This window comes from Malania oleifera, chromosome 6 (genome assembly GCF_029873635.1).
Source record: "Malania oleifera isolate guangnan ecotype guangnan chromosome 6, ASM2987363v1, whole genome shotgun sequence".
Taxonomy (NCBI): domain Eukaryota; kingdom Viridiplantae; phylum Streptophyta; class Magnoliopsida; order Santalales; family Ximeniaceae; genus Malania; species Malania oleifera.
Window position 1 is genome coordinate 45,661,386 of NC_080422.1, and position 72,089 is coordinate 45,733,474.

General features: G+C 36.5%; 1 protein-coding gene across 4 annotated transcripts; it reads left to right on the plus strand.

Annotated features, from left to right (window-relative positions):
- Nucleotides 1-7,140: 7,140 nt before the first annotated feature.
- On the plus strand, nt 7,141-34,316 carry LOC131157512 (uncharacterized). 4 transcript variants are annotated; one of them, XM_058111729.1, is made up of 4 exons: nt 7,141-9,716; nt 16,991-17,158; nt 17,565-17,730; nt 33,452-34,316. In XM_058111729.1, exon 1 carries the CDS (start codon nt 7,634-7,636, stop codon nt 9,533-9,535), a length of 1,902 nt encoding a protein of 633 aa, XP_057967712.1. In that variant the 5' UTR covers nt 7,141-7,633; the 3' UTR covers nt 9,536-9,716; nt 16,991-17,158; nt 17,565-17,730; nt 33,452-34,316. The 4 variants fall into 4 exon arrangements, with proteins under 4 accessions (XP_057967712.1, XP_057967711.1, XP_057967709.1 ...); XM_058111728.1 differs by lacking the exon at nt 17,565-17,730; XM_058111726.1 differs by lacking the exons at nt 16,991-17,158; nt 17,565-17,730.
- The last annotated feature ends 37,773 nt before the right edge of the window (nt 34,317-72,089 follow it).

Here is a 72,089-nt window from a genome sequence, read left to right on the forward strand (position 1 = left end):
TAAAATGTCGATTTGGGGTAATTGATATATGAACATATGAATATCTAGTAATATTAGAATTTAAAATGCCAAAAAATTCAATTACAAAATTGAAAATTTAGCCCAAAAGCATCAACAATTCAACATAGTTCATCATCAAAAGAAAAGAGTACAAATCAAAAAATAGTAGCTAAATTTCAATAAAAAATAGAAATATTATGTATTAATTATAATTTATAAACTCACATTAATTAAACTAAATATTACAAATTAAAAAATAGTAGCTAAATTTCAGTAAAAAGAATAAATATTATGTATTAGTTATAATTTATAAACTTGCATTAATTAAACTAAATATTTAATTAGTAATTACATATAAAGAAGAAGAGGAAAAAAAGTAGCCAAATTTCAATAAAAAGAATAAATATTATGTATTAGTTGTAATTTATAAACTTTCATTAATTAAACTAAATATTACAAATTTAAAAACAGTAGATAAATTTCAGTAAATAAAATAAATATTATGTATTAGTTATAATTTATAAGCTTAGATTAATTAAAGAAAATATTTAATTTATAAGCTTACATATAAAGAAGAAGAAAAAGAGAAGCAGCAGGTAGCACGCAATAGTTAGCAGCACGCAGCAAGCAGGCAGTAGGAAGAAGAAGAAGAAGAAGAAGAAGAAGAAGAAGAAGAACTCGCGAGGGCTCCTGCTAGATGGAAACGAAGTCGCGAAGGGTCGTGCTTCTTCAAATGTCAAAGACGAACTCACGATCCTGGTTCGAAGCTCGAAGACGAAGTAGCGAAGGCTTCCAGTTGGTTCGAAGGCTCACAGACGAGCTCACGTTGTTGGTTCAAAGGGTCGCGAAGGCTCCTGCTGGTTCGAATCTGCAATACGAACTCACGAAGCTCTTCGAAGAGTCGAGAGGGGCTAGGGGATATGTTTGTTCGAGTCGAATGAGGGCTACGGGGTCTGGCTGTGGCTATTTCTCTACTTTAAATGACTAAAAATTCACAAGGCGCAACTCACTGCGCTTGTCGCCCTAGTGTACCTCGTCTCGCCTAGCGTTGCCTCTTGCAGGTCGCCTCACCTCATCTGGTTTGAGGCGCAAGCCTCTTCACTTCACTACGCCTTGCGCCTAGGAGGCGCGCTTTTAACTACTATGCTACTATGTAATAAGTTATCTGGCTTGGGAAAACATATTTTGTTGACAAAATAATATTAAGTCTATTTTCAAAGTTTTCTCAGTTCAACATTAGTATTCCCAAAAATTATACTAAATCATATATATAAATTTCTGAATCAAATACTGTATATTCAATAATTAATTTCCTAAAATACCTGACTTAATCTATCCCCTTACCTGTTTCCTGAGAAGCCTGCTAAACTCTAAACCACATCCGCGGCATTCAAAACTTCAAATCCTGAAATTGCATCAACCTCAGTTTAATCAACTCAACCCCTAGTATATTTATCATCTAATACATTTCCTAAGTTCACATATTCCAACTAATCATTTAAACCCTAAAATAGCTTACTTACCTTGATTTTGGTATGGTGGTGCCTAAGGACCCCAAATCAACAATCTACTTTGGTTATCTTGCAGAGAACCATCCTTAGATTATCGTGGTAACTTCTGATTGTCGATTCGAGTGAAAATCGGATTGGAATTGAAGAGAAAAGGGAGAGGAAACCAAAAGTTATAGAGAAAGAGTGAAGAGAAACAAAACCCTCGCTGAAAATCTGATTTGAACCTTTATATCGACGGCTGTCCACGTGGCCTCGTCGATGAGACACGTGTACTCGTCGTTGAGCCAAAGAAAGGCATTCGTCGACAAAGAATGAGTTCGTAGATGAGTCACAGAAGGCCGCTTGTCGACGAAGATAATGGGTTCGTCGACAAACCCTTAATGATATGAAATTCTCTACTCTCGGTATCTTCTCATCGACGAGACATGTGTACTCATCGACGAAACCAAGAAGGACGTTCGTCGACGAAGATAATGGGTTCGTCAACGAGTCCTTGCTCATGCCCCTTTTAAATTTCTTTCTCTTCCTTTCCTTTTTCCTTTTTCCTTTATCATTTTCATTTATTATATTTTCGGGTCTCTACAGTCTAACTATTATTATTTATTGTTACTATTTATTATAGTATATTATTATTACTATTTTACCCTCACCGTTATTATCTTTTACTAATATATTATAGTATAGTATTATTGTCATCATTACTATGTTATGGTTATTATCTACTACTACTACTAGTATTATTAATCTCTTTTTACAAGGAATAGCCAGAAAATCCAAAAAAGAAAAAAAATGTAAACAAACATCCTTTGAAAAAATCTATAAAAAAATAATAATAAGAAAGAAAAATTTAGAAGATTCGATAGGCAATAAAAAAGAAGTGAACAAACAAAGGAAGATCTCGCTAGATTGTGTGTTTCACCCTAAATGTAAATTATGTCTTTATCTCAGTATATATTTCCTTTTCTTTCTTTGATTTTTTTATTAACCTTCGATGCCTAAATAGAGTTATTTGATTGTCAAAATCTTAGTTTCCCCTCCATATTTCAAAATATGATTCCAATTCTACAAATCTTATCTTAAAGATCTCTTCTGAAATTTAATTCAAATCTCATTTTGTTTCAATCACATAGCTTTTTATTCGAAACTCCATTTTCAAAATTTTCAAAATCAGTATTTGTCTTATCTTGTAGGGATTCAGAGGCCACATTATATTTTTTCAAATCATTTTCTTTAAAAGAACAAGGTTTTTATGAAGATATGAGTTGATCCTTCTATCTCGAATCATATTATTTATTAATGTCGATTTAGATGATCAAGGAAACACACTAGTTCAATTTTAAATAATTTCCATTTTTAAGTCTTCAAACTAAGAAGGAAAGTCTTTAGACCACCCTTTTTAGTCTTGAAACCACATCACCCATGATGTAAGGTTTGGGCACAAAAAAGGGATATTCCATCCACTCATTCTATCCCCCCTACCCTTTTTTTTTTGGAAAGAGCTGGTAGCCACCCACATAACGGTCTCATCCCAAATTTATTAATAAATCCTCACTTGTGGTGGAGGAAAATCGTGGTTATAAGCAAAGCCTCTGGGAGAATGAAAAAAAAAAAAAAAAAAAAAACCCTCCCAAATACAAACCACAAGCAAAAACCAAAAAGAGAAAAAAAAAAAAAAACCAAAACTAACCAAGCCTAACCAAACGGCCCAAACTAAACAAGCCTAAAACAAACATCCAATCAAACTACACAAGCCTAACCAAAAGAAATGATGAAAGACGGAACATTAACATCTAATGCTAGGGAAGCCGAGACTATCAAGTCTCAATATTCCTCTAAGCTTCCTCGGAAGCTCATCCCCCTCCTCAAATTGATATATCATACCTTCTTCACCTTGACAAGTAAGGTAATCTGCCGCTTGATTAGCTTCTTTATAAATGTGTTGAATAGAGAACTGAAGACCTTGAAACTCTGAAACAATCTCCTCCCAAAAATCCCATAAATACCACATTGTGTATTTATCATCATTTATCCAATTAACAATCAATTTAGAGTCACATTCTATAATAATATTATAAAAACCAAGATCCATACACAATAACACCCCTATGTGTAAAGCACGAAACTCAGCTTCATTATTCGTAATTTGGCCAAAACAAGAAGAAAAGACACCTTTGAGTTTGCTAGAGGAATCTCGAATAGTACCTCCACCCCCACACGAACCTGAATTGCCTCTACAACTTCCATCAACATTCAACTTCACAAAACCCATTGAAGGTTTCTCCCAAACAACCGTACACCGTCTTCTAAGATTATGAAGCACTATTCGAGGTATATCAAATAAATCAGACCCCTCGGACTAGGGTTGTAGAACAGAGTGCTCTATCAAAATACACATAATCCAAAAATAGATGGATCTCCAGACCACCTCCTTAGACTCCACCATATCTTCCATCCTAACTTTGCATCGAAATTTCCAAAGACGCCAAGTGATGATAGAGGGAATTAACCCAATAAAAATTCCACGTTGAGAAGATTTTTTTGCTAACGAAAACCAATGAAAGACATGCCCCCACCAAGTTCCTGCACTGAAGGTCGATAAACTCGAAAAACAAGTAGCTCTATCCCAAACAAACGAAGCCACCTCCCCTGAACTCAACACATGGTCAATTGTTTCAATCTTTCTCTTAAGACAATAATCACATCTTGAGGAAAGATAAATACCACAACGCTGAACGCACATATCCACCGACATACAATTGAACCGTGCCTTTCACATGCACACTAAGATTTTTTTTGAGAGAAAATTATACCATATCCACTCCATATACGGGTATTTGTCTTGCTTTAATCTGATAATTTCCCGAGCACTCGATGATGAAAAACTTCCATCCAAAGTCGGCTTCCAAATTAGAACATCTAGACCCTATTTCTTAATAGGCAACGAGAGCAAAATGTCGCGCAATAGATTAGGACCAATAAGATCTTGCATTTGCTCAAAATTGCACCCATTATATAAGACAAACATATAATCATTAACGGAAACCATATCTCAAATGAATGTTGTAGGGTGCCTAAGACCTTCCTTATGCATAACTAGACTCTCGAACTTATCTCTCTATATGTAAATCATATGAGTCTTACTCATAGAATACTAGGTTTTCCTTGTCTTATCTCTTCCTCAAAAGATGAGGCGGCAACTCTGTTTTATCCCTCTATCCTTGCCACACGCATCGGATGAAATTCGGTGACGGCAACATAGATGTGTATGTGTGTATTTATATGAGTTTTCATGCATGTGTATGTTTACATACATGAGGGGGTTAATATCCATGTTAGTATTGTGGTTATTATCATTATTTTGCTTGTTGCATGACTTTTTTTGTTGTTGATGTTGTTAATAGGAAAACTACAAAAAATGTTTCCTTCTTCCTTTAGGGTCCATTTAGATCAAGAATTTTACTTAGGAAAGAAAAAAAAAAAAAAAAATGAGGAGAAAACTTATTTTTCCATTGTATTTTCCTTTTATATTAAATTTTTATTAAAAATGAAAGTTTGTTTTAATATGATTAAAAATTAAGAAAATTCAAATATTAATGATGTATAAAATCAGAATTTTGTTTATGGATTTGACATGTATTTTTATTTTCTTTCTTATTTTCCTTGATAATCAAATATAAAAATGTGGATTCTTTGATATTTTTCTTTGCCTTCAATACTTTTTTAGTTCCAAATGAGACCTTTGTGTTTGTTATTTTTGTTTTACTATCATTATTATGATTTTTCTAGAAACCCCACAAAAAATTTTCAAAAGTTGTAGAAAACCTCAAAAAATGATATGTCAATTGTGTTTAAAAACAAATTGGGGGGGGGGGGGGAGAGAGAGAGAGAGAGAGAGAGAGAGAGAGATGAAAATGAAAAAGAGTGTGAGATGATTCACAAGAGAGAATGTGTCCAAAGTCTAACCTTTTCCCACTATGTGTCCATTCCCCCCAAACATGTATATTTGTAAACATAAGAAAGAGAGAAGAGTAAATGAAAATAAAAGTAAATTATTTTGAATTTTTTCAAAAGGAGACATTTGGCATGCTCATGGAATCAATAAATGCATGTAAAACATGTGTCTTTTGACTGCTGCTGCAATTCAACCAAAGACTCTCGATGGACCAATTGACCACTTTGAAGGTTGAAGATAACTATTTGCATGTGTTGTCATGATCATATGTGTGAAGGGGACAAGTTAACCGCACATTTGTGGGCAATCGACCTAGTACAAAATTTTTATTTTTCATTTTTTATCAATGAAAAGAATAAAAGAGTTTGAAACACAAAAATACAAAACTTCAACTGCTCTAATAAAATTTGTTAAATTTTGGTTGTTTGTTCAAAAATGATTATTGAGAAAACCTAATTGACCAAACTTTTCATATACGATCTATTTAATTTTTTCATTTATATTGTTATGATTTTTAAATCTCCTTTTCTGATTTGAAAAGGGTTATTTCGATATTTTCCTTGCTTGCGTCATATTTTTTCGTGGTGATGGATTGAAGTAGCTCGCATCTCCCACAACGAGCTTCTTTTTTATATTTTAAGTTGTTTAAAAATAGAGTAGTAGTGGTAGACTTCATGGTTAGAAGTGGTTATGGAGGTTGGATGCAAACTTCCGATGAGCTAATAAACTAATTTGAAGAAGGAAATTGAGAGTTTGAGAGTAGTAAATTTTGGCTTCTTGGGTTGAGTCGATTAAGAATTAATAAAGTTAAAATCGATTATTTATATAGTCATAATTTTGACAGTGAGAAAAATTTACAAGTAGGGGTGTATAAAAATTACCGAAAAATCGAAAACCAAACCAAAACCATAAACGGTTCGATTTTTTGGTTTTCGGTTTCAGTTGCGGTTTTCAAAAATAAAAATGTTCTGTTTCGATTTCAGTTTTATGTTGCATCCGAACCGAAAAAAACCAAAAAACCGATTTATATAAGAGATATATATATATATATATAAATATAATATGACTAGTAAAAATATAACATGCAATATAGCCATATAGCAGAAAAAAAATTCTCAATAAAATTTTAAGAACTTTATGAAAAATAAAGGTTATTTTTGTTAAAAGTGTCCAACATATTTTATTCTGTTAAAATTATGAGTCCCTATAAAAAATTAAAATGCTCAATAAATTTTCAACAATTTTATGAAAAATAAAGATTTTTTTTATTATAAAAAAAATCGGTTTAAAACCAAAAAACTGCAACCGAACCGCCAAATTTTCGGTTTTCAATTAAAGCATAATTTCGGTTCGGTTTCAGTTTCAGTTTGAAAATCCCAAAACCGAAAATTTTGGTTCGGTTTTTGGTTCTGGCCAAAACCGAACCAAACCGAACCGTGTACACCCCTACTTTTAACTAATTCAATAAGTTTAGTTATAATAATTTTTAAATTTATTAAAGTTATGTGACATCCATATAATTAAAATTCACACTAAATTATACTTTTTATCAATATGGATGTGAGTGGTAAGTGTTAATATGTTATGTTGCAACTCAATGATTATAAATCTTACATTAAAAAATAGACCTTGCAAAACTTTCTTAAATGATTTTTTATATTTTGTTTACACGCCCTTATGCTACTCATGGAGAAACAATTACAAGAGACCAAAATCAGTTGGACGTAGCCGCTGGGGAAGGTTTGCCGGGGCTTGAATGCAGGGCCCAAGCCCCATCTGGCCAGTCGGCCCGTCCAGAAAATTGCCCCCACCCGCGACTGACCATGCCCACTGCTCTCCTCTCTCTCTCTCCCCTCGCTGCAACAAGAATCGCTGCAACAAGAAGATTGCCGCAGCTTATCTCCTCTTTTTCTCTCTCCCCGATCACACGTGTTTTGGAAGTACGTTCTCTCAATTCGTCTTGTCGAATTTTCTCACCTCTTCTCAGTTTTTCTTCTCCAGATCCAAATTCCTCTTTTCTGCATACCAGCGTACCGCATCTCAAACCCTAGGCTCATAAGAACTAGGCTTCGAAATTCAAAGAAATCCCAAAGCAAAAACTTCCCCAGTCTCATAGATCACCTTCAAAAAATCCGCAGAAAAAAAAGGGAAAGAACACATTAGATGATCCATGTCTTGCTTAGCTCTTTCTCTGCAACCCGCCAATGGCGCTGACATTTTGCTCCAAACCAGGGAATGGTTCCCCCCGGCGAGAGCCCTCGTGGCTCTCTCCGCCTTCCGCCAAACCCGCCTTGCATTCGCCAGCGGCAAGCACCAATCTGCCGAGGATGGCGATTCGTCGCTTGGCGATGACCCCCTGGCTGCTTCGAGCGGCCAACTCATTGTGGGTGTTGAGAGCCGCTACCGGGTTGTGTACCGATTGGTTAATGGGATCTATGTATTGGGAATCACCACCGTGGATCAGGATGACACCGTGAACAATGTGTTTGAGTGTATTGGGATTGTTAATCAGGCTGTGAGTGTTGTTGTGGCTGCCTGCCGCGGGGTTGATGTCACCCCTGAGAAGTTGAGTAAGAAGTATGCGGAGATATACATGGCATTAGATATAGTCTTGAGGGGTGTGAGTAGTATTAGGCTTGCAGCCATGCTTGCCTCAATGCACGGGGATGGTATTGCAAAGATGATGCATTCAGCAATTGACACGGAGAATAAGATTAGGGGGGCAAACAGTTGGAGTAATGTGGAAATACATTCGATTGAGCATCAAGCGGGTGTGGAATCATTTTCAAATGCATTGTTTGAGCTGCCTCCTGAGACACTAGCAGCTGGTGATGAGGTTGTTTCGACTATAGTTCCAGCAGTTCAAAGCTCAGCAAATGAGCAAGATCAGCAGGAGAAGATGGTGGAGGAGTCTTCAGCTGAAAAGGATCCATTTGCAGCAAGTGATACAATCAATAAGCCTGAGGAGCTAGTGGCTGGGTTTAAGAAAAATAGAGATCCATCTGCCACGGATTTGTCAACAGCATTGGCAGGCCTTGAAGTTACAACTCTGCCACCTGCTGAGGCAACACAATCAACATTTATTGGTGTTGAGGGGTTTGAAGGAGATTATGGTGGTATAGAGTTCAATAATGAGGAGGCATCACTCACAGAAACTTTTGAAGGGTTTCACGAAGCTTTTGGTGGGGGTTTGGATGCATCAGAGTTCGTGGGGACAAAGAAAATTGCAAAGTCACAGGGACTTGGTGGCCTTGAATTTTTACAAACTGGGCAGGGTGATGTGCCAAAAGCTGCTGCAGATGGATCGGGTGCTCCTCTTGAGAACTTGTTGGTGAAAAAAACTGAAATGAAGGGGCCTGAGATGTATATCTCTGAAACAATCAGTGTGGAGTTTAGGGAATCATTGCTTGTTAGGGTTGGATTAATGGGCGTGCTCTATTTAAAAACTTTGCCCCCAAAAACTTCAGGTGATATAGATACTGAGTTCTCTTTCAAAATTGATGGTACAAGTGGGGTTAAGAGATTTGTTATGCAAAGCTCCCGTGTTAGCAGCCTAGGGAATGGGATGTTTCATCTGAGGACTGCACCCTCGGATGAGCCTATACCAATCTTGAAGTATAGTTTGCTACCGCGTTTGACTCCAATACCTCTGAGGGTTCGGCTCATCAAACGCCATAGTGGGACTTTACTTTCTGTGATGATACAATATGTTTCAAATCCAGATTTGCTTGTACCTTTGAATGGTGTGACATTTATTCTGAAGCTACCAGTTGATCCAAGATTGTTGAAGGTATCGCCAAAAGCTGTCTTGAACAGGTCCATGAGAGAATTGAGATGGCACATCCCAGAGATTCCTCTAAAAGGTTCTCCTGGTCGGCTGAGGGCGCGTATGCCTGTGGATTCAATTGAAGAAGATAATGGAGAAGAAATTGAAGTTGTTGGTCATGTGGAATTTTCTGTACAAGGAACTAGAACATTATCTGGGATTTCTCTAAAGCCTTCGTCCGAGGGCAAGACAGACTTTTATGAGGTTAATCACAGGTATGAGAGTGGGTTTTATTTGTGCAATTGAGCAATGATGAAATGGTCATCTGAGGGCATGGATGGATGTGGATTTGATTGAAGAAGATAGTGGAGAAGAAAGTAAAGTTGTTGGTCACATGGGATTTTCTGTACAAGGAACTAGAGCATTATCTGGGATTTATCTAAAGCCTTCTTTAGAGGGCAAGAGATACTTGCAAGGTTAATCACAGGTATGAGAGTGGCTTTATTGTGCAATTGACCAATGATGAAGTGGTTGTTCGGTTAAATCTTGTTTTCTGTTTCTTTACACCTTATATTTGTCTAATGGGTTTTATGGCTTGGAAGTGTTTGGAGCATATTTTGGAATTGAACTTGTAACCTAGATACGGTGTTCTTGTATGAAAGCTTTGTGTTTCTATATGATTAGACATCGGTTTTTTAACATGGTAAATTTTTTCTCTGTATCTTTCTTTCTTTGTTTTGTGAGTTACAATTTTAGTTTTATTTGGTACTCTGGATCTTGAGATATGCATAGATACATATATACATGCATATACATGCACACACACATGCTCCTGGGAAATTGACGACCTGAATAATTTGTCTGATCTGGAAAGAATAATTGCTTTAGATTATTGATTGTGATGGTGAAACATTGTGTTTAACTCATGGGAATTTTTTCTTCCATTTTAGTTTAATGTTTTGGCTTCTTAGATGAGTCATTGATTATCATAATGATGTGGAGGACTGTATATGATTTGAGACTTATTTTTATTCAATTATTAATTTTATTTATTTGGAAATTTCAAGGCTTTTGTAATTTTATTTAATTAGCGGTTTGGTGTCATTTTCCATAATTTACTTTTTTATTTCGATTTAGGCAAAAAAATCCTATATAAATGCTTCGTTGTGTATGTTTGAAACAGCTTACATTATTGAGGATAGTGAACCCTAATTGAGATTTTGTTTTCAGTCAATTCTTCCTTTTTCTTTTTCCTTTTTAGTTTCTTTATTTTTCTGCTTGCCAATCAGTTTTCTATCAATTGGTATTTAGCAGTTCGCTTTAATCTGCCATTTCTTATCACTGTCATCATATTGCCATTATTGTTTCACACTTTGACCCTTGCCTTCGCCATCCACCCATTCTTCTTCAGCCACCTGTAACCCATCATCCTCAATCTCCAAATGCACATAACTGCAACCCTATTATTTACCATCTGAACCCTAATTGTGCAATCTGCCAATTCTCACCAACAAGCCTTAATCCCCAACTCATTATTGTTCACAACCAGTAAGCTGCCCTTTGATCCAAAAAGTGCTGCAGTTGACATACTAAGAAGGGGAACCAGGCAAAAGAGAAAAAAGAAGAAGAAGAGATACAGAGAGAAGAACAAGGAGGCAGCCAGAAAAGAGAGAGGGATCTTTATGCACAAGGTAATTTGCAGAAATTTGGAATCTAGCAGTATTAGTGGGGTGCCAAATGCCGTATTAATGCTTACTAATGGGAGCCCCTTGAATTTCATTTTTCAGATTTCAAAATTCTTCTTTCCTTGGTGACTCGTTCTGAGTTATGCTTCTAAGTGCAGAAGTGTCAAGTTGCATCAAGGATGAGTCTAGGATCGTATTCCACAGGGACCACTGAGTATCAAAGTATTTGTGAAAGTTTAGTGAAATCCTGTTGCTGTAAAATGTAGGTTGAAAATATTTTTGGTCTTTTATGATTTTGAAAACAGTAAACAAAGAGGAAGATGCTTGAGTAAACTATCAAAATGAGACTGAAATTTTATCAATTTTCCAAAAATGTAAACCTACTAACGCAACCAAAACTAAACAGATTAACTGAAACAATTTTACCAAACACTCGGGTTATGGGTTCAACGTCTGTTTGCTTCCACCGTTTACTAATTTCCTAGGCCTTACTTCTCTTCTTGTTAATCCAATCAAGGTATTAATAAGATGAAATTTTATAACTAAAGATCGAGTAAATTTGGCCACATCCAAACGGAAGAAAATAAAAACTCTCATTAAGCATCAACCGAATTTTATGTAAAGTAGTTGATGAAAATCCTAGATTAAATCAAGGTTTTGATGTGCCTAACGTTAACAACAAAACAAGAAATAAGAGTTAGTGATTTATCAACTATGCCTTCAATTTTCGGTTTCAACCAAATAAAAGTTTATCAATAATATCTTAGCAGAACTAATAAACCATGGAAAACAAATGACATTGACCCACAACCCGAGTTACCGAACTTAGCCACTCATGCTTGCAATCCACAATTTTCGGGTCAAATGAATTCCACGGTGGCTCATTGCATCAATAAAATGAAAGACAACAAATTAAAACAACTAATTATTTCAATCTTGAAACATTTAAGATAACAAACTAAAAGATAAAAAATTAAATTAACCTAATAAATCACTGAAATAACAACGTAAAAATTAATACTTAAACTCAACATTAACAACTCAAACAAAATCTTTAGACAAACATCAAAGTAAAGAGACAAGTTGAAAGAAAAATTAATAAACTCAACAATACTCTAAATATAAATACTCAATGTCATAATCACTTCAAACTCAACATCAAAACATCTATTCAGTTAATAATAAAGTAAAAAATAAGCAACTAAACTATTTATTTAAAGAGAAAGAAAGCCATAGGTGTGCTCTCACACACAGCAGCAGTAGCTTCTGTCTTCTGCTCTTTGCAGCAGCACGCAAACCCAAAAAACAGCCCCCAGCTGCTCTCGCACTCAGCAACAATAGCTGCTGTCTTCTGCTCCTTGCAGCAGCGCGCAAACCCAAAAAAACAGCCCCCAGCTGCTCTCCCACGGCTCCCCCTTGAAGACCTCCTAAAAAACCCTTCTTTTGCTCCCCTCCCTATTTCCTTTCTTGCCCTCCAAAACAATACATGCTCGGCTGCCCTTGTGCGCCCAGCAGTAGCCACGGGTTCCCAGCGCCTCTTTCTTCTTGCGCGCACACATGGCTTCACCCCTTTTTTTATGTGCATGGCCGGGTCAATTCAAGGACCCGGCCCACCCCTTTTTGTTTTTTTGTTTTCTTTCAGCTGCCAGCCCACCTTGTATTTTGATTCAAGCCCAACACGGCCCTCTTGCACAACACACACACACACACACACACACATATATATATGTTCACATGTACATTTTTTTCTTCTTGGTTTTTTTTCCGTTAAATGTCCAAGGGGACCTTCGGCGTGTAGATTCTCAATCGATGTGCACGGATTGCATGACTTCTTCATTTAATTCTCACGGATCTTTACTTGATTCTTGGCTCACGTACGCGGCTCTTTCCGAACACAACAACGTACAAGTACATGCTTGGCTTCTTGTACATTTTAAATTTCAATCTTGATCTCCAAAAATTGTCCTGTAATATTAAAACACGTATGACCGTAAATTTCCTTGACAAAATAGGATAATTATCGAATGAACTCATTGATTAAAAAGATGGACATACTCGAGCATTTAATTAAAATTATGACCTTTAATGCATGAATTTAAATGTCGAATTACCCTATTTTTGACGCGTAATCACTTGGGTTATATTCTGTGTGGGCAATAGGCAGAGTTTCATTTTTTTATTTTTATTTTTGGTAAAGATTTATGGATTCAGACAGCAACTTTTTGTAGTGTGTTTCCTTGCTTTTATGGTCCCTTGAATCCTCATAATGCTCATATTTCTAACTTTTGGTTCTTTAGTAGGCTATTATCTCTTGGTATTTTTGTTTCAGTGGGAATTTTAGTGAGAGGGAAGCTGGGGAACTGACCCGACTCTTGGGGGTGTTGGATTTTTCATTCCATTTTGTTGTATTGGGTGTTGGGTAGGTTGGGAGAATTTTCTTGCAAATCTCTTTTCATCAGCTCACATTAGTTAATAGTTCTGAATTTTCTTTATACTCCTTGATTTGGAATGCCAAACTTCCATCTAAAACTAGGGCTTTTATTTGGTCTACCAATCTTGACGGGATTAATACTAATGATCAGCCCCAGGTTAGAAGACCTTTGACAGCTTTGTGTGTAGTGTCTGCTTTCTTTGTTCCCGAAGTAGTGAAATGAATGCTCATTTATTTTTACTTTGTCCTTTTTCTTGCACATTTGGTGCATGCTTTTTGGTGTGTTTTGGGAATTTTGGGTGTGTCTTGCGCTTTTGAATGTTTTTTTCTTTAAAATTTTTTAAGGTTTCTGGTTCTCGTAAGGAAGCCAAATTAGTTTGGAAATGTGCCAGTTTTGCTATTGTGTGGGGTATTTGGTTGGACTGTAATTTCAAGAATTTTTAAGGGGAAGTTGATGGATCCAGAGAATGAGGACTGTGGATTAGGTTTTTTTTTTTTGGCTTCTTTAAGGTGTTTAGATTTTGATTTTTTCTGTGGGTATGGTTTATTGACGTACAATGGAGAGCCTTGTTTTGTTTCATTTTATTTTTTGTTTGAGGACTTGTCCTTTGATTTATTCTAATCTCCCTTTTTTCTAAAATAATTTCCTCCTGTTTTAATTTTTTTCTTAAATAATTTATTTTTTGTTTTAAAGAGGAGAAAGAGAAAAATGGTTTCTGTGACTACATTGGCATCATAGTCTGTATCTGTCCTTTGTGCTTTAAATGTGAAAAAAAAAAAAGAATCAGTTTTGATATCTTCATCAAGGAAAGAAAATTCCACATAGGTTGTGGAAATTTAGGTTACTCTAGAGGCTATGGCATATACCTTAGCATTGACAAAGGCCAAGCTGTGGTGACTGAGGTCATGGTCGTGGTGGTTGAGCTGGCCATGCTTGTGGTGGTAGTAGTGAGACTTGGCTTCTGTACATATTATAATTGTGAAATTTTTACAGAATAATATATAATTGTAAAATTTGTACAAAAGACTAACTTGGGCAAATCGTGCCATGTATACTTTGTAGGACTCTTAGCCTTTGCTAGGGATCCTCAGCCTCTTGTTTATGTTTCATACACCTCTACTTGTGATGTGATTGATTACTCTTTCATGAGAGGAACTTAACGCCTTAGTTCAGAAGGGCCCAATCGAAGTTGATCAATGATGTTGTGACCTTTGCACATCTAGGTGAGGCTATATTTATTTATTTATGTATGTATGTATGTATGTGTATCTATGTGTGTATATATATATATATATATATATATATATATATATATATATATATATTGAATAAGAGAAAATTGTATTAAGAACAAAATAATGTACTATGGAAGAGGGCAAGATGTCCTCAAGATACAAATACAACTAGAATAATTACAAGAGAACTGCCCTCAAGTTCCTTTAAAGATTGGACAGTGATAAACTCCACAAGACCCTGAAAGAGTGGGCCCATAATGAAGCCCAAACCACCATTTTCTCCCACAATAATTTAGGGCAAGATGTGCAGTCCCTTAAAGATTCTTGTGTTCCTCTCGATGCAAAGGTTCCATAAAGTAGCAAAGACTACTATCCATAAAACACCACCGTTTCTACCAGAGCCAAAGCCCCCCTTTCTCTATGCTTCACTAGCAAGAAGTATCCTACATTCCGAGGTGTCACCCAAGCTTCACCAGTTTCCATAAGTGTGATGCCACATTACAGTGCATAAAGAGGTAAGCATTCATTTCATTGGTTTCTTGGCACATTAAGCACATGTGAGGGCTGAGAGACATATATGGCTTTCTAATATGAAGCATATCATGTGTATTGATCCTATTCTGTAACGCAGTCTCGATGAAGGTTTGGGTTTTCCAAAGTTTGCCTTCCTAAATGATGTGGCTCCTAGTAAAATGGAAGAATATGCCTTAAAAGGTTTGAGAAGAAATATTTAGAAGAGAACAGCCGAAGAGTCATCCCCACACACTCTCTCATCCTCTTGGCAAGGGCAAAACGTTTCAACTCAGAAAGCAAGGTGATTTCGACCTCTCCTTCGTTGAGATCCATAAAAAAAATGGAAATCCCATGAAAGAGGGCCTCCCTTATGAGAGAGAAAAGAACTGATTGGTGCATTATGGAGGGAAGAAATCTTAAACAAATGAGGCACCTTCACCTCCAAAGGTACCTTACCCCACCCACACATCCTCCTTGAAATGCACCCTATTACCATCACCAAGTTTGAAACAGATATGAGGGAAGAACTTACTTGCCACCTGGGACACAAACTTCCACGGGCAAGCATGAAAATAATGCTGCTTCTTCTTGTCTCCCTCCCATTTCGGTTGAGCCCATATTTACTTTTGATCACCTTGTTCCAGAGGGAGTCTACCCCTACTGGAAACTTCCACAGCCATTTACCGATTAGGGAGATGTTTTTGGCTATCACATTGCCAAGCCCCAGTTCTCCTTTAGAGCATTCGTTCCTTGGGTCATCGACTCTGGATCATTTGTTGTTATGGCCGGTAAAGATTCTTTGTACTCTCTAAGTTCCCATGCACTTAATCTGCTATTCTTTCCAGTGGGAGCCCTCGTACAATGGCTGATAATGGCATTGTTAGTCCTACATCTTCTTTATTGTTGTATTTTATTCACTTCTTTCCTTCATTTTCGTTCATGTTGTCATCAACCTGAGGAAGATGGTTGATGGTGGTCATGAATGTGATGGTCCTTGCTGCCGGCACAGTTGTTCTTCTATGTCTTCTGTTCAAAGGTAACAACTTACCAGTGATACTTTGCCTTTGCTATTCATTTTTGAAGCGTTATAAATTGCTTATTCCATATTTAGAGTTCAAGGCTAGTTTAGAACGTGAACCTGTGGGTAAACATTGAATTGTGTGCCTTTTTGAGGAATAAATAATTATAGTGTTTTTTTTGGTTAATTCAGACCAATGTTTGGGTCCTACAGTCCTATGGAGTACTGGATATAAGTGCTTTAGTTTTTCTTATTTTGTTACTCTTGTGGATGATTGTTCAAGAATGGCTTGGTTATTTTTTACAAAAGATCATATCAATTTTTCTCTATTTTTCAAGTTGTCTTCAAAGTAATTCAAACACAGTTTGGTGGCTCGATTCCCATATTATTGAACTAATAATGCAACAGATTGTAGCAAGGTGGTGTTCCCTATTTTTGGTCATCCAGCATCATTTGCTTATACCCCTCAATGAAAGGGGTTTGTTGGTTGGAAGTTAAGTTGTTGAACCTTATCTTTGAAGAGATATTTAGTTTGAATAATTCATTTGCATCTTTCAAGAGATAGTTTGAGTGACATGCCAACTGCTTGATATCTTATAATCAGGTGCAATTTTAAGTTCTAAGTGCCATTTTAAGTTCTCAGTGTCAATGGTCGAATACCATCTTTATCTTTTATATCAATATAGGCCTTTACTTGACTTACCTCCTCCTGTCTTTTTAATGTTTGTTTTGCTCACGCCTTAACTCAAGGAAATGATGGTTGTCAAGTGTGTGTTTGTTGGTTATTCTTGCATGAAGAAAGGTTATAAATGTTGGAAGCCTCAACTCATTTGATGTTCTATGTAATTAGAATTGCTACTGTTGTGATGTCCCAACAGCTACCTGCAAAACACGTAAAGTATATAACCAGAGATGTTGACCAGAACAGTTTACTAACCAGAGATGTTGACCAGAACAGGCTGTTCCGTAGTCTTCCATTTTGCACAAATCTTCATCCTGTGCTTAACATCCTTCTGATGATGAGTTACCCATTGCCTTGTGGGAAGGTACTCATTCATCTATTTGCTAATGCCATTTATTATTATTATTTTTTTCTTCATTTATCTTCATTTTGATTGCTCTCCTCTGTCTTGTATCTATTCCTAAATCACATGTTTAGGTTTTATCTTCCTTTCGATTATTATCATTTTTTTTTCCATTTATCTTCCTTTTGATTGGTCTCCTCTGTCTTGTATCTATTCCTAAATCAATGGTTGAATACTATCTTCTCTTTTGTATCAATATAGGCCTTTACTTGACTTACCTCCTCGTGTCCTTTTAATGTTTGTTTTGTTCACACCTTGACTTAAGAAATTGATGGTTGTCAAGTGTGTGTTTGTTAGTTATTCTTGCATGCAGAAAGGTTATAAATGTTGGAAGCCTCAACTCATTATTGTTGCTCTATGCAATTAGCATTGCTACTGTTGTGATGTCCTAACAGCGACCTGCAAAACACGTAAAATATATCACCAGAGATGTCGACCAGAACAGGCTGTTCCGTAGTCTTCCGTTTTGCACGAATCTTCAACCTGTGTTTAAGATCCTTCTGATGATGAGTTACCCATTGCCTTGTGGAAAGGTACTCATTCATCTATTTGCTAATGCCATTTATTATTATCATTTTTTTTTCTTTTATTTTCCTTTCGATTGTTCTCCTCTGTCTTGTATCTATTCCTAAATCATATGTTTAGGTTTTATCTTCTCCTGGATGGAATGCTGTACTAGACAAAGAGAAGGTAGCATTGTACAATAATGATACAGGGGAACTGATCTCCTTTTCCTTTGGGGTGGAAGTAAGTTGGTATGTGTTATGGGGTTTATGCTATTAAGTATTTTGCTGATGGTTTTATTGAATGATTGAAAACTTGTTTGGTTGCTAAAGGCTAAACTCAACCTTTTGGGGGGGGATTACTTACAGACCTTCCCACCTGTAGCTTGCATTAGTTCTGTGTGGATTCTCTTATTTGTTGATGCACTCAAGTATTGGGCCTTTTCATTAGCATGATGTTAAGAATGTTAAGCTTAACATAGTGATCTTCTCAAAGAAGTCTATATGAATCAACCTCCTGGCATGTTGCTTAAGGCGGGTCTTGAAAGGTTTGCAAGCTAAAGAAAGCGCTTCATGGGTCGAAACAATCCTTAAGGAAATGATTTGACAAATTAAGAACTATTGTGGCCAATGATGGAATGAAGTAAACAGTCATATTCAGTGTCTGTCACATGGAGACAGAGTGGAGATATTTTTTTGGCAGTATTTATGATGACGACCACATGTGGTGATAGAAAAGGTTTATGTGATCTTAAAGTATATATGGGCAGCCACTTTCACATCAAAGACTTGGGTCATATGAGATTTATCTTGAGAATAGGAGTTGCAAGATCAAGATAACAAGAATTTTTGTTTCACAGAAAAAAATATTTAGTGTATTTGTTGAAAGAAATGGGAATAATGGGAGCAAAACCAGTTGAAACACCGGATCCAAACCTAAGATGGACACAGAAGCTGGTGATCGTCTTGATGATTGAAGATGATATAGAAGATTGGTTTGAAAGTTGATGTTCCTGTCACATGACTAGACATTTGGAATAGGGAGTCAGTTTGTGCAGCAGCCTAGATAGCTATTATATTAGGAGGCAGTATGTTGTACCTTGAGATATTTGAAAGGAGCCCAGGCAAAGGATTTGTTTTTAAGGGATCTAGAGGTTTATATATTGAGGTCAATGTAGATTTGGTTACTGTACCTTTGCTGGAGGCAATTCTGGTAATGTGGAAAAGTAAGATGTAGGGAAGCTCCCCTTCCCCTTCGCAACGCCATCTTTGAAGGTGTGCAGGCTCTCTCCCATGCGAAGCAACACATGAAGATTGGTGGTCGTGCAAAAAAAAAAATCACTTGACTTGGCTCTTGATGAAGAACAAGTCTATTTGCTCAGGATAACTAAATATTGCAAGGCCAAAAGGGTTTCCATCTTCCTTGAAGTTGGAGAGGTGGAATGTTTTGTCACTCTTTGGACCGACTTCTGGGCCATCAACAAACCCTTACCTTGGCTTCAAAGGTAGAGGAATGGGGAGAAAACCCTAATGCTTCAACTTAAAGAGAAAGACTTTGGTAGGTTCATTGCTTTGTTAGAAATCAATGGAGGGAGGCACATCGCTTTCCTAAAGGATTCAACTCTAAAGGGGGGCATAGGATCTCAACAGCTTCTGAGGATCTGGGTAAACAGATCCTTCCTAAGGCACTTTTGAAGAGCCATCTAGCTTGTTTTTCAGCATAAACCTCTATTAACTCAGCCCTTTGTCATGATGAAGAAGGTTTCACCCTCTTCAAGCAGATAGAAACCCTAGTCCCTTGGAGTCAGTGTGCTTCTGCCCTCATTGTGGCCGCTGCATCAACATCTACCTCAGGGAAAGCGAAGCACAACTGACGAACGTGGAAATGATGAGTGATCCTACTTGCTCATTTGCTCGAGTGGTTGTGGGAGACTTGGAAGGATGGCAGGCAGCTGGATCCCCCTTGGTGTATTTTTTCTAAAATGGTGGGCCATCCCCCCCCCAAGCCCAATGTATTCTATTGTTTTAAAGACTTTGGCGAAAGTCTCTCTTAAGGTCCAATAGCTTCCGCTTCCCCTTCCCCTTCCCCTTCCAGCCCAAATCCTAGGCCTTCTGCTTTGTTCTTTAAGAATAAAGGCTCAGGAATTCCTTCCTTTCCCTCTCTTAACCGAGGGCCAATCTTAGCTGCTGCCCCTCTAAAGGAGTTTGAACTGTCTTCCTTAACAACCCCCCTCCATAGCCCAATAGCAGCAGCACATTCAGAGAAGGAAGGGACCAACTCAGACGTTGGAGTCTGGAACCTCTGGCTGACATCCAGGAGGTTCAGGACTGCTTTGTGAAACCCCCACTCACAGGAATCCAATCCAAACCTAGCCTTGAACCCAGTGGCTGATAGAGCACTATTGGACTTCAATTCAGTGGACTTGGCAACACCAAATTTTGAGGGTTTCAGACGCACAGACAGTGACAGCGATTAGTTCAGGGACCACGTGTCTAAATGGGTTCTGGAAGGTTAAGATGGTGAGCAAAGTCATTGTAGTCTCTTTTGATGGTTTTGAGGACCAAGCTGTGAGCTTATTTGAGGAGATTGAGGAAACAAGGAGAAAGGAAAACAAGAAAAACCTTAATGCTTGTAGCAGTAAAAAGAAAGGCAAGAGTAGGGAACTGAAACAACAGAAGTTTTCTGTTAACTATGATAGAAAGGGGAGTTTTTCAGATCCTGAGGCGGCTGGCTGCAGCAGGGCTTGGGGGGCATATTTGTTGGACTTATGACTTCAAAACTCATCGTTTGGAATGTCAGGTGCCTCAATTATAAAGCCAAAAGGTCTATGTGAAGAGTGTTTATATAAGACTGGAAAGGGGATGTCCTATGTCTGCAGGAAACTAAGTCAGAAACTATTAGAAATCTCATTACAAATCTAGGGACAAAACCGCGACAACTGAGTTCGCCTAAGGGCTCATAGCAGTGCTTGGGGTGGGGGGGGGGGGGGGGGCCATGTCATGTAGAAGGAAGACATTGTTGAACTGTTTGAGCACACAACCGGAGTCTTCATGGTGTTGTGTCTCTTCACAAAGCTGGATGACAATTTTTATTGGCTCTTTATGGGTGTGTATGGACCTGGTGAAGGTTCACCAGACATTTATTGTGGAATGAGCTCTATGAAGCTAGAACAAAATGGGATGCTCCGTGGGTTATCAGAGGGGATCTTAACTTGGTGTTCTTCCTGTATGAAAGGTTCAGGGGAACTTTGGGGAATGCAAGTATGAAATAATTTAGAGAGTTTCTTCATGCGAGTGCTCTTATTGATCTTCTTCTTTTTGGGGGCGATTTACTTGGTCCAATTCAAGAGAGACCTCCTCCTCCTTGAGAATTGACAGGTTTTTAACCTCGATGGACTGGGAGGAGTATTTTCACAATGCTGCTCAAAAGCTCCTCCCTGAGCCTACCTCAGTTCACTTTCCCCTCTTGTTACTTGTTAGACACTGGCGGAATTAAGTTGGGACCAACTCCCTTTTGCTTCGAAAACATGTGGCTTAAGCAAGAAGGTTTCATGAAGCTCATCATGGAGTGGCGGTCTACTTTCTATTTTTAAGGCTTTGCAAGTTTCCTTCTTATGTCCAAGCTGAAAGAGATGAAAGGAAAACTCAAATGGTGGAGTAAAAGCACTTCTAGTGATATCCATGCGGTGAAAGATACCATCTTGAGAAGAATACATGGTCTTGATGCTGTTGAACTTTCTCAATGCCTTAACGAGGAAGGAAAAAAGAGGACCCTCTCGAGAAAAGGATTATCTGAGATTATAAATATGGAAGAAGTTGCTTGGAAACAAAATTATAGAGCCTTATGGTTTATGGAAGGGGATGATAACACCTCACACATCCAATGCCATAGGAAATACAACATCTGCACAATGTCATCATCAATGGTAAAACTTTTGATGGAGGGAAAAACAAAGTAGGCGTTTTCAATTTCTATGAAACCCTTTACTCCAAGCCTTCTACATGGAGACCTCAGGTTAAGGGGTTAAGCTTCAACGGAATTTGCAACTCTACTGCTAGGTGGCTGGAACACCCTTTTAGCAAGGAAGAAATTCTATGGTGATAAATCTCCAGGTCTTGATGGCTTTTCATTAGGGATTCACTTTTATTTTTTATTTTTTTAATGTTGTAGCTAGGTTTTTATATTTTAGTTGGGAAGACTCTGTTTATAATCTCAGAGAATGGTGTTTTGGGGGTTCTGTCTTTGATGGTGGAGGTGGTGTTGCAAAATTCTTGTAGGAGATTTTTGTTCAAATAATGGTGTTTTGGGGGTTCTGTCTTTGATGGTGGAGGTGGTGTTGCAAAATTCTTGTAGGAGATTTTTGTTCAAATTTCAGGGGCATGACTGTAATTTCTGGAGAGGCTCCATGTGCTGGCCAAAACTTTCCCGGCCTATCCTTTTCAAATTCCCAAACTTTCTGTAGTTTTCTTGCGGCCCCCAGTGGAACACCCCCCCCCCCCCCCAAACTTTGATATACCACCAGCGGGAGGACCATCACTGGAGACACCTTGTTTGTGGCGCATGTGCGGCATGAGCCTGCAACCTGTGAGTGAGAAACTTCCAGAGTCTTCTCATGGATCCATAGCTGCAAGAAATTGACTCCACCCATGATATTTTGGATTTCTCCCTGAAATTTTGAAGCCATTTATTTGAAAATTGATTGATCTAGTTTGGTTCACATTCTAAGTATAAAAAATTCAGCCTGATCTTGGACTCCCTTACTGTGACAAATTATTTTTCCTTCACGAGATTTTGATGTTGGTTTAAAGAAATCTGACTATGATTGTTTGGTACAAATTGTTGGAATGGTAAATTTAGTGTGCCCGCACCATTCTTCAAGTTTATTGGAAGGGCATCTAAGGACTTTTGGTATTGTTGTATGAACTTACACTCATTGGACTCGGCAGAAATTGATTCAATGTTGCTTGTTTATTTGGTACTTGTTTGCATTTGCGTTGGTCCATATTTGCTCTCTAGTTGGAAAAAAAAAAGAGTCAGTTCCACATATTTAGTTCCCACCTAGTTGACGATTCTTAACTATTGATAAAACCTAGGTGTCTTGATTTTAATGGCTGTTCAGGTCCTAAGTTTTTCTTAGATTTGTTGGAGGACATGAGAATTATTTTAGTCAGTATGGACAGTTTGACCAAGAGAGTATCTGCTTAGCTGAATCAAAATTTCTTGGTTTAACAAAGCAATATTGGCAAAAAGTTGAAAGGGTCAAAAACTGTTGTGGAGAACCTCTAATTTTTTTTTCCCCTTTTTTTATGATAGTGAAGGAAATTCTTAGATAGAGTAAGAACGTACAATTAGGAGAAGAGACATCTCCTTAACAAACTCTGGGAAACCCCAGAGAAATCAAAAGAGGAAAACCAAAAAGTGTAAAATAACACCCAAGGAAATCAGTGCAGCCTAAGAAGTCAACAGAGAATGTCAATCCCGCTGAATATTTGCAAAGCATATCCCCTTAAATTACCATTACCGTTGCACCAAAGAGAAGCCAGAAAATGAATCTTTTCCCACACCAACAAAAATGTTAATTTCTTTCCTGAAAATATATGAGTTTCATTCCTTCCACTAACCCCAAAATACAATAAATATAGCACTAATCTGTGGTGCTTTTTTTTCTTCCTACCAAAAATTTCTCCATTGCCCCTAGATAAACCCAACTTTCTCCAGAATAACTTAATAACTTGTTCCAAACCTCTCATGCAAAATTACAATGCAAGAAAAGATGCAAAGCATATTCTGAGCAATTAAAACAAAGCTCGCATATATCTGGATAGAAAGCCTTTATAGGACTCTAATTTGCAGCAAGTTAGTAGTTATCTATCATATTAAGTACAACCAACTAAGTAAAAGATTTGATTTAGGGGGTGATTTTGGCTGTCCAAATAGTTTTGTAGACCGGAAAGTTAAAGTCAGAGCTAGCCAAAAATTCACAAAAAGATTTGCAAGAATATACCCCTTGGACCCAACAGCCAAGATTGACTGTCAACTTCCAAAGATACTCGAAAATTATTCAACAGTACCAATAATGAAGATAACTCATTTCCCTATCATTCAAGGGTCTCCTAAAATGAAAATTCCATGAAGGTAAAGGACCATTCAGATCAACAAGGAAAGAGAAGTGATCTAAATGATATATATTTTAAGAGAGAAGTATGCCCCACATTGTTACAGAGAGCAAATAGTAGACCAATTGTGTAGTCTTGGGAACTTTCTTCTAGTGTCATTGATTACCACCTTAAATTTAGAGACCTCGTTTATCGGTGTGCTCTTAGTAAGGAACCTAGCATGGTAATTATGTTCAAGAAAGTGTAAGGGATGAAATCAGAAGGCATATGAATGTGCAAATTTGAAATCATTCCACTACTCTATATGAGGCTTACCACACAGCTTTGGAAGCTAAGAGATTTCTCTAGCTACCAATTCTTAACACCACTTCCTATCTTAAAGAATTTTACAAGTCTAGATCAATTTCTTCGTGGTCACGAGATATTCCTAGATCCTCTCAAGATGTTCAAAAAAACTCCAACTGTTGAGGATAAACAATAAAATATTAGACGTGCCCACGCAAATTGTTGCATACGTAACATGACTACATAACTGATTTGCATATTACTAGTGCACAATTTTTTGATTCTTCTATGGACACGAGTCATGAATCTTCTCAAAATATGGCCGTATTGGAGCCTCTGGGCGAGAGATGGACCTTTACTTGTCACCAAACTTGATTGTTGAGACTTGCAATTATCATTAAGATGAGTTGCCAACTACTAGGAAAAATATGTTTGTCAATGACCTCGCTCTAAAACCTCAATTTTCCATTTCTAACTGAAGAGTGAGGAACAATTGGTTGCTCCTAAGTTTGTTGAAAATTCTTTAACCATGGAACCTACTATTGAAAATCCCCTTGAGATTATTTCTTCTCAATCTTGTAAACTTGTGCCTTCATCCTTCGCATCTTCTCCCTTAACATTTTCTGGTGAAACATTGTCCATCATCCTAGAATATGGATTGAGGGCATATTTGCTTGAGCTGTCAATAGATTTGGATACTAGATTGATTTCTTGTTTGGAGGACTTGTTATTTTATTAGAGGACATTGCAGCCTTCTATGCTACTTGCATTTGGAGGGTTTTCTAGATATTCTCCAATGATGATTGCCGATGCAATGCAGATCATGCCTTCTCTTGAGTTGGAGGATCTTTTATATATTCGTCAATGGTGATTGACGATGCATTGCAAGTTGTGCCTCCTCTTGATATTTGCCTTCTTGTTCGGCTTTGTTCCCACTCATGGAGTTAATGCCACTATGCCACTTCAAAACTTGAGGTCTGTAACAAGGGGAGTTTGATGGAGGACCACCAATGGAGCACTTTAGATGTTTATATTGTAGCTAGGTTTTTATATTTTAGTTTGAGTAAGCTTAAGTTATTTTAGGAGTTTAGTTAATTTAGGTTTATTTTTGTGTATTTAAGTACTTCGAGTTTATTTTTTAATTCTTTGTTTATTGGGGTTTTTATGTAAATATATGTCAGTAGTAATGGGTATAAATTCTGGAAATGCAAGTTATTGTGACAGTTATTGTGGGATGGTTCTTCTTCTTGGCTAGTAGTGACAATTATAACCTACCCACTAACCCACCCATATCCACCATTTAATAAATGGGTTAGGGATCACTCATGTGATTATATGGGTCTTAAATGGGACACATTTAGACCCAAAAATTAAATGGGTAAAATTTGTGTACCTGCTTAACCCATCAACCTATTTAAATTTCCATCTTAGTTAATTGTAATAGTAATCTGTTTGTGCACCACATTTAAACCTATACTACGATTAAGTAATTACTTTTATGTTTTGAATATCTATATATGCAACATAATTATGGAAAGTTTGGTTCAAATATTTATGTAACTACGTAGTTATTTGCATACATAATTAGTTTGGTTTGGTTATTTAAATCAGTTAATATGCATGCGTATATGTAATGACATAATTGGCTTAGTTTAGATGTGTCTCGCCCATAATTATGTAGGTTTGTAATTATAGTGTTGGCCATAGTTTGTAAAATCAAATTGAATCAGCTTGTTGGACCGAGTTCAACGGAACTGGTGGCTTGGTGATCCGCATATAGATGCAAAATCAGATTTGAGTTGAACTGGGACCAACTTGGTCAACTCAGTTAGATTCGGTCGAAACTGGCCGAACCTAGTGGGTTAGGCGAGTTGACCTAGTTGGGAAATTGTGAATAAATCTTGTAATGTTTAAAAATTTTGCAAGGGTGGGGATTGACCTTTGGTCTTGTAGATAGAAGCGGATGTAACAAGGGGGCCAATCTTCATCTTGTGTCTAAAATTTTAAGTATATAATATTTAAATGCTTCTTTATATTATACACGTGTTAACTTTTTTTAACAAAGACGAGAAACTATTAAATTCATTTAAAAATTTTTTTTTTACACAAAACATATATATACAATGTAAAATTTTAAAATGATGTTATTGGTTTGATAACCAGGTTAACCCATTGGTTCGATTGATCCGACTAACCTAAGTTTACATACTTGATTTAGTTTAGATATGTCTGTAATTATGTAGGCATGAAATTATAATATTGGTTCCACCTATTATTTGGAATTAAACTACATAATTATATAAATCCTATTATTTAGAAATCTATGTGCATAATTTTTTTATTATAGACAACTTAGTTCAAATATATACATAATTACACAATTCTAAATGTACTTAATTGGGTTGCTTCATATGCATGCATGTGCGTAATTACATAAGTGGTTTGGTGTAGATATGTCTGTAATTATATAGGTATACAATTATAGTGTTGGGTACACCTATCATTTGAAATTAAACCACATAATTACTATAATTAAAAAATCTATGCCCATAATTTTGTAAGTATGGACAATTCAGTTTGTGCATAATTGGTTTGGTTAGGTTATCCAAAAAGTCAATTAATATGCATGCATGTACGTAATTATACAATTAGTTTGATTTATATGTCTGTAATTATGTAGGTATGTAATTATAGTATTGGTTATATCTATCATTTGAAATTAAACTATGTATATAATATGTAATTTATACTTTTATTTGAAAATCTATTTACATAATTTTGAAATTATGGACAATTTGGTTAGAATATTTACTTAATTACACAATTATATATGTATGTAAATGGTTTGGTTTAGTTTCCCAAACCAATTAATATGCTTGCATGTAAGTAATTACTTAAGTGGTTCGATTTAGATATGTCTGTAATTATGTAGATATGTAATTTTTCTACACCTATCATTTGGAATTAAACTATATAATTATCTAACTAATAATATGATTCATAAATCTACGTACATAATTTTTTATTATGGACAAAGCGGTTACAATATGTGCATAATTACACAATTATGCATGTTTGTAGTTGCGTTGGTTTGATTATCCAAATCAATTAATACGCAAATGCATTATTACGTCATTGGTTCGGTTTAGATGTGTATGTTTTTGTGTATTTAAGTAATTATAGTATTGAATACACCTATTATTTGAAGTTAAACTACATAATTACATAAGTAATACTATAATCAGAAATTAATGTACATAATTTTGTAATTATGGGCAGTTTGGTGTTTGTATGTACGCAATTATGTAATTATGTAATTACATGTCCATAAATGATTTGGTTTAGTTATCTACACCAATTAACATGTAAGTATATAATTACATAATTGGTTCGGTTCAGATATGTATGTAATTATATGAATATGTGGTGTCTACACCTATAATTACATAATTATGTAATTACTAATATAGTAAAGGTATTTTTCAATTGAGCAACATATTGAATATCTTTGAAAAAGGATGGCAGGAAGATGTGCCATTGGTAATGTTTGAAGCTATAAGTTTCATCTAGTATCCAACTATTGGTTTCTCATTCTTTGAAGTTAATGGGTAAGTGGGTTGACCCATGTGTAATTGGGATGGGTCATAATTGGGTCAAATTATTTCATATAAATGGGTAAAAGGGCCACTAGCGAGCTGACATACCTTGACCGATACCCGCCCATTTAACATGTCTAGTTTTTGCAAATAGATTTAAAAAAGCAATCCCTAGAGTCACATGGCAGCACTAAAACGCCTGAAATCAGGAATAGCTTCCCAAGAAAAAGGGGGGGGGGGGGTGAATTGACTTTTAAAACTTTTGTTTTAGTTCTTTTTAAAGTCCTTAACTTCTTTTAATATTTAACCAATTCTTTAACTTGTTTATCTATTTTGTCAATCAAACAAGAACTTGGTTTCTTTTAAACAATCAACATGACAACTAATAAAACATTCAATCTTCAACCACACAAATAATTAAACCAGTCAAGCCAATCAACCATGATGCTCAAACCAACAACCAATTTGTTTGCCAAATATAAATTCACTACAACACTATTAGATTTATGAAATCAATCAAGATTTAGCACTTTCTGAAATATAAACACAGTTCACTCAATCTCAAGCTTTATACCATTCAATCACAATATATTAATGGTATATGTAACTTTCAGCTTTTGTATTGTGTTCAACCCTGTAGTAAATGTGAGTTTGAACAAAGCCCTGTATATATGAAATTGCTTCTTCAATGTGATGTTCAATATAAGATCCAATTGCTCTTTCCAAACTTTAGAATTCAAATAAACTCTTAAGTTAATTTATCTTTGGGATGTTTAACCAAGTAACGTACTCCTGTATGGTTTCTGCAAAGTATGGTTTAAACAACGTACTCCCTTTCGGTTTCCGCAACCCCAAATTAAAATTAAACCTTAAGTTTGTTTGATTTCCAAATATACGTAGTTTATATGATTTCAAATTTAAACCATCCTCGCAATTGAAATATGTATTAAAAATAAAGAATATGGAAAGAGAGAGTGACGGAGATTTTTACAAGGTTCAGCTTATACCTAGCCTACGTCATCGCCTTTGGCAAACCACGAAAGGATTCACTAAACATGTTTTGTTGATGGGTGGAACGAAACCTTTACAAGCGATACCCCACGCTCAAACACTCCTTCACTAGGCTAGAGTTCGCCTCTCCAAACGATATCCCTTCGTTCGGTCACTCCTTAATTAGGTTAGAGCCTGCCTCTCTAAGCAATGTCCCCTTACTTTGCCAACGATCTAAACAATCCTTGGAACGTCAAAGAACTACAAGAAACACAAGATAAGATCTGTGTACAAGTATACTCTCTCAAAGAGTAAGTTAGTACAATTTCAGCACTATATACTTCAATGTAAAATATCAATATGAAATACAATGAAGCTTAAGTGTAGAATTCACCAATATCCTTCTTAGAAGAGGATTAGAAGTAGGAATTCAGAGAAGGAAGAATTAGTACTTTAGAATATCTCAGCAAAGAGTTTTGCAATGAGTGAGAAAGAGAACTTTGGAAGAACAAGAATGCTTTCAGCTTCTCAAAATAGATTTTTCAATTCTTGGTGTCTTTTTGATTTGCAAAATCATGTATTTATAAGCTTTCAAAAGTATTTTCTTGTTGCCCAAGTTTACTTGGACTATTTCCCAAGTTTTTAGAAAGTTTGGAGCCCAAGCAACAATTTTTTAAAAAATAAAATTTTTGAAATTTCTGCACATTAATAGTGTTCGGATGACTGAAGTCTTGGATTCAATCATCTGATTTGGTTCTGCCTCTTTAAAAAATTCAGCAAAAAATCTTCAGATGACTGAACTTAATCTTTAGTCGTCTGAAGTTATACTTCGGTTGTCTGAAGTTATTCTTCAGACGTCTGAAGTTATACTTCAGTCGTCTGAAGTGGCTCTATCTGCTGTTCATTTAGCTGAAGTTCCTCCTGTGAACAGTGTTCAGTTGGCTGACAACTGTGACCCTGCTTCAGTATTTTGCTCATAACTTTTTCTATATAACTCCAAATCAGGTGTTCTTGGTGTCAAAAGAAAGCTAAGAGAAAATCCTATAACTTTCATGTTGAACACTTTTTAAAATAAGGAGTTTTTGGTAGAGAAAAATGCACCTCAATGCGGATGTATAAAAAATGATAGCATTTGAAAATCCTCTTTTTGGTGCTTTTGATTCCAAAAATGATTCTAACCTTTTTAGAATAATTTTTGACCTTATAAAAATATTTTCCAAGTATTTTAAAAGGTATCTAGGTTCAAGAAGTTAACTTAAGAGTTTCAAAATATTTCAAACGATATTTAAACATTAAAGTACTTACATAAAGACTTCTAAGACTTTTTACATTCTAGGATCTTGAGTCTTCATGCTTTGTCCTTGGACTCTTTCTTGGTCTTTGAACTTTCTCACTTTGCTTTTCTTTGGCTCTTTTGACTTTAACATTCCTTGGCTTTCAACAAATCATTCATGTCCTCATATTCTTTAGGTTTTAATATATTATCTTTAAATCCATGCTTTGACTCTTTTAAGCTTCATTTGATCATTGTGAGCACTTTGACCTTGCTTTCTCATATATGAGCCTTGAAATAACATTACTCACACAAATACGTTAAATTCCATTTGTTTGTTAGCATCAAAACAAGCCAACAACGCCTTTGGGAGGCAAATCATGGATGCTGCCCTCCTTGCCTGCGGAAAGTGTGGATAGTCATTCTAGAGCTGGAAAGGGTGGAATTGCCTGCAAACTTGATGGAGATAGCTTTTGACCATGTTTGCTGGGATTTTCTTCTTTACATCCTCGAGAAATTGGGTTTTGGGAGCTTATGGTGCAAGTAGATTGGGCAGTGCATATCATTCTGTCCTTCTCAATTCTTGTCAATGGTTACCCTTCAGGATTTTTTCACTTCTCCAGAGGATTATGACAAAGAGATCCCTTTCTCCCTTGCTATTGATCGTTGTTATGGACTTTCTCATCCTCTTGTTGCAAAATGCATTGAGATCAACACTTCTAAAAGGGCTGACTGTGGATGGAAATGGAGGAAGCTACAAGCTTCTCACCTTTTCTTTGCGGATGATACCATGATCTTCTGCGATGCAGTTGCTCATCAAATTCCTAATCTTAGATGCTTCCTTCTTTGCTTCAAAGCAGGTTTGAAAGTCAATTTGGGTCAGAGTGAGATCATTCCTATTGTAAATGTAAATGATGACAGCCCCTTCACTGGTATCATGGGTTGTAAGCTGGGGAGATTTCCTTTGAACTACCTTAATGTCCCTTTTGGTGCAGAGTTAAAGGAAAGAAGAATTTGGGATCCTATCGTTTAAAGATGTGAAAAAAAAAAGGCTGGTTGGAAGCATAACTACCTCACCAAAGGTGGTAAACTCACTCTGATCAAATGCACCCTCTCCAATGTCCAAACTTCTAGTGCTTCATGTCCCTCTTCCTCATTCCTTGTTGTCACCAAAAATGCTGGAAGACTTTAACAATGACTTCTTTGGGGAAGTACATGGGAGAAGTTTTTAAGTCCAGTTTGTCAGATGGGATGATGTTTGGCGTTCAATCCCAAGAGGCAGTCTAGGTCTCAAATCTCTCTCTCTCTCTCTCCAACAAGGCCCTCTTGGGAAAGTGGATGTGGAGATCCGTGATCAAGGAGTACTTTGGAGAAAGATCATTGCTTTAACATACAGCCTCACTCACAATGGGTGGATTTCCAATGAGCCCAGGCAGTCCTCTGGGTTCATTGTTTGGAAATCAGTTAGAAAATGGTGGAAGGATTTCTTCACACACACTTCCATGTTGGAAATGGGAAAAACACCTTCTTTTGGCATGACAGTTGGTGCTCATGTCCTTGGGGCTCTCAATTTCCAGCAACTTTAACCTTGCCTGTGACAAAGATGGTTTGATGAGCACATGTGGACCATTCCATCAATGGGGCAGCCTGGAACACTCCTTTTGTTCGAGATTCTCCTGATTGGGAGCTTGATTATTTTGCTCATCTTTATGGCTGCCTTATAGAAATGGTCACCAATAGGATAATATTCCAGATGTGCCTTTTTATGGAAGCTCAATAAAAATGGCACTACGCAGTCAGCCCCTTCTACAAGCAGCTGGACAGGTGCTCTGTAGCCAGACCTGATTTCCCTTGGAAAGCTGTTTGGAAAACTCCTGCAGCATCTATAGTTGTTTATTTTTTTTGCTTGGGAGGCAATTTTGTGGAATCTGGCCACTGTTATTTTGGTACAGCATTGGACTCTGCTCAATCTGTAGGAAAGGAAATCTGGGAAGGGTATTTCTGTGTATTAAAAAAGGGAAAAAGCTTTGTCCTTGATCCTTCCCACCATTTTTTGGATTGTGTGGAGAGAGAAAAAAAATGCTAGAGCTCATAAAGGAACTTTTACTTCTCCCACAACCTTCAAGTAAAGGTTAGATGGGTGTCTATGATTTGTTTCCTGGTTTAATGGGCAATACAAACTGGACACTCATTCAATTTTGATCTCTTGTATATACTGTCCCACTGTTGATTTATTTTATTTTTTCCCACCTCTCTCACCCCCTTTGTCCCCTTTTAATGAATTCTCGTTTGCCGATAAAAAAAAAGATGAGAAAGTAATATGTAGGATGCAGTATCCAGATCTAGTGTAGAAGCGGAGATTGGGTTAACCGTTAATGGCGCGTATAGTGTGCAAAATGATGTGTGCAAAGTCGCTTTTACAGGAAATGAGTTTCAATGGCACTATACTTAAGTTTTGTGGTAATCAAGTTGCCAAATATATTACCAATAACCCAGTCTTTTATAAGAGGCCTAAATACGTTGAGTTGATTGTCATTTTTTTAAGTGAATAATTGATGATTAATTAGAGATTTAACTTTAATGCATAGTTGTTATAATCTTATGATTTGGAATCCAGTTCATATGATCGTATCAGTTCCACAGAAAATCGACTTGAATCATACTAGAGAAATTAAAAACAGCCAAATTGTTTTGCCAAATCTATCAATTCACCCCCTGAATGTAATAATTGATCTGGATCCAATTCACAGAATTATGGTCCTATCATATGCTGTCAGACCCAAAACCCCAAAACAGCTTCTTTCTATTGCTTATTTTTTTACACATTGCCTTCCATTCTTTGTCTAAGTCAGCTCTGTGCTGAAGGAGAGAAAATAGAAATTCAGGTCTTATTTATTTATTAATTTTTGGATAGCAAACTTCAGGTCTTGTGTTGGCTTCACAAAACTAATCTTCACTCTTGGAGTAGTGTTTGGCCATTGAGAAAATGGGGCAGAACACCCATTGTTTAAGTGGGCACTCACGGTTCGTTGTGTTAAGTTTTGAGGGTTGATTTTTTTTAGTAGTTTGTTAAATTATTTATCAGTTTTTTTTTTGTTTTTTGTTTTTAATTAGAGAAAACATATGCATGAGATACAACTTTTTAATTCCTGATAAACACCACAAATTCAGTATTTTATTATTTTTTCTTGATTTCTTCTCTGGAACAACATCAAGTTCATTTTTTATTTTTTTTATAATTCTTCTCAACTCCTTTTCTTTTTATTGTTTATGAAAGGCATAGATTAATATGATTTTTTACTGTTAAGATTTAAATGCGTTTTACCATTTTGTTTGTTTTTCATACATCAATATACACGTCATTTTTGAAATCAATTTTGGAAATTTGTATCGAATCTTGTGATTCTTTGATTCTTGATTCCTGAAATTGGGATTTTGGTTATAGATTTGGATCTCAATTTGACAACTATGATCTTATTTTATCTCTCAGAGAAGATCAATTAGGAGATATGTTTCCCGAGGCCTTGGCTGAGGATCAGTTTTTTCATTTATGTAACTTGGCCATGATTGATATCTATGCCCCAACCTGAGGGAGAATCTGAAGGATGAAGGGCTTATATGCTTATGTATGGGCCTTTGGAACTGTACCATTGTATATTCTTCTTTGCTCTATTCTTCCAAGATCTGAATAGAAACTTCTGTAGGTTCCTTCATAAAGGTTTTTGTGGGGTTTGGATGTTTTGGACTTTGTGGTTCGGATCAAAGTTTCAAAGCCAGGCATTGAATTTTTGCAAATCAGATAAACTAATGCACTCGCCACTGCTGTGAATGGAACCAGAGTTTTTCTTGAGATCCTCTTTTAAAAAATATAAGTGGAAGGTTCTTAAATGTACTGTTCAAATGGGTCAGTCTGGTTTCCTTGTGGTTGGAGGGGGAAGGGGGTTCTATTTAAATGGTGCATCCAAATCTTATTGTGGTAGAGAAAGGGTTTTTACTTCACATTGATGGTAAAGATGGATTAAGATGGGGTTATGAGACTTGTTATGAAATGCTCTCCAATTACAGCCACATCATATGTTCTATGCAAGGATGGGACTGTCATAGGATGGCAGCATCTTTTATGATTTTCTGAAACTACTGGATAGGCCAACACTTTTGAAGCTTTTACTAGAAACCAGCAGGTGAGAGAACTAAGGTGGAAAAATTTTTTTTAGAGGGTTGTTTGGTCAACTAAGTGTCCTGATGCTTATGGCTTCTAGTGAGGACAGCAGAGAGGAACTGAGGTGGTTGATTGTGTGACATATTTGTAGAACCTAGATTATTCTATGAAGAAATATCACCTAAATTTTCGATCACCTAAGTATGCAGAATGGAAATTGAATACATGACATACTGTAAATGCTGCCTGATTGGGCTGTGCTTGTGTGAAATCTGTTGGAAAATTCTGAATTTAAGTATGATTTTCTTTGTCAGTTGTAGATAATTATTTGTTGCTGGTTTGTCATCTTTAAAATGCTACTTTTATTTTACTTTCACAAACCCAGTACATTGACTGTCATGTAAACAGCTTGGCATTAAGTGTTTCTAGTCAACACTGATCTGTTAATGCTTCGGTCCTTGTTTTCACCTCTTCACTCGACTCATTATTCTTTTGGGGCCCTTTGTTTTTGCATTATTCTTGGTCCTTTTCCCTGCAGAAAAAGGTGTGAGCATAACAAAATATTTATTATTCTCGATTTCTAAATTTGTTGCTTTAGAACAGTTGTCAACCATTTTCTAGAAATTGAGTACTGAACTGCAGATTGCTAGATTGTTGACAAAGGAATTGATTTATCCAAAGATGGCTTCAAAGGTTACATCTTTGTATTAGGTTAAAGAAATACAGTGTTTTGAGAATTATGTAATATTTATATGTTTTAGCCAATATGTTTTTCCTTTAAAAGTTAGCATATTTTGTTTTCTATGCATTTTTTTCCTCTTAATTTCATTTGGCTCTGCTGATCTTCCCAGTCAACGAAAAGGAAGGTAAATTTTCATAGAATAATTTTTGTTGTGATTTGGAAATTTGGTCTGTGATTTGTGAGGTTGTGAATCTGCAGTGGAGCCTGCAATAGAAGGCTTCTTCAGGTTAGTGTGTGATAGCATAAAATCTAGGGGGTGTCGTGTGAGGTAGTAATGGAAGTCAGACTATTCTCTTCCTGATGGCTCAAGTTTACAACTTTGCAGCCTACCAGCTACACTTTTGAAAACATGAATTTCAGGATTTAGATTTGAATTCATGTGAATTTGGATGAAATTTATACTATTTTGCATTGCATTTTATTTACATTCACACAAATTCAAATCTAAATCCGGAAATTCAAACTTTCAAATGCAGGACAAGGTCAGTGTATTTGCATGTTTAGGGGGCATTGGTTTGCTAAGGTTCCCCCATATGAAGGGCGCAGGGAGGTGAATTGGTCAACCATTTGTGTGGCTATGTTCATTGTGCACGTCTTTTGTTGTTTTTGAAAAAGGGAAAGAATGGCCATGATTTCGATTAGAACCTTGCATGAATTTGCCAACTTTCAAATTGAATGCATCATTGATCACCATAGCAGTGTTTTGGGGCAAGGCCAATTGCAGTTTATCTGTCCATTGCATGCAAACCTCATAATGAAGCATGTCTTGAATTTTGGGTCGATCACTTCGTGGATGAATTTTGGCAAATCTTGCAACATGAACTTGTTATCTCCTAGACTAATGCTTAACAATTAACATCATGAGTGGTTTTAAGATGACAGAAGAGAGGATGGGAGAAATCAAGAATAGAGATCAACGTAAATCCGCCATTAGAGTGGGGATTCTTCATTGGAACATAGACTAGAATAGGTTTCCTAGGGGAGGCTATAGCATCATTGTAGATAGTTCCCTCCCCATTCATCTTCATCCTAGCAACCTCGAATGCACCTGCGCCTAGTAGATCCCACTTAGTGTAGGGACGAGACTTGCGATGGGCTGTTTAGGCGCCTATGGCTCAAGTCCTCCATGTGGTTGCACACATCGCATAGCGCTAACTACGACTAGAGGCATGAGAAACATGACGCGATGCATACTTTTAGGTCTATAATTGTGTTTGAGTGTGCGGGCAAGGGCAAGGTGCAATGAGAATGTGACAAAAATGAGAGGCGTGTGTGAAGGGCATCCTCTCTCTCTCAAATTAGAAATTATGTACAAGCATATAACCTTAATTTGAATACATTTTGACATAAGTATTTACAAGGAAAGAAGGAAGAGATTTTTTGGGCATATTTAGGTGAAAAAAATGCATGTTGAAATCTACAATGGGTCCTTTTAACCAATAATGTGTATGTATGTGTGTGTATATATATATATGTCACTACAATACAAAATGATAAAATTATAAAAAGTTGATTGAGTTTGATTAAGGGTGGAAAGACAGGTGAACATGTTGGGTTTGGGATTGGATTAACATGTATATAGGTGGATTCATGTTAATAAGTTATAATAAATTTGTTTTGCATATTTTTTTTTTTCAAATATTTCAATATATTCTAATAGAACTTTGGAAAAAAAATATTATGCACAATCTTATTTCATTAATTTTCTCTCAAAACACTTCCAAATCTATCTATTTAAAAAAAATTTACGAAAAAATTTCTTCTTCCTTCTCTTAATTTTTTAAAAACAAATAACTTGGTTTGAACTATATTATGCATTACCTTATCAGGTTAGTCTTGATTTGATTAAGTTTTAGATAGGTCATCCCTACTTGAACTCATATATGATTTACATATATAGGTTATGGGTCATTCATTGTGTGTTGTCTCATTGTGCCATCATTGAGTTCGATTATGATTGCAATTTTGCTAGAAAACTCGAACATGACTAGTCAAATTATTTAGGTAGCCTTGAGCTCAATTTAGGTTTAAATAGAATCAAATTGAATCAAGTTATTTTGTCACGGGCTTGGAAATTTTTACCAATTCCTATGCGGCACTTGGGCTTTCTTGGAAGACTTAAGAGTGCTAAGTTAGTCGTAACCCACTTAAATAAAGCTGACAAAGTAATGAGTGAAAGAAAGATCGGAAAAGAGTGTGAGTAACAAGGATATATAACTCACTTTGTTTTGATGATTAAAAATGATATTTCTATCCCTATGTGTACGACTACACCTCCCTAACCAGTGGTGGAAAACAATTTGATCTTGCAGGGAGAATCTAGAATGCTCTATGAAAATATTTAATATCATCTTACTTTATCATAATTACACATTGTAGATGTTTGTCTAAGTTGACTATAAAGACTATAGTAATTACACGTATTAAATGCACATTCTAGATCTTTCTCCAAGAAGACTCTAGAGACAGATCCACTTTATGTCCACATAATCATTCATGTCGCACCACAATACCCATGAGTTGGGGAATGTGATATTCTTCCCCATTTATTCTGTCAACACCCTTGTCATAGCCTTTTCTTGGAAGTTGGCTATTTCGTTCTTGAAATGCCAACATGAGTCTTCATGTTTCGAACTAGCTTCTCTATAGGGTTGTTCTTTCCACTCACCTAGCTCCACACAACTTCATATGATCCTCCATTTTGGAATGACTGGATAAGCAAGGATACAATCCACCTTCTTGTCATAAGAAGTAGTTATTTATGTAGGAGCCCTTTTGAGCACCCTCGACTTGGATCTCTTGCATCAACATGATATGATTTGAGTATACTTTCATGGAAAACAAAGATGGATCCTTTGCTTCGAAGGTAGTTTCACATGGTAGGCCATGTTGCCAACTAGTTGAATGATTGGGAAAGGTCCTTCATACCTCCTCACCAATCCCTTATGTAACTTATTGAATGCTCTATCGTGGTAGGGAAGGAATTTCACTCAGAGAAGGTCTCCTTCTTCATATTCCATGTTTTGTCATTTCTTATCTGCCCATTTCTTCATTTTTTAGCTGCCTTTACAAAAAAAAATTTGGCCTTGTCAGTTTGTTCATGGCACACTTTGGAAAATTTGTAAGCTACTGGATTGTTGCCCGTATACCTTATAACAATGGTATTGGGTGTCAACGATTGTTATCTTGTGGCTAGTGAGCTTTGATGTGTAGATTCACTTCTTCATTAGTTGTAGAAAAATTGAGCTATGTAAAGCAACTTTGTCCGATATTTTTGGTTAACCCGTACATAATGCCTTAACATAACTCCAATATGTTGGCGTGAGTCATGAGAAAATGATTTAGGAAAGATAGCTGGAGATGCAAATGCCCATTACTGCTGTGATATTTGTATTACCAAAATAGGATTAGAAATTCTCTATTTAAATGTATATTTTTCAATCTAAAAAAGTGAGAGAAATAGAAATCATTCTTTGCAGAATTAACTGTAGAGTTGAAATGGTATCAGAGCCAAACCTAAACCCTAGCCGTCTGAATCTTCAGCCTTACGCTCATTGTTGCCTTCTTGTCCTTCAACGGTGATAGACTGATCCTCTCGGCACACACTGTAAAGCTTGTTGTGCGTTCTCGACCACTCTTTGTAATTGTCACCGACCTCCGATGCTGATCCCAGCCCTGTCGAATGACCACGACGAGAGCTCTGCTGGCTTGAATAGCTGCACCAACGGCAGTTCACGCTGATCCTTGCTCTTTTGCAACTCGACATTCTGTTGCCTCAACGCCTAGACACCCGAGGTCATTCTTCGGCAATCTTGGCTCTTCGCCATCGTAGGCCACCAGATGGCTGTCATCGCGACCATGCCTCGCGGAATCATCCCTCTGTCTGCCAATGTCTTAGCCATTAGGTTTGATCTGCTCCATCTTTGCCCTATACTTCTCTTCCGCGAATTGAGAAGCACTTGTGTGTTAAATTTGGGATGCTAAATTGATGGAGAGGGGATTGGAGTACCTTTATTATGGGCATTGTCTCTGCCAAGTAATTGGGTAGTCGTAGAACACTCCAATCCAGATTTTCGCTCTTTGACTGCTTGTGTTCACATTGATTATTTATTTGGGAAAAAGGATTCTTAATAGCTGCACACTCTCTCCCTCCATGGCCAACAAAGATTTCCATACCGACGAATCTACATCTTCTTCCACCCTAGCTAAGTCTTTCAAAAATGTGGAATCCGTCCTAGATATACGTAAATTTGATTCTGGTTTAGTTATCTCCCCTTGTGATGTTGACCATGGTGCTTGGCTACTTGACTCCAGAGCCACAGACCACATGACTTTGGCAATTACTGATTTTACTACGACATCTCCACCACGACGCACTAGTGTTGCAAATGCTAATGGGGGTGTCTCTCTGGTAATAAGGGCTGGATCTGTGTCTTTGTCTTCTTCCATCTAATTATCAAATACGTTACTTGTACCATTGCTTTCGCATAAATTATTGTCTGTTAGTCAAATTACTATATAATTAAATTGTGCCGTCCTATTTTATCCTACATTCTGTCTTCTTCAGGATATTCTCACTAAGGAGATAATTGGGCGTGGTACTAAAAAAGGGGGGGGGGGGGGTTCTTTACTACATGGAAGACATCAGCATGATTCATGCTCATCACATATAGAGTGATGGGAAGAAACGAAAAATTTGGCTATGACATCGACGTCTGGGGCATCCAAATTTTAGTTATCTGAAACATTTATTACTTGATCTTTTCCCTAATGTGGTGTTGTCTGGCCTTCAGTGTAATGCCTGCATTTTAGCAAAAAGTCAGCGTACTTCGTATCTGCTAAGTATGAAGAAAATCACTATTCCCTTTGCTTTAGTTTATTCTGATGTGTGGGGTCTTGCTCCTATCTCTATTGGGTTTGGTGTTTATTGGTTTGTTATTTTTGTTGACCACTATACTCTTATGACTTGGCTTTACTTGATGACACATAAAGATGAAGTGTTGCACATGTTTCAATCTTTTCATGCAATGATCCCAACTCAGTTTTTAGCCAAGCCATGCGTTCTACGCTCTGATAATGGTGGTGAGTATGTAAATCAGCACTTCTGTACCTATTTCGAACACCATGGACTCATTGATGAGACATCGGGTCCTCAGACTCCTCAACAGAACGATGTAGTTGAGCGGAAGAACTGCCATATTCTTGAAACTGCATGAGCTTTACTACATGGAGCTTATGTGCCGCCTCGATACTGGACTGATGTAGTGACCACGACCGTATATTTACTCAATAGACTACCCTCCAAAGTCTTAAATTTTAAGACTTCGCTCTAGGTTCTGGTGTCCCATGTCTCCCTACCCACAACCCTAATGCTTCCTCCACGAGTATTTGGGTGTGTGACTTATGTGCATCTTCACAAAAATCAACGCACCAAATTGGATTCGTGCGCTCTCCATTGTCTTTTCTTGGGATATGCCATGTCCCAGAAGGGATATCGGTGCTTTGATCGCTCTACCCGACGTATCTATGTGACTATGGATGTTACCTTCATGGAGTCTGACACTTTTTTCCCAGCCCCTAATTCTTCTCTTCAGGGGGAGACACGAGATGAAGAGCATAATTGGTTGCACCATGACTACCCAAATATTGAAACAGTGGTGGATGAAGCACTAAGTCCACCAAGTCCAGGGTTGGTTGAGCCCACAGATGAAGCACCAAGCCCAAGACCGGTTGAGCCCATAGTGCAGAATACATCTTTGAGAAATAATACGACTTTGGAAACTGAATCAAGCTCCTCCCCTTCCTTAGTATCTACAGACTCATCTCCTGAGAATATTCCTGAGGTAAGCACTCTAGACAGGCCTTCAAATACAAGTGACTTGAATACTCCTGCTAGATATATATTACCTTTCAGGGAAAATCGTGGCAAGCCACTGAATAGATACTCTCATGTTATTGAAGAACGAAGATCAAAGTATCAAATTGCCAACTACGTGTCTACCAGGAGATTATCCGAACCCCTTAGAGCATTTGTGCATGTACTTTCCTCAAGTCAAGTTCCAACTGAAATTCAGGAAGCCTTGTCTGATCCAAATTGGACTCAGGCAATAAAGGAAGAAATGGAGGCACTACTAAAGAATGACACATGGACCATAGTTCCGTTGCTTGAAGGGAAGAAAGCAGTAGGATCCAGATGGGTATTCTCCATCAAACACAAGGCAGATGGATCGGTCAAAAGGTACAAAGCAAAACTGGTGGCAAAAGGCTATACACATACATATGGGGTAGATTATCAAGAGACTTTTTCACTAGTTGCAAAACTGAGCACTATAAGTGTATTGTTATCTCTTGTAGCTAACCTTGACTGGACATTACATCAATTTGATGTAAAAAATACCTTCCTACATGACAATTTTGAAGATGAAGTGTACATGAATCTTCCTCCAGGCTACACGACATCTACTGAAACCAAGCTCGTGTGCAAGTTGCAATGAACACTATATGGATTGAAACAATCGCCTCGAGCGTGGTTTGGGCGGTTTAGTTTGGCAATGAGGAAATACAGATTCAAGCAAAACTCAGACCATACATTGTTCCTGAAGCACAAATTGATAAAGGTAACTATATTGATAGTATATGTGGATGACATGATTATCACAAAATATGATGAAGAAGAAATATCCAGATTACAGAAGGAGTTGGCCACCAAATTTGAAATGAAGAACTTGGGAGGACTCAAGTACTTTTTTGGGAATTGAAGTTGCCAGGTCTAGACAAGGAATATTTCTTTCCCAAAGGAAGTATGTGTTGGATTTATTAACTGAGGTAGGAATGTTGGAATGCAAACCAGTTGTTACTCCAATTGTTCAAAACCACAGGCTTAGAGAATACTTAGACTAAGTACCAACAGATAAAGGGAGGTACCAAAGGTTAGTTGGCAAACTTATATACCTCTCACATACTCGTCCAGACATTGCATATGTTGTAAGTGTAGTTAGCCAATTCATGCATAATCCTAGTAAAGATGATATGGATACTGTAACCTGAATACTAAGATACTTGAAGTCCTCGCCTGGGAAGGGACTTATGTTTTCAAAGACAATTAAGAATTAATGGCTATACAGACGTAGACTGGGTTGGAAATATTTCAGACAGAAGATCTACTTTAGGTTATTTTATGTTCATTGGTGGGAATCTTGTTACATGGAGAAGCAAGAAACAGAAGGTGGTAGCACTTTCCAGTGCTGAAGCAGAATTCCGCGGAATGGAAAAAGGGCTTTTTGAACTACTTTGGATCAAGAGACTACCATTTGAACTAGGTTTCACCTCTACTTTAAAAATGGATCTCTTTTGTGACAACAAAGCTACTATTGCAATAACCCATGATCTAGTTCAACATGACTGTACAAAAGATGTGGAAGTGGATCAACATTTTATCAAGGAAAACCTAGAAGCAAAAATTATTCGATTTCCATTTGTGAAGTCTAAAGACCAACTAGCAGACATACTCACAAAGGCGGTATCAAGCAAAGAGTTTCACAACTCACTCAACAAGTTGTGCATCAGTGACTTGTATGCATCAACTTGAGAGCGAGTGTTGGCGTGAGCTATGAGAAAATAATTTAGGAAAGATAGTTGGAGATGCAAATGCCCATTACTGCTATGCTATTTGTATTACCAAAATAGGATTAGAAATTCTCTATTTAAATGTATATTTTTCAATGTAAAAAAGTGAGAGAAATAGAAATCATTCTTTGCAGAATTAACTGCAGAGTTGACACAATAAAGCATTTATTCTTTCGGTTTAGACATTAGTTTATGGATGAAATCTTGTGGAGAAGTTAAGATTCGAACCCATGAGTTGGAATAGCTCAATTTAGAATCGTCTGGTGAATGTTTCATCTCAATCACTTAATATAGTAATGGGAACCCCCAATACTTAAGCACATGTTTGAAGAATAGATGAGTCGCTTCTTTTGCTATACAATTCTTAAGGGCAAGCATAAACACCTAATACTTGGAAAATCTATCCACTTCAATGATGGTGCCATACCCTTCAGAATTCAATAATAAAGGGATGAAGTCCATAAAAATGCTTTCCTAAGGCCATTTATGTATAGGAAAAAGTTCCAACAATCCTACTAGATGGTGTTGCTCCACCTTGTATTGTTGGCAGACAAGACAAGTTTGTACATAGAGTTCTATGTCATCCCTCATCTTTGCCCAATGATGAGAATCCTCCATAAGTGCACGTGTATAAAGGATCCCTGGATGTCTAGCCCATTTAGAGTCATGACACTCCTTAAGAATCTCTTTCCGTAAGTTTCCCCACATGGGCACATAAATATGACTCCCTTTAGTGAAGAGTATGCCATCTTATATCCAAAATTGATGCATCTTCCCATCTTTAACATAATCCATCATGGTCTTGGATAGAGTATCATGGTCTAACCCCTCCTTGATTTGGTCCATCAATGTGTTTTGTGGTTGTTGACATCGAGTTTTGAGGACCTGTTTGGGTTGCCGACATTTGGTAACCATTTAGAACGAAACAAGTATAGAGAACCAATCCATGGTTTTCCAACTTTTCTTTTTTCATTTTAGAAAATGGAGTCTTCACTTTATTTTAATTTTTAAAAAGGTAAAATAAAAGTAAAACCTTTAAAAGAGATTAGGTTCAGGAGTACATTTGTAAATAGGGAAGGTAATACTTTAAATTCCTTTTGTTTAGAATTCAAAGAATTAACACCTTAAAACACCCATTCCATTAAATGGTTGCCATGCTTACCTTATATGTGTGTGTGTATCTCTCATTTTTTGAAGATAATTTTTAAAACCTACATTTGAATTTTTTAAAGATATGAAATTTATTTTTAAAAACTAGGTGGTCAACCGTTTGCAAAGGTTGGTTGACCATGCTTTGCACTTTTTCATCTTTTTGTGTTGTTCATTTTAGAAAGTTATCCAACCCTTACCCCTTTTAGAAAGGCTTTTGTAGGACTTGTGCTGAGGGTTTAACCTCATGAAAGTCTTGCTACTTTAATTCCTAATCAGATCAAATTATACAAGACTCATAAACATACAAAAAATAAAGAAATGAGAAAGGGATTTGGATTTTTGGTTTGGTATGGCTAAATCTACTAGGTAGATTGCCTACATATACTCAAAAGAGGAATCAAACCATCTATAATTCTAAAAAAGATTTTCCAAAAACAAGTTTGAAAAACAATTTTGATTGGTATTTTGGAAAAAAAAATCCTTGAAAATACTTGAAAACACTTGAGCATACTTGAAACCATAATTGGAAACCCTTCATTATTGATTAGAAAATAGATTTTCCAATGGATTCTCTATTAAATAGAGATTGAAAACAAGTTTTTAATATTTTTGAAACTCACTTTTCCACCCTCAAGCCTCTTCATGAGTGATTGGCTTGAAAATAATTTTACTTGTAGAAAACTTGAAACATGTCGTAGATGTTTTGTAAAAGAACCACGAACCCACCTTGAAAACTTGATTTAAAACTTAAAGAACACCTAAAAGCCACATCATGGGTTTATGTCTCCAAGGTTTGGAAGGAAACTTGATGAACAACTTAAGCTTTTTTGAAAACCATGGATGAATGTGTTTAAATCATATGAAAACTTGGTTTTTTAAAGGAAGAAACCATGAAAATATCCATAGCATCAGTAAAGGACTCAACCAACTACACTCATATGAGTGTAGAGACTCCAAACAAGGCCAAATCCCAGAGAAAATTGTAGAAAATGTGCAAAAAAGCATCTCTTGGGAATTGGCGGTTAACTGCCTTCTAAGAAGTCCAAAAGGCCGGTCGATTGTCTAGCAGCCAGTGACTACCCTTTCAAAAATATGAAGGTCGGTCGATCGCCTGCATTGAAATTCTTCATACTTGTGTCAAACTTGACAATTTTTGCATACTTCTTTTCATGCATCTTTAAGATAAACACTCAAACAACAAAATGACATAACTTGCAACTTGAAAATATATGAAAAATGTTGTAGATCACATCAAAAGCATAGTACATGCTTCCTGAGAACATACACACCAAATTTACATAAACTAATGAAATTTAACAAAAGGAAGGGTTAGACACCGACCTTGTGATGTTTATGCAATCTATAGATCAAGTGGGGGGCACTTTCTGTTCAGAACACTTCCCAAAAACACTTTGCGATTCAAAGAATGAGAATTTCCTTCGTGTTTCTTTCAAGCAATTATACCCATTTTGAACCCTTTTTCCTTAGCAAATTTCTCACCTTAACCTCATTTGGACATGTCCAAAACTCTCCCCAAAGGGGTCCTTTTATAGACCTCTTGCGGAGTGGAGGGATACCATCTTTGAATTTGAATTCTGAAAATTCAAATTTAAAATTCGACAACCAATAACTACCAACTAGCAACTACCATTGTTGATAGTTGACAAATGGCATCAAGGGGCGTGCGGCATGCCCAAAATCCCTAGCCAATCACATGCAAACAACTTAGAAAATAAAAAATTAGCAAGATTGATTGATAACCTATAGAGGCCGATCAATTGCTTGTGGATGGTGCCAACATTCACTTTTGGAGGGAAGGCTGGTCGAATGCCCAAAGGGGTCAGATATCTGCCTTAAGAAAAAAATATTATTCCTTTTTACTCGCTTCAATCTTTTATATATTCAAAAGGACCTTTGTTTTGGAATGTAAAAAATGACAATTGGCAGTTACACCTCTTTTACTAACATTTTTAGTATAAAATGTTAGGAAAAGATAGAGATGTCATTTTTTATTCTTTTTTCATGAAGAAATTTATAATTGTTTTGAACTAACCTCAATGATTGCTATCATTAATTGTGTTGATTTCAGCTATGTGTACTGGTTGCTTTTATGAAAACCTTTGTTCCTTGTATTTTTCTCTCAAAATTTGCATCATCTGTGACACATATTGTTTAACAAATGAGGAAATGCTGAGAAATGGTAAAGAAGTTGTCCTTGGGTTGGAAAAAGTTTTGGAAAAGGCAAAGATGTTGTCAACGATGGATTGGGATCTTGGTTTATTGCACGTAGATAATACTTTTGCCTTTCTTTTGTGATAGAAAACAAAGAGTCTTGTCCTTTGAAAACACTTTTAAGAAATCACTTGAAGAATTCATCCAAAAATCGCGCCCCAATATCAATCCTCATACTTCAACCAACTATTAATCGATCAACTTTCCTTGAAGAAGTTCATCCTTAAATTGTATTTGTTCCAAAATTTTCGTTTCTGTGCAAGCAACTCTATTCAAACTCAAACTTATGATTTTTTGGACTGAATCTATCATTTTATTCAATAGGTTGCCTACATACCTCATATTTGAGGATCAAGTCCATCTGTAGTTTAGATATAATTTTAGAACATCTATTTTTTGTTCTTTCATTTTCTCTTTTTGTTTTCTCATTTTTCTTCCCTTTCCCCCCCTAAAAGTCACAAGGTACTTAAAGATTCAATATGAATACAAAAAACTTGAGCTTTTATTAATTGAATGAGTATTACATTATCATGGATACAATACAAACATTAAGGATAAAACTTTTTGATCACATTTGAATAACAAGGTTGGTCTATAACCCTATTATACATATATACTAAGATCACTGCACCTCCGGAGAAAACCTTCTTTACTACAAATGGTCCTTCATAGTTTGGCATACTTCGGAGTGCACTTTAGAGTGAATTTTCCTCTAGGATCGTTTATGTTATCTAATATTTTCTTCAACACCAAACCTCCTTCCTTGAAACTTTAGAATTGGGATTTCTTGTTGTATGCCCTTGCAATCCTTTGTTGGTACAACTATCCATGGTGTATAGCCTTCAACATCTTTTCATTAATAAAGTTTTGTTGATCATGCTTATTCTAAACCTATTTTGCTTCAGTTAGCTCTAATTCCATGTGTACTTTAAGAGAGGGTATTTCCACCTCTGTGGGAACTATTGCATCCTTCCTATATACCAATGAATATGGAGCGACTCTTGTTGAAGTACTAGCAGTTGTGTGATAGACATCTAATGTAGATGACAACCTTTGGGGGAGGACCTCTATGTTGGAGGACCGTGGTACAGTCTCTAGTTGCTTGATCTACAACTAAGTCTGAGTATATGACAATCCTCGAAGTTTCCAAGGAAGCATTGTAGCTTATAGGTTTAGTCAAGGAGTTGGTTATCTAATAAGGTGGAGTTCAGCTGTGTTGTGATAGTCAGAGTGCCATTTATTTGGTAAAGAACCAAGTGTATCATGTGAGAATCAAGCATATAGATGTGAGGTTTCACAGGATATGGGAGTTGGTTTCTTCAGATAAACTTGTACTTGAGAAAGTTCACACTTATGAAAATTCAGCAGACGTTTTGACAAAGCCTATTACCACGAATAAGTTCAAGCATTGCTTGGACTTACTTAATGTCTCCAGTTGCTAGATGGGAAGCAGTCCCAACGTATTGTCCAGGTGGAGTAGTGGGTTATGTTTTCGATTTTCTCCCAAGGGGTGTATATTCGCCAAGGTGGAGATTGTTGTAATATGTGACTTATATGTTGATTGGAACACATGTATGAAGAAAACATAGTAAAAAACAGTGAAGATGACTTGTAGGAAGAAATCGACAATGGTTTGCTGAAACCTTCGACGATTTTGTCCAGGTTTAGAAGAAATAGGTGACGAATTTGCAGTGTTACATCGACTATTTGGTCTTAACTTTAAATCATCGACGATTTTGCTCAATTACTCAGCATTGGTTTTCAAATTTTGAATTGGGAAGTTAGATAGGTTGGGTTTCACCCGTTGGCGGGGGGGGGGGGGGGGGGGGGGGGACCTCCGGGAGGGTTATATATGCATGTTGTATGTTGTAATCCATATGTCTATTGACAGAAGATAGTGAAAAATCATCGCCGTTTGCTCCCATGGATGTAGGTATTGCCGAACCATATAATTCTTCGTGTCATTATTTTATTGCTTTCATATAATTTGCGTGATTGTGTTTTTCTGTATATTTCACTCTTGGTTGCTGCATTGTAAGATTGTTTGTTTCCGCTGCGCATTCATTTGCACAACGTTTAGTATGCCATATATCCCCATTATAATATTGAGGGCTTAGATCCTTACTCATTAGGGTTAAAATAATATCATTTCCACTTATGATTTACATGCATTTTACATATTAAGAATTTATCATCCTTTCCCCCCTCTCATTTTACTTCAAAAATTGCCAAAAATAGTCAACTTTTCAAAATCTCCTCCTTTTAGAAGCATATTATTAAGCTTCCCTTGCATAGTCCAATTCAAGCACACCCAAGGATAGTGTTTTGATCACCAATGACAAAATATTTAGATAACTCAAAGACTAACAATGTATTGGAAAAGAGGGTTGATGTCATGGAGGGAAGCATTAAATTTTGGATATTATGATGAACATGACTAAAGCTAAAGAGCTTGACGTGTTGGACATATTTTTCAAAGTCCCATACTTGCGGTGGATCAACATATCTCTAATGTTTTAACGACCTTATTAATCATAGTACTACCACAATTGGGCGGTCATGGAGAAAAGTAGCAGCTTTATAGAGAGGAAGAGCAAAATCAAATGGTTAGCATGGTTGAGAAAAGAAGATTAGAGCCATTTTGAACATGGGTACATTCAACAATATAGATATGGACAACCTTCGTTGGGCTCGTAATTTGCTAACTACAAAGTTCAAGGTTCTGAACTTTAAAATGTTTTATATGAATAGTTGTCCAAAGGTACATTTGACCATGTATTGTCAACGCATGGCACAATGCAAAGTAATATAAAAATGATGATATACTATTTCTAGATTCGTTTATCTAGTTTTTCTCTTGAATGGTTTCCCTAGATTGATAATAATTAAATCAAAGGTTGATGTGATATATATTGCGGAAACCTTCTTCTAACACTACCAATTTAACACTAGCATTACTCTTTATTGAGATGAGCTTTAGCTAATGGAGATGATGAAGGGGGAAACATTTAGAATTATGTGCAGTGTCGGCATGATGTTGCATCCCAAGTACAACCACTCATAACTAATAGAGCATTGTTCTTCACCTCGATCAACATTTTGAAGGGACCTTTCTCTAAAGTGATGGCAAGGATGATATTACAAATTTCTATAATCTTGTATTGATTGGTAGCTAGATAGAGGTTGTCATCTAGCTTGGAATATTAGTTAACATCTTTGAAAAGAGTGCTGAATCTAAGAAGAATTTTTTCTAGAAGAAAGATAGAAAGGTAGAAGATAGTTCGACATTGACCTAAGGCTCTTCTTGAAGTCAATGAAACCAAGTTATTGGTTGGCAAGCTTATAGGCACTATCCATAGTATTCCTAGTAGCAGCCACAAATTGTTTGATAATAAACCAGACTCCCATGACATTTGCCTTTTAGGTTTTAATGGAAAAGGTAAAAGCTAAACTTGTTCCTACTATTTTTGATATAGTTCTACCAACATTGAATAAAGACAAATTGACATTTTAATCCAACCCCCAATGACTTATATCGATCCGTAGCAACAAAATTTGGATAATAAACTCATAGGGCAAGAACTGCCATCAAAAGGTGGCGATCCTCCCCCCAAGTAGCATAACCTGAAGAGCGATGCCAATTTTGTATATATGTTCTTGCTCAAATTGTGGATTCTATACATGAAGGTCACATATTCACCTTCCCATTCTTATAACATTTTCCATTGCACCTTGTTATTCCCTATTATATCCCCATTGTTTTGATTTTATTTGTGGTACAAATAAGACAAGGACTTGGCAAAACGAGCGATTAACCTTTAGGATGAAAAACGACCATCATTTTGCTATCTATGTACAATTATAAAAACCCTTTAAAGTCCCCATTTTTATACCTTTATTTTCAAACCATGGACAAGGATCACCCTTGTAATGGGGTAAACACATTGGTTGTCTTAAGATCTCATTTGAGAATGAGAGCTCCACTAAACCTTGATTCTATTTTTATACCTTTATTTTCAAACCATGGACAAGGATCATCCTTGTAATGGAAACACATTGGTTGTCGTAAGATCTCATTCAAGAATGAGAGTTCCATTGAACCTTGATTCTATTAAAGGAGATTTACAACAGAAGTTGCAACAAAAGTTCATTTGAGGGATTGTTTGTGTTTAGTCAACATAGTTGAAAGATTTATTTTTGAACAAACATTGAGGTTTCTATATCTCAGAGTTATGACAAAAAAGAATTGATCATTGGTTGGTAGATCAATTTTTCTTGCATATATCAGACACATTAATTCACCAATTGATAGTCCTTTGAGCTTTTTATATGACTTGTTTCTTCCTGCAACCTTAAAACCTCTACATTACTTGTTTTGTACACGGCCATATCTATGATATCTAGATTTCATCAAAGGAAGAGGCAAGAATAAAAAATGAGGCAAGTGTGACAAGCAAAACAACAAAATGTGTCTACTAAAAAGAAATGAACGAAAATTCATGAAATGAAGATTCAAGATGGAAAAAATCAATTCACAAGAAAGTCATTTCAACATAATTTTTGACTAGAGTTATTGTAAGAAAGAAAGGAAAATAAGGTACATTGGACATCCATTTTTCCCCTATTATTGTATTTGTAATGGCTAAAATAAATCCATCATACGGTATTCTATTTCAAAAACTACTTTTGAAAATAATGATATTAGGAGCTAGTTATTTTTAGAACTTTTTTTTTTTTGGAAATATCAAGAATAGGGCCACATATAGTTGAGGATTATGTTTTCCACCTTTGTTTTTTTAAAGAAAAATTAATATTTGAACGAAATAGGCTCTTAAAAAATTTTGAACAACCACTTAACCAACATATATGTATATATTACACGGTTTCAAGTTTTTGTGCGTTTTTCTTTGTCCAAATTAGTGTGCATTTGCATTAGCTGCTTGAAATGCTTTTAGATCACAATCAATATTTTTAATAGTTTATGAATTTTTTTTTTTATAACTCGGACTATTTTGTATCATTGTAAAACACTATGAAAAAAAATAAAAACTAGAAACAAAAAGTAAAACTAGAAACAAAAATTAGAAAGTAAAAACACAACAACTTCTTTAGTTAATTTTATAAAACTTATACAAATTAAAAAATTGAGGGAATGTGTTGACCTTATAGATCATACCCGGTTTTAATTATGATAAATACTCAGGTATTTAATGTCTATTATGTCTGTGTGCATGTTCATATTAGTAAGATCTTTTGATGACATATGAAGACTTGAAGAATAAAAATCCAGAAGATTCATTCATTGTAATTTATATTATGTTCAATTCGGGTCTGTAATAGTAAAATAGGAAAAGTCTGTAATATTTACTGCATATCATGCATGTAGAAACAATGAGCTCAAAAACCTTAGAATGACCCTAGGTCCTTGCACTTACATGTAAGATTGTCCCCAAAATCCCATATATTGTAACGTCCTAAACCCGCTAAGTGGGGCTCTGGGTGTTATGAGACCAATCATACGTCTCTGATACCATTCATGCAACAGAACTAAATATACAACCTCAAATAACATACCAGAGTTCTATATACATATATTCAACCCATAAAGAAATATAACCAAAATCTCCATGTTACATATCCAGAAAAGAAATTAAACATAAAATTGTACATATATCCGTTCTTCTAACCACTTACAAAACTAAACCCCACCCTGGAACTTTCTAAGCTCGATCACTTGAAGGACCTGAAAAGAATAATAAATCGCCCGGGTGAAACACCTCTTAATAAGGAAAAAAAAAACTATAACAATGTGTGGCAGAAAGTTTAATATACTCAAGATACAATCAATTATTATTCATCATCAGTAGAAGCTAACAAAACGCATCATTTATAACATCACTGACATATGATTTCATACACACATTGATAATTATTTTTATTGATAATTCTCGAGAATAGGGAAGACTATCTGCCCATACAAGTAGTTTCCCTCTGTTCTAGTACTAATACTAAGGCACCCATCTTACTCATTAAGCCCTTAGGTTATGTATCCAAGAAAAGTCTTCGAGAATAGGAAAACTTACCCGCCCATACAAGTAGCTCCTTTGCTTTGGTACCAACAGAAAATTACCAAGGCACTCGCTTTTCTCAGCAAGCTCTCGATAGAGAATTTTACTTTACCATAAATACTTATGTAATTAAATTTACACACATCCAATGCTAATCATTTCACAGAGATCCATATGTATACTCATTTCACAACCAATCCACACAAAATATACACATTCTTCATTCACACCCACACAGGGTCCTTATTCACGCAGAATTCAGCATCCACACAGGACCCACATCCATACGGGAATATCGTCCACATAGGACTCAAATCCACACAGGAATACCGTCCACACATGACTCACATCCACATAAGAATACTGTCCACACAGGACTCACATCCACACAGGTTACAAATTCACACACACAATCCCGTTCATAGTAAATTTGTAAAACAAACTCTTCATTCCACTGCCAATGTTTTACCCCCTTAATATAAACACCTATATAACGACCTCCTCATACCACTGCCAACGTTATATGGTGATTATATCAGGTACGATATAATGACCTCCTCATACCACTGCCAACACTACATCGCAATTTACATGAACCATAAAACAATACACATCCATTACATAACCCATCATCCAGGCACATCAATACATTCACCACAGTATTCGCAATCAAAAAATAATCACAGTTGAGCAATATTCACAACCAAGAAGAATTTACAACCCAAACAGTAGCCACAAGTGTACAATAATTATAATCAAGGAGTACTCGTAACCATTTAATTATGAAAATTATTTTCATACCACATAGTTTTACCCAAATAAGGTATATTTAATTAAAATCATATTTTCATCCAAAAGTCTAACCATTCAGAAAATTATACCTAAATATATATAAGTTTATATACTTGACTTTAACTGGTTTAAAAATTAATTAAAAAGTTGCTATAACATTTTCCCCTTACTTGCTCCTCGGGATTTTGCCTAAAATCGAACAGGAAACGAGACCCTGTATTCCAAAAATCCTAACTTATATAGTTTAACCCTAGGATATTTAATATTTATCACCTCCTTGGCCCACACACTCCCAATACTTAATTTAATATTAAAATACCTTACTTACCCTGGTTTTGGAGTGGTGCCCAAGTACTCCAAACTGAAAATCTGCTCATCCTATGTTGTAGAGAATCTTCCTAGGAACCTCATGGTAGTTTCCGATCATCGAATTAGGCTAAATCTGGGTCAGATTCGAAGAAAATAAGTAAGGAAAATGAAACCCAGAGAGAGAAAATGAGAGAGGAGAGAGAAATTTGCGGAAAAGAAGATCCAAGGCCTATTTATAACTAGGCCTTCGTCGACGAGACACGTGGGTTCATTGACAAAGCCAAGAAGAACATTCGTCGATGAGGTCAAAATGTTCATTGATGAAGTATTTAAAAACCTGAATTTTTCTTGCTCTTGGTAATTCCTCGTTGACGAGACACGTGTACTCGTCGACAAAACCTAGAAGGATGTTCGTCAACGAGGAGAACAAATTTGTCGACGAGTCCCTAGTTGATACCCTTTTTAAATTTATTTTCCACTTTCTTTTATTTCCCCCCTTTTACCTTTTATTTTTTTTCTTTTATTTTTTCTGAGTTCGAGTTATTACATATACTATCTAGGGAATCAATTGAATTGAATCAGGGCCTAAATGGCTAATTAGTTAGGTTTTGGGCGACTGAATCTTGGTGTTCAAAACACCTTGGTCAACCGAACCGTTGAAAGGTCAAATAGTTGACCTGACTTCAGGCGACTAAACGAAAAAGGATTTCACCATCCTCGATCAACTGAACTCGCTTGCTTACCTTTTCCACCAACTTGGTAGCCCGAACTTACTTGTTCAAAACTACCTCGGGTTATCGAACTCAGGACTAGGCGATCGAACCTCGGACATAATGAAAAATCGCCTCGGTCAGCAAACCGAACCCTTATTCAGGCACTCAAACTTCAAAAATCACTTTTTGTGTATGTGAGTGTTCGGGCGACTTAACCTATGGCTCAGTTGACCGAAACTTTCGGGGTGGCTTAAATTTTACCGTGGTTATTTTGAGTTAAACAGGGTTAATTTTCTTAAATATTTTTAAAATAAATTTAATAATTCCCTGTGTATCCCCAATGGTTATAATTTTAACTTTTTCTATATATAGGGGTTCATTTGCTTGGATTAGCAAGTAATTAGCATATTGATTAAGCAAAAAATCCTCTGAAATTTCCTAAGCCCTATTTCTTCATACAAACCCTATACTCTATACACTCATATACTACCATTCTTTTGAGAAATCAAGCGTTGTGAGTGTTTATTCATTGTTCTAAATGTGCTAAAAATCCTTATTTGTTTGTTGTATATTTGATTTTCAGATTGAGGGTTGAACTTAGTTTTCCCTACAGATTTAATCTAATAAATCTTTTGCGTGAGAAAACTTAGAGCTTGTGGGTCTTAACATTCATATTGCAAGACACCTTAACTCATGTTTTTTGTGTGTGCAAAAATCTTTTTACAAACTCATAGTTGAATATCTCTTTGTGCGTTGATATTGAGAAAATATTTTTGAGATATTCCTATTATTCTTGGTACAAATCTTCGAAACCCTAAATTGTGATTGAGATTTTTATCTATACATAGTTTCAAGGATTAGCTTATTGATACACTCTTGTGCTTAAATTGAGATAGTTATTACCTTGAGTGTTTATTGCACATATACACCATTGAACTTATTGTTCTTACATTATTGGTCTGTTTTGATTATTACTGGTGCAAATCTACTTGATTGAGAAACATAATATTTGTACGCAAATTGTATTATGATTCTGTTGTATTTCAAGCGTGGCCTGAGGGGGCGGTAATCCATCTGAAATGATTGGTTGTAAAGGTTGAGGTCAACTTTGTGCTAATTGACCTGATTGTATTTAGGTGTCGTTCCACCCGTTAAGTGAGCCTTAGTATAATCCTTATACTTGTGAGCCAAGACAGAGACATAGATAGTTTGTCGAACCTCGATAACATACCTGATGTCATTTCTCCTTATTGCTTTATTGTGCATGCTTAATTAGATTGTTTGTGCAGTAAAATTTTCGCTGAATATACATTGATTTATTTTATTCGCAATAGATTGACCTTAAGTTTGTTTAATACTGTTGCTGGTTGATTGACTTAGAGGATTAATTTTTTAAAATCCCAATTCACCCTCATTTTGGGATTATAGATATTCATTTAATTTTAATTTTAATAAAAGTGTAGATCCAAATGGAAAAAAAAAAAAAAAAATGATACCAATTAAACCGAACAAAATCCCAAAAATTACTACCAAAACTGCAAATTGCAGCTTTTTCACCTACCACCTCCCACCGCAGTAGTAGGCGTAGTAAGAGCAACCACAAACCGCAATTGCTGATAACCATAATGAAAATACCAAACAAGCCCTTAAAATGAAATTAATTAAGCTGAAAGGTGGTCAGTCGTCATTTTCAATCCTTTTCCCGTTAAACTTTGTGTTTCTCTGCACCTACTTCTAGCTATGATGGTTAATCATTAATTTCATGGCCGGAGAAGAGCAATAAACCTTTATATATATATATATATATATATATATGTGCGTGTGTGTGTGTGTGTGTGTATTCACTTAATTCTCTTGCATTAGAAGCTAGCTAGTGGTCTGTCTTCCTCAACCTCAACAGCATAACACTATTATTGTTGGGTCAAGAAGAGAATGTGAATGGGTGAAGGTCTTCAATATCGACTCCCCTCAAGCTATACAACAGGGAGACAGCATGATCACTTGGAACGAGAAAACAACTGCCCAAGCCAGAGAGAGAGAGAGAGAGAGAGAGAGAGAGAGAGAGAGAGAGATCTGGTTTCAGGCAACACATTTTAGTGACTGAAATTTAAAAGGGAAGAAAAAGGAAAATGATGGGTTTAAGAGCACATCAATCATAAGAGATGTAAGAATTTGATAATATTGAGTTTTTCCACTCATCTGGCATCCTACTTTCTAAGCATGAAACCGAGCCTCATGATTAAGCTATTCATACTGTCTGTCTTCTTGTTCTCATTCAAATCGCATCATCTGGCTGGCCAACCAGCAAAATTCTGCACTGATGCTTGCTGTTGTTACACTTCCCAACATTTCAATTTATTATTTTCTTTTATCAAGCAATTTTTTTTTTTTTTTTCAAATATGTTTTTGCTTGGCAATCACCCCTACATTGTTATTTATTTATTTATTTTTTGAGGATAGAAAATTTTATGGTCAGAATCCGTTGGACCCTTGTTTTTTCTTTTTATCAAATTCAGAATAAACTCCATTGAATAATCCAAGAACTTCCCATAAAAAAGTCAAACCTAAAACAGGTTATCTTCATAGAGTTTTTTCCCTTTTAAATTTTATTTTTTAATAAAATATCAAATAATAGTTTGATTGGGAAAAAATTTCCCATTTTAATGCTTACGTAGTTCGCTGCTCGGTCCAGCGAGATTTAAACAAATCTCATTGGACCGAGCCTCGAGATTGCCATGCGTCAACACCTGCTTCTTTCCCAAGCAAATTTCGCTGGATGGTTCAGCGAGATTTGCTTGACACGCGTCAAAATACGATTGGACAGACCGTTTAAATTTCGTTAGATGGTCCAACGAGATTTACTGTGCATGCCATTTTTTTGTAAATAAAAAAATCCTAAGTATTCAATTTTCCTTTTATCTTTTTAAGATTTTGAACACTTAATTTGTGCTTTAGTGTGATAAAAAAGAAGAAAAAATATAATAATTTTTTTTTTTTATGTTTGTACCTAAGAAAAGTAAAAAATAAAAAATATAATAAATTAAAAGAAAAATTATTTTTACAATCATTAATATTTAAATTTAATTTTTTTAAAATATTAATATGTCATTAATATAATTAAGAGTTAAGAAAAATTAAATATAAGTAGTATGTTTTCTTCTTTCCTAAAATTTTTCAAGTTTTAAAGAAAGCAAAACCTTGTTACTGCTAGTTTTCATCCCTCCCAAAAAAGTCTGAAATGTGATGATATGTGCCTGGGCCATGCTTTCTCTGGTTATTTTTTGTTGAGTTGGATGTCGTGTCTGTTCTTGCTAATAATATTGCTGTTACTTTGAAGGTGGGTGGGTCAAAAATTCTTATTATTGTTGAAGGGAAATATGGATAGATTAGATTGACATGTAACTAAATGAACACTGTTTTTTCTATTTCGTTTTCCCATGTATGTGATTTTTTCTCCACTGTTGTCAATTTTCTTTCTTACATATTCAAAGTATCAAATTACTGTAAAAATTTCGGAAGAATCTCCTTTAAAAAATGACCATATCCATTCATGCACCTGTTCAAAGAAAATATTTATCCTTGGCAATCGATACAAATATATTCATAAATTTCATTCACAGTTTTCATATACATTCAAAGTATCAAATTACTGTAAAAATTTTGTCAGAATTTCCTTTAAAAAATGACCATATCCATCCATGCACCTATTTAAAGAAAACATTTTTCCTGAGCAATCGATATCAATATGTTCACAAATTTGATTTACAACTTTTATACACATCCAAAGTATCGAATTACTGTAAAAATTTCGGTAGTCTCCTTTAAAAATGACCATATCCATCCATGCACATGCTTAAAGAAAATATTTATCCTCAGCAATCGATATCAATATGTTCACAAATTTCATTCTCAACTTTCATATACATATTGGGAAACAATACAAAAGAGCACCTGTTCAAATCCATGCACATGTTCAAAGAAAATAATTTTAATCGGGAATACCAGTGTGGTCACAACACTTATTTACAACTTTCATTCACAATTGTCAAACACAACTTTCATTCACATATACATGTTGAGGAAAATGAATAAACATTCCCAATTAGACATAAATAATATAACGATGTTATACAAATGAAAAAAAAAATAATCGATGATATACAAATGAAATAAAAATAATCGATGCTACTTAGTGCCGTATGCAAGTTATCTCCGGTTTCAGGGTGGCTGCCGTCTGCGTCTGCCCTCTCCTAACTGCTCATTTGCATATGGTATCCTATCCCATCACTGTCCTGTATGTCCAGCATCTCCATCAAGAGGTACTACATAATCTGCATCCATGCGAAGCGGATGGGGAGATAACTCATATGATGGCTCTGGACAAGAACAAGGTGGCATGGCTAGTGCATCCACATCCTTCGCATCGAAAATATCATCCAATAGATATGAAATGGATGGGGTGGTGGTAGAGTCGGACGCAACGTCTACTTGTCTACTAGACGGTCCTGCAATATCAGCTCCTAGCGAAGGCGCATACGATGCTGACGAGCCGAACACGTATTCTGCCTATACAACAGGCGGCTCACCAGAGTGGTTGACTAGATGATTGTATGCATGTCCTCCTCGTATTAGAGTTGCTCGACCTCCTCGTGCTGGAGGGTCAGGTCGAGGTCTAGTGATTTGTCGTCAGTCCTCATGGACAAGCTCCAATCCAACTCTCACTAAGCTCTATATTGTAGGATGTGGAGAGATCAAATCTACCTCATGTAGTACGTTTGCCTCTAGTGTATGAAAAAATTTCATTAACACATTCATATCGTAACGTACACATAAAAGAAGTAGGAGTGGGTTTAAGTCTTCTTACGAGGCTCATATGTACAGTAGCGGTCCTGTCCACGAAACATCATGTGATGGACTTATACCAACTAAAGTATGGGTCATCTGAACGCATAGGACCCTCCTCTGCCTCGACTGATAGAATATATTCTCGCCGATGCTGCCATGTAGTCACGTACGTCTTGTGCATAGTCGCCCAATCAGTGAACCCGCGACCACGTCCATCAATGTGATGTAGGTCCTCCCCATGTATATCTACCCCCGACGTCAAGAAGCAGTCGGGAATGCCCTGTTGATAGCTAAACTGCCACAGAACTCGATCACAGAGATATCACTTGATAATATGAAAACATATAAGTGACACTTGGGCTATCCATAGGTCACTCCCGACTACATAATCGGTGGGTAGGTCGGCTACAATGGGATCCGTATAGGGCATCCAAATGAACGACGCTTAAACAAAAGTAAAATTTAAGCATCATTTACATATTTGATGGGAAAAAAACTATGATGTGCTACACTTTAGTCAGATTATACCTTATGCTTCCGGTGCATGTCCAACTTAAACCTGTACCAAAGCAAGGTATGTTGTACAACCAATGGTGCCCTTAAGTCATCCTTCCATCTATACAAATTAAAAACGTAAGTATTCGAATGTAATGAGAAGTAAGTAGTACGAATTAGTATTTGTAGTACTTAAAGCACAAATGCATTATAAATGATGTTGTTACTAATCAGTATGCGAGTAGGACTCGGTCAACCGGACGATCGTTCTCGTCCCTCTCAATCTGCAGCACACTGAGGCTCAAAGGAGCTAAGGAGGGGCATCTCTCCTAGACCCAAACTTGTAGTAAGCGGATTGGGCCAGATATCTCCCACCTATTAATGTGTGTGGCGTGACTCATCTCCCTATACAGCCACGCCAAAGTCGCGGACCCCCAACTGTACAATTGAATCTGCGTGAGGTTTGCTAGGAGTGGAAAGAACATCAGATGCGCGTGTGTCCCTAAGAGGTCGCAAAACAGCATCCCACATAATAAACGCAACATGTGGGCTCATGTGTGGCACGCTACAGTATCTGTATCTACATATGACAAGAGCTTACGAAACGTCTCCACCTCGAAAAACCACATATGGATGTGTGCACCAACCAACTTGCTGTCAGGTGGCACAACCCCTAAAAAACGCTCGCATATACGGCGCAGTGTGAGTCCTCCCTGACGATCTATAGGGCCCTCCACTAGTTTGGTAGTAGGACTAGTGATGGGCCTCCCATCAATTAGTAGCTTGAACAAAACCGCGGCATCTTGGAGTGTGGTAGTCGTCTCCCTATGCGGTAGGTGGAACATGTGCATCTTTGGTCTCCATCGCTCTACGAAAGCTGTCACCAGATGCCAATCCAGGTAGATATGGGCAATCCGATATATGCCGTAGAATCCCGCATCATGTATCCATTTAACGATGCGGTCATCTGCATCTAACTGGCACTCCACAAACTGCATGCCCTCTAGGTAGTACAAGGGGTCGGCGTGACCATCAACCCACGCTCGGCTAGACTGGTGATCACCGTCCATCGTCAGCATATTGTGATTAGTCGGCTTTGGATTGATCCTACAAAAGGCACCAGTGAAATACATTAAATATATAAATAATAGGATGTGTAGTAAAATTCCTATAAGTGAGTAATACATCAATGCGAAGGGCCAATTGCATCCCGAGGTTGTGTCTTTCTCGAACACCTTGTGCGGTTATGTTCTTCTTGATGACATATGCTGCATGTGCTCTTCTTCTTACCTTCCCTTTTGTCCATCTCATTTCGTAGATGTGAGCTCCTAGGCTGACCTTTATGCCAAGCATACGCAAGATTTGTGTGCAAAGTTGGCAATGAGGATTGTGTCCAATACGTCTTGTGCCTAATCGAATTAAATCAGCGGTGTATGTCGCATAGTACTCTGTAGTGCTCCAACATGAGTCAACATACTGGATAGTGTTCAGTCGTGTCTCTGCACATGCAGCAAGAAGGTGGGAGTAGGGAAAGTGTAAAGCTTGCCACTTCCCATGTAACGCCCCGACCTGCCACGTGGGCCCGGGGTGCTACTTTAGTGACGTTTGTGTAACTGATACCTTATTCCTTATATATGAAACACATGTATACAGCAGAAATAAAATACAAAATCCTCAAATTATATTACCAGAGTTCTAACTATCTTTATACACAAATATCTCCATTTTCACATAATTACATCCCATAAAACTATACAAAAATAAAATCTCTGTCCATACATACCACCTACATAAATTTAAACTTCCAGCTCGACTCCTTTAGCCTGTTAGATCCGATCCCTAAGATTTCCTAAAAAGATAGTTTGTAAAGTAGGGGTGAGACATAACTCAGTAAGGGAAAGATTAAGTTAATGTTAGTGTGTGGCCAACATGCATTTAGTGTACAGAAAATATCTAGTTCACTAAGTAGATAAACACATTTATAAAATCATTCTTATTTTACACTTACACACACAATTAGCCGAGGATAGGGAAGATTACCTACCTATACAAGTAGCTTCCCTCTACTATAATACCATTACTACTACTTGGGTATTCAATTTTCTCAACAAGTCGTTGAAGTTATTCTCTTAATTATTGTATTCACATAAATTAATAGATATGCATATAAGACACTCCTTGTGACAAACACGCCATTTAGTTCCCCCATGGCATAGGTTGTGCGGCTCGAAGGCTGGACTATTGTCTTGGGGGATCCACCCAGACAATAGTCATCTGCACTCTCCGCTAACATACTCCGCGAGTACTATATGTAGCTCTAGCTACTGGTCCAATTGCTCTTATCTAGGGGGTACATTCACCTCACGTAGGCAAATCGGACAAGACCACCCTACACCTCTCAGCACAGGTGTGGGCGCACACGGCCACATAACAAATCCCTAGTAACGGTACCATGCTCACAACACACTGGTCCCTAGGGCTCCTAAAGCATATCATGCAATTTAAATACTAGAAATCACTATTTAAAATATCAATTCACATATATTTCCTGTTATTCCAAAAACTCGGCCCCCGGCCACAAAATACAATCCAGCTCACAGCCATTTAAACAAAACCCTGGCCCTCGGCCATCATATCAAATCCCTGCATTATTCACAAATATTTCCAGTATTTCGCAAACAATTTCAGTATTTCACAAACAATTCAATATTTCAAAATCCTAAATCCAAATATACGATAATCTATACCAATTAAATCATCCTTCCTTTCCTTATATTATATTATATATATTATTATATTATATTATATTATTAAATTATTAATAATAATTTATTTATTTTAATTAATTATTTAATTTAATTTAATTTTTAAAATTTTTAATTTTTATTTATTTATTTTTTTGATTTTTTTTCCTGCATACAATTTTTTGGGATGTTACATCCCACATGAGCATTCGCATCCATTTATGCTTAAAGTTTGGAAATTGTTTCCTTTATGTGGCCATAAACCAGTGATTGTGATGCAAAAGGTACCCCTAGATTGGTTGAATGTCATGATTCGATGTTCAGTCGCTTTGAGCTTCCCTCTTTCCATTGCTAGCAAGATATGCGGAGTAAATGCGTTTCCTCTAGCTATTGCCTTATAAGCAACCTCCCGTCGACTATTGATTTAATGTGCAACGCAGTAAAATTATTAAAATTTTAGACATAACTTAACCAAATAAAACATTTTCTACTTATAAATTCAATAATAGTGTTCTTGTAAAGTGACTTTGAAATATAATAATTAAGTAAAATAGTTATAATACTTTTAATTTTATTACAATATATTTTATAGGTGAGTTCCCTTTTTAATTAAATTAGTTGTAATGATTATTTTCTACTTAATATAATTCACATTATTACTTTCTAATTAAAAACAATGCATATCGTATAGTGAATTAACATATGATTGTGAATTTTTTTAATAATATTTCAATAGTTTTAATTACTATTTTTATAGTCAATATAATTCATATTATTATATTTTAATTGGAAATTATATATTATGATGCATATTTTTTTGGCCAAATCCACTGCAAAAAATCAAATCAATTTTTGAAACACCCTTAATTTTCAAAACCAAATCAATTTTCTTAAGATATCTTAAGGACACATGTAATTTTCAAATTCAATTACAAATAAGGAATTCAACTCTTAAATTAATTAACAGCAAATTAACCTTACATTAAATGACAACAAATTATCACATTAAATATATAACAATTACACACACACAATACCGTCTAAAATACAATATATATTAATTACAACATACTTTAATTTTTTTTTTCAATAATAATTTTTTTTTCAATAACAATTACACATATAGTACAAATAAATTAAACAATTTTTTCTTTCAATACCAATTACACATACACAATATAGTATAAAATAATTTTTTTTTTCAATAACAATTACACATACAGTATATATTTGCATAAAATAAATTGCAGGAAATACAATATCAAATTCAAGAAAATAAAACAAAAAACCAGAATAACTTAACCTCAATGATGGGGGTTTCCAAAAAATGCTTGCAATCAACAAATTGGAAGTATTACGTACTAATTTATTAAGCACTCTAACGAATATTTAGATCAAACTAACAAATTCTCCACAAAATCAATAATGTGAGCAAGGGTTGAATAAGCTACATACCTTATCTCCCCAACGTTCGACGGGCAACGTTCGGCGAGTCCTTTCCAACGGTCACTTGCTCTCTTGCGTCCATTCGTTCGACCAGCAGCTCTGTCCTTTGCTTTGCAATGCCGCTCTCTGCTCTCTCTGTCTATGCTCTCCCTGCAATTCACCAGCAAATAAAGGAGGAAGGGGGCATTCAAAATTCGAGCAAAACTCGCTAGTTGGTCTAGCGAGTTTTGCCACGCGTCAAACACCGGTTGATTTTCGAAGCAAAACTCTCGCTAGATGGTCCCGTGAGATTTGTTTAAATCTTGCTAGACCAAAATGGAAAATTTTTTCCCAAACAAACTATTACTTAATATTTTATTAAAAATAAAATTAAAATGGGAAAAAACTCTATCTTGATATAAGTAAAATTATTATTACCATTTGACTTAAAACTTTTATTGTCACTCTTGTAATTATACTTTTGTACTTAATAGCGTGTTAGGTGGGAAAAAAAATAAAAGAAAGATAAAAAGGATGGAGTAGGTTAAAAGGGAATGTGAATTCCATTAATTGGCCTTTGACTTTATAAAAAAGAGTTAGCCCATTTTAATTTACAGTTCGTAGTCTTGCAATGCACGCATGCATAGCTTTCTCCTTGTCGCTGTACTTAGGAAAGACAAATGAAAGAAAGGGAAGACATTTTCATAACTTGATCCATTGAAATTCCTCTTTTTAGGAATGGTAATGGCAATGGGCTCCATGTAAGATGACTTCTTTTCTCACTAGGAAGGATGGGAAGTTAAAACAAAGTAACGTAGCCATTTTTTCTTTCCTATAATCAATCTCAAGTAAATTAACTAAGGAATACTTATCAATTAATTTGGGTGTTTTTTTTTTTTTTGTTTTTAAAACTATCAATCCAGTTCAAATATATATATATATAAAGATGCTGCACAATTTGATTTAGATCAATGCGCCCAGATGCTGTGTTAGTTCCACAACCTCAAACCAACATAATGTTGGAGACAACTTCAAGAATAATTGTTTGATGCCCAAGTCAGTTTGAGATTTCAGAAATCTTGTAAAATTGTAAATTTTAAATGATTTTAAGGATGTTTAAGGATATTATTGATTGTTTGAAATGTAACATAATTAAATTGTCTAACCTAAATAATTTCTTGTTGATATGTAATAAAGTGAGATCTATTTACAGATGGGTGGCTTAGCCAAATAGACCTTTCGTGTCATACCTTTGTTGAATTTTCTTGAATGGTTATTAACAGATTATATATATATATATATATATATATATATATATATATATATATATATATAATGTTTTACTCTTTTATAATAATATTATTTTTTTATCTTACCACCAAATGGAGCATTAGTTAACATAGTTTTGAGATGAATGTTAGTAAACATAGATATTAATTGGCTGATTGACTTAAAAAGGTATGTTTATGTGGTTAGGGCGGCTGCCAATGCATTTAGCAGGCAATTGTCAATTAACCATAATGTGTACCTTAAATCATTACAAACTTGTTGCTCCCAAACTTATACCCCCACAAATGAAATGAGTGGGCATCCCATTTCATAGAGAACAAATTGAAAATTAAACTTGACTAGAGATGGCCGGCAGCCCACCTCTGTTGAATTTGGGTTGGAGTCGATAGCAACCTCGCCAAAATGTCACCAACTTTAGCCACCATTGTTGATTATGTTGTTCTAACCTTACTATAAATAGATGTGTGTGTGTGTGTAATGTAATGTGTGGTGTAGAGATGGTGAATAACCAGTGAGAGATTTTGTTTTGAGATTTTCTTCTTTAATTTATTTTCAGTTTATTATTGAAATTAATTGTTTTGTAATTGAGTGCAATTCTCACTGAATTTCAATCACAACCAGTGATTAAGTGAGTCACCTTCACCCATTAGTGGTATCAGAGCTTCAGGTTTGCCAAAATTCGTCAAACAGAGGTGAACAGAGGGGAAATTCGATTTTTTTCTCAAATTTGAAGTTACTCAAAATTTATTTTTGAGTATACCATTGTGAAATTTGCGTCGAGACGAATGCAAAGGTGAAAACCACGTCTCAAACGGAGTTCGGGTGCTTCTACATGTGCTCCCACGCGCTGCCAACGAATTCAGCGTCAACGGCATGCGCCTCACGCGACGGTGAGACTATTTACTGGTGACGTCATGTGCTGCACGTGTCTTCTTTGCCTAACTGACGTGATCCAACTTGGACACCCGATTTGTGACCCGGCCTAGCAACTAGCAACCTGGAACTGGCCTTGTGTCCAGTCGTCGAAACATGGCATGCCCAAAAGCTGTCACGTGACCCTAATGGTAATCACTCACGCCGTTTATCTCTGTTAACGTTCGTTAAGTTAAATCGGTTCAGAATTTGTTTTGGCCGCTTTAGTGATTTTTAAACCTGTAACGACCTGCTTCTTTTTACCATTTTTTTTTTCTTTCCATGATAGCAAAATCGATATAATAAATCTAGCAGATTATAATCAACGTGAACTCGTGGGTACAAGGGATACGTCAGAAACACAACACGGAAGCTAAAGCAGCAGGAAACATAACATCATATACATACCACAACACCAAATCTGTACAATACTAGAGTTTACTACAAATACCATAAAATACACATAACCCAAAAATGTCCAAAAGTGGCATAGGGTTGCCGCTCACAAATTCGTCAGACCCTAGCAACAGACTTAACCTTCAGATAGGGTAAAACGACTGAACTCTAATGCTGCGGAGCTTTATCCACTCTCCTACCTGGGGCTCTTGAAATGTTGTATAATTTTAGGGTGAGACACCTCTCAGTAAGGGAAATAAACTAATACCATTATGTGGCAACATCAGTATTTCCATGTTATACATAAAACCATACATAAATACATTTAGTGTAACTGTCCGTATCATATCTGGGAAAACATATATAATCATATCATATCATATCATATCATATCATGATAGAACCTATTGGATTTCCATAAAAATAATTCATCTCACATAATAATAATACAAAAACATCCCTGGAAGATTAGCTGACTGGTGTCATGTATTACGCCCACATGACTGGGTTGTGTGGCCCCGAAGGTGGGACCTGACAATGGCTGGCCGACCATTGCCAAGTCAAAGTAAATGTTTGTAAGTATGATGGGTCTGCCAGACCTGGTCCACCAGGGGCGCCAACACTTCAATAAACCACATCGACTATCCATCCTCACGCTGCCCCGTACGACAGCGATAACACAATATCATGATGATCATAAACACATAACTACGGTATCGTACAAGTGTAAGCCTAAACCAAGCCAACCAGGTTATGATAACATATAACATATTTCAAATTGTGATACATTGCTATTTCATAGTAATAATTGTCAATTCAACATCATCATATCACATTTCATATATATAACGTGAAAATCATCGGCCCGTACGCTGGCATTTTATATTTTATTAATCACGGCCCGTACGCCATATCACATATCAAATCGTACTTTCGGCCCGTATATGGTCCTATAATATTTAAAGTTCGGCCAGTACGCCAGTATATCACATAAACCATCGGCCCGTACGCCGGTATATCATATCAAACTCTCGGCCCATATGCTAGTATATCATATCAAAACTCTTGGCCCGTACGACGATACATCATATCAAAACTCTCGGCCCGTATGCCGATATATCATATCAAACTTTGTATCATTTATCATTTTTCCAGAAATTAGTAAATCATAATAAATTCTACTAATGCCACACAAAATGGGTATTACACGTATTTAAAACATATCATCATTTATAGCAGTATTTCCCAAACATAATGCTAATATATATATATATATATATATTTATTTATTTTCTTGAAATTAGATGCTGTAAAATCATACATAGATTTTCATAAAACAACTAGCTTAGTTTATCCCCTTATCTGATTCCTGAAAAACCCCTAAGTTAATAAGTTCAACACCCACAGGGTTCCCCGTTTAACACCCTGAAAACAACATCTTCCAAAACTAAATTTTAGTATTTCTTTGTATACAACATTTCCTATAACTATGGTAAAGCCAAATTCCGAATAAAAGCCTTACCTTGAATATGGGATGAATTCCAAACTAGCCCCATCGACGATCCACTTCAGCAGATTTGTAGAAAACTTCCCTCAGAGTGTTGTGGCGGCTTCGGATCATTGATCCGGTGAAGAATGGATCCAGAAATTAAGAGAGAAGGGTAAGGAACTGAAGAGGAGAGAGAAAAGGAAATCTTAGCAGGAAATTTCAGCCAAAAATGAAGTTTAGGCCTATTTATACATTGACCTTCGTCGACTAGCCATGTCACCTCGTCGACGAGGTCAAGAAGGCAATTCGTCGACAAACTCTCATACCTCATTGATGAAATTTAGATTTGCCAAAACACCCTCTCGGTATCTTCTCGTTGACAAGACACGTCCCGTCGACGAGTCCTTCATATGCTCTCGTTGACAAATCCCCTGTGTTCGTCGACGAGGCCCTATCTAAACATAAAATTCAATTTCCTTTTCCCCTTTCTTTCATTATTTAAATACCATAATTTCTCCGGGTCACTACATTCTCCCCTCCTTATAAAATTTCGTCCTCGAAATTTACTATCCATATGATTCATTGTCCCTTAAAAGCAAAATGGTCTACTTATTTTATTACTTACCCTCACTTATGGTGGAGGAATACTGTGATTACATTCCAAGTCCTAGGAGATTACATATACAAAATAAAATTCTCCCAAAATTAAAATACTTACTTACTACTAAACTGTTACATGTACCTGCAAAAGAAATATTATCTAACTACTTACATTTTACCTGGTTATAAGTAAAATTCTTGAAATAATTGCGAATATTTCTTCCTTATCTATTCCTCGGGCTCCCAAGAAGCCTCTTCTACTGCATGATTTCTCTACAAAACTTTTACCAAAAGAATTTTCTTGTTACATAACTCCTGCACTTTCCTATCTAGAATCTATACTGGCACCTCCTCATAAACTAGTGAATCACTGAGCTATAATTCACCACAGATGATTACGTGATAAGGGTCTAAGACGTATTTCCTCAACATGAAAACGTGGAATACGTCATGGATCCTAGAAAATACAGGTGGCAAAGTTATCCTGTAGGCAACCGACCCCACTTTCTCTAGAATCTCAAATGGGCCAATGAACCTAGGGCTAAGTTTACCCTTCTTCCCAAATCGCATAACCCCTTTTAACGAAGCTATTTTTAAAAATACATAATTACCGACATCAAACTCCAATTTCCTACAGCGGGTATCAGCGTAACTCTTCTGTCAGTTCAGAGCTGCACTAATTTTATCTCTGATAATCCAAACCTTATCACGCGCTTGCTGAACAAGCTTCAATCTCACAACTCACCGCTCACCCATTTCATCCCAAAATAAAGGAGAACGACATCTCCTACCATATAGTGCTTCAAATGGTGCCATGCCAATGCTGGCTTGATAACTGTTATTATATGCAAATTCCACTAGTGACATAAATTGAGTCCAACTACCCCCAAAGTCTAGCACGCACGCTCAAAGCATATCTTCTAATATCTGGATCGTCCTCTCAGTCTGTCCATCTGACTGAGGATGGAATGTTGTGTTAAAAGATAACTGAGACCCTAGAGCCTCCTGCAAGCTCCTCCAAAATCGTGACGTGAAACGTGGGTCTCTGTCTGACACTATAGACATTGGCAGGCTGTGAGAACGGACTATCTCCTGTATATATATATCTCTACCAGTCTGCCCATGGAGTAGCTGATCTTGATAGGAAGGAAATGGGCGATCTTAGTCAAATGGTCTACAATTACCCAAATTGCATTCTGGCCATGCAACGCCGTTGGCAGTCCTGACAAAAAATCCCTTGATATATGATCCCACTTCCACTTTGGAATAAATAATGGCTGCAACTGCCCCGCTAGTCTCTGGTGTTCAGCTTTTACCTGCTGGCACGTCAAACACTGGGCTACATACTCGGTGATCTCTTTCTTCATACCACTCCACCATTTACAACTCTCGCAGATCCTTATACATTTTCGTACTACTGGGATGAATTGTGTACAAAGATCTATGAGCCTTCTCTAAAATAATCTTCTTGATATCAGCATCGACAGGAACATATAATTTGGAACAGAATCGCAAAGCTCCGTCATCTACAATACTGAATTCCTCCCTTTGACCACTCTGCACTTTGGTTAATACCTCTGCTAATTCTGGATCGTCTTTCTGAGCATCTTTAATCCTTTCCTTCAGAGTAGGCTGCACCACTAGACTATCAATACATACTCGAGAATCACTCTCATTCAACTCTATACCAAGTCTCTCTAGATCCGTCATGATCGGATACAGGATCTCCATAGCCACCAACGCTGATTCCATAATTTTCCTACTCAACGCATTAGCTACCACATTTGCTTTCCCTGGGTGATGATTGATGGTACAATTAAAATCTTTAATAAGCTCCAACCACCTTCTCTGTCTCATATTTAGTTATTTCTGAGGGAAAAAGTACTTTAAACTTTTATGGTCAGAGAAAATTTCGCATTGCACGTCATACAAGTAATGCCTCCAAATCTTCAATGCGTGCAGCCTATTCAAGATCATAGGTAGGGTAGTTTTTTTCATATTCTTTCAACTGTCTAGAAGCATACACTACCACCCTACCATGTTGCATCAATACACAGCCAAGTCCTTTTAAGGACACATCACTATAAATGACATAACCCTCACCTCTTGACGAGATGATCACCACTGGCGCCGTAACAAGCCTCTGTTTTAACTCCTGAAAACTCAGCTTATAGCTATCGTCTCTTACAAATTTGGTGTTCTTCCTGGTCATTCGTGTCAAAGGCCCCGATAATGCTGAGAATCCCTCAACGAAATGATGGTAATGCCCAGTTAGCCCCAAGAAACTCCTAATCTTTTCGACATTCCTCGGTCTTGCCCAATTCACTACGGCCTCAATTTTACTCGGATCCACAAAAATACCATCCCTGAAATAACATGCCCCAAAAACACGAACTTCTTAAGCCAGAATTCACATTTATTGAACTTAGAGTACAACTTCTTTTCTCGAAGCGTCTGTAGAACCCGCCTCAAATGCATCTCATGCTCCTCATAGCTCCTCAAATAGACCAGTACATCATCAATAAAAACAACAGCAAACTGGTCTAAGTATTGGTGGAAGACTTTATTCATCAAATCCATAAATAGTATAGGAGGATTAGACCAAACGGAATAATGAGGATTCGTAATGCCAGTACCTAGTTTTGAAGGCTGTTTTCGAGACGTCTTCCCCTTTCACTTTCACACGATAATAGCCTGATTTGAGGTCAATCTTAGAATACACCCGTATACCCTGGAGTTGGCCAAATAAATAATCTATACGGGATAGAGGATACTTGTTCTTGATTGTCACTTTATTAATTTCCCTATAATCTATACACATCCTCATAGACTCGTCTTTCTTCTTCACAAATAATACTGGAGCTCCCCATGGAGATACACTAGATCGTATAAAGCCCTTGTCAAGCAAATCTTGCAATCGATTCTTTAATTCTACCAATTCTGCTAGCGCCATTCCGTAGGGTACTTTAGAAATCGGCGCTGTACCTGAAAGTAGATCAATAGGAAAATCTACCTCACGATTAGGTGGCAAGCCTGATAATTCATTTGGAAAAACATCTATAAACTCCTTTTTCATAGGCGTGCTAGCGAGTTTCAGTTCATTCCCTATCATTTCCTTCACAAATGCCATGAACCCCCGACAACCACTCAACAGTAGTCTCCTCGCCTAAATAGCTAAAACTAACTAGGGCGAAGATTGCACTCGTAACCCTATGAACCAGAATTCTGCTTTTCTTGGAGGTCTGAATAACACTTCTCGTGAGTGGCAATTTATATTGGAAAAATTAGCTCCTACCTAATCCATGCCAAAGATTACATCGAACCCACATTGTCTAGCACTATCAGATCGGTAGACAAAATTTCCCCTTGAATATCAACTGGGCAATCCTGGAGTACCCTACTACACCTCATTGCTAACCCAATCGGTGTAGACACTAACAATTTGGTATTTAACAACTGTGTTTCAACCCCACACAATTTAACACACCCCACAGATACAAACGACTGCGTGGCTCCTAAATCAAACAATGCAATAATTTTAAAAGAAAGCATGCTAACCATACTTGTCACCACGTCACCGATTGTCACAGCATCACCCGGCGTCAGAGCAAAAACTCTGACTGTAGCCATATTCCTTTGTTGGCATCCGTGTGGCGCCTGATAGCCTCCCCGGAATGGTATGGGAGTAGGAGCTGCATCTGGTGGTGTAGGGCAATCTCGCACCAGATGTCCCCGTCTACCGCAACGATATTAGACAACTTCTCCTACTTGACACTCTCCCCAGTGTCTCCTTCCAAAAATTTGATAGATAGGAGGACTCTGCACTTGTCAGGCCCCGAACCCGCAGGTGGGTCCTAAGTGTGAATTTAGTAACCTAACCTGTCTCTATATCAATTTAAAACATACATGATACAATACAAATGAAGGGTCTGACCCCCGTGGGGTGAACGAATGCTCACATATATACATACACACAACCATCCATACTCATCCAAAATACGCAGCGAAATACAGTCTTTCTATACATAAATGGTACCATACCAGAGTCTATACCATACAAGGATATACATCCCTATGAATACCATACATAGTACGGGCGTCTACAAAATCCATTACGACAACCCGGTTACAAAAACTCG

Bases quoted from the DNA above. Each gene is read 5' to 3' on its own strand.
- LOC131157512 (XM_058111729.1), top strand. From the start codon at position 7,634: ATGTCTTGCTTAGCTCTTTCTCTGCAACCCGCCAATGGCGCTGACATT.